We start from the raw sequence: 72,089 nt of genomic DNA on the forward strand, positions 1-72,089 counted from the left end.
GCAACAGGCCAGTAGCTGGAAATCTAAGGCTTGACAGCAGGGTGCAGAGAAAGCGATAAATGATAAGTTGTTGATTATTGATTTCTAGTTCTGTTTACCCTTTCCAGTAATAATAATAATAATAAAAAAAAACCTGAGGGTGAACATAGGAAAATCCTTCCTAACTTGATAGATTAGCATCTTGGGCTGGGAGTGAGGGTTGGGTTGAGTAAGGTCCTGAGAGGCAGTTAACGTGGGTCCTGCTCCCTGATAACCTTTTCCAGACATTTTCCCACTACAGTCATAGTTATTCGGGTGTAGTCCTAATTGTTTGGTATCTGACCTTGGTGTGATTTGGGGCAGGGGAATATTGACTTGGTGTGTGAATTAGATAAAGGAAGTGGTTGGAGGCTCTGGGCTCAAGACTGGTCAGTTTGCATATCAAAGTCACAGGCAAGTTGTTTGCTATCTCTAGGAATTAGCTAACCCTAGGAGACAGTCCCTCCTCAGGTCTGAAAACCCCCTACATGCCAAAGCATAGAAAATACAGAAAATTTTAAAAAACATGATAAATATAGCAAGCCAGGAGAATATGCATCCTCCATATCTGCCCTAAATACCCAAATTCTCGGGACACTTGATAGTTTCTGGGTCTCCCCTCAAGTCCACACAGCTTAGGACTCAGCATTTTGCCTTCTAAGTATTTACAGAAGTCGTTCTCAGCACCTCAGTCCAGCTGTTTTCACCCAGAGCAGTTCTTTGCTTTTCCAGGAAACCAACGGGATGAAAGTCCAGGGCCGGGACTTCCTCCTCAGAGTGTTTGACAAGGACTGACGTACTCTAGGCCCTTTGAATACGGGAAGTCCAGGACACACCCAACCTTGACTGTCGTTTCTTGAATGTTGAATGCTGGAGCTCAGGTAGAAGGACAGAAGCAAAAAGATTTCAATATGAGGGACCCACTGGCAGATTGTTCGGTGAGTAGCTCAGTGTGGTTTTGTGCCTGTGTGTGAGAGGGTGGCCCTAGAGGGGTATGTTTGTATATTAATGAGTTTTAGCTAAAGAAATCTGAGACGGTCAGAAGACAAACATGTTTAGATATTAGCTGTGATGCGGCTTTTCTTTGGTTTGATTTAAAGGAAGAGTCCTTTCTAGCAAGTGACAGAGCAGGTTAATTGTCATCTTTTATTCTCATAGTGTTGGAAACTTCGAAAAACTTGGAGTGGGTATAGCATCATGTTTGCTTGCAGGTGGCGGCTGTTTGGAAAGCATTCCTAAGATATACACCGATGGTGCCAATATCACGTATAGGGTGGCTCTCCAAACATTCAGAATCTGCAGGCAATTTGGGGTTCTGGGAATGAAGTAAGGGTGGAGGGTTTTAGCCTATTTTCCCAAATCATTTAGAGTCAATAATTGCAAGGCCTGCAAGAGGAAGGACACACTCCGCACTCTGCCTGTCCTACGGTGGTTCTCAGACAGGTTTACTAACGTGTTCGTTTAGTCCTGGGAGTGTTTACCAAACACGGAAGATTGGCCAGAAGTCCAAAGACAGTGTGAGGTCATTAGCAGCAATTTAGGAAATAAGGAGCAATTAAAATAAGGTGTGTGTGGGGGCATATATATGCTTTGAACATAAAATAATCAAGAATCATCAGTGTGTTAGCCCAATAAATGATGCCAAAAAACTGAAATTGGTGACATCAAAAGCAAGGGGTTACATTCACTCATCTCTCAAGTATTTTATCAAAAAAAAAAAAAAAACCACCAACAATAACAAACTGGAGAAACAGATAAATGAGGGCGGTAATAAAGCCATAAAGAAAAAAAACAACAACAACAGCGATGCCCGCGTGGCTCAAGTCGGTTAAGCATCTAACTTGCTTTCAGCTCAGGTCATGGTCTTGCATTTCATGAGTTTGAGCTCTGCATCAGACTCTGTGCTGACAGTGCACAGCCTGCTTGGGATTCTCTCTCTCTCTCTCTCTCTCTCTGCTCCTAACCCACTTGCTCTCTCTGTCTCTCTCAAAATGAATAAACTTAAAAAAAAACAATTTTAATAGAAAAAAGCAACAGAGAATTAATGGTTTCATTGTTGTTTATTCAATGGACAAAGCACAGGCTTAGAGAAGATGGAGCTGAATCAGATGAGCTAAATGATGTAAAGTCATAACAGCTAGTAATATTATTAGTGATGATGTAATAGCAGATTCTGCCTACTTTCACTTTTTTAAAAAAAAAGTAATATGTGTCTAATGTAAAAACAAAAGACCCCAACAGTATGATTGTATACAGATTTTAAGACTGAAAATTCCACCCCTTTAATTTCCTCCATCCTAAGCTTCTGTCCATTGGGAAGCACAGAAAACTTTTTAAAAGAAGTCTTTTATCATTTTATGTATTTGCTGTTTATTTTTCTCTCTCTGCCTTTGCCCCCTTACCAAGTGTTAAGAAACACTTTCTTACCACTGATACTTAGATGATGTATCTGCACAGGGGTTGTTGAGTGAGACAGGGATATAGGGTAAATGGAGGCAAAAACTTGGCACCAACAGAAAGTCAAGACCACATGAAGAGTGAGATAGAAGAGAGAGAAACTGGGACCAAGTTAGGTTAACAACAGCATGAACACAAACTAACAGCTTAATGGCCTTTTCCAGGGCTTTCAGACCAGGATCTGGGAGACATATTTTCTTCTGAGCAGCCCCCAAGATAAACTGTCTCCAGGTGTGTGGGTCAGCCTTATGCTCCCTCCCTAACATACTGAGGGGTTCTTCTCTCTAGGCTCAGCCATTACCCCAAGGACTCTCATCCTTGCCCACAACTTGAAGGTTATCATCTCTCTGGGCCCAGTGCCACCAAAGATAGTCGGGGAGTCAAGAGAGGGCAGATATCTCTTCAGCCCAGGTTTCTAGATCCTCTCAAGTCCCGGAATCTTTGCCTGTTTGCAAGTGTTTCACTTTTATCAAGTGTTCAAGTGGATTTCCTGATGCAGTTCTAGTTCATGCTTGGGGAACAATGTGGTATGAAGATGAAGCTATCGTTTGGCAACATGATAAAACAAAGGAACGGAGTCCCAGTGAATGCTTCATGCAACACTGGGGTGGCGTCATGAAAAAATAAAAAAGAATCCAAAGCTTAACCACCTGCAAAGCGTCCTATTCCTTGAGTCCCCAGGGTTGCATGGAACACAGTTAATTCATAAAGCCTTAGCTTAACTGCAGTTCTTAAGCTGGTCTACCCCAGTGGACCTGTGTATGAAAATCAGTGCTTACATGAAATTCAATAGGAAAAACATGGCTTCTTTGTTTCCACTAATCTTCAGCTGAAATTTAGTATCTACTTCAGTTCTGAATATAAGCAATAAACTTCAGTACTACCACACTGTTTGTGATTTGTAGCCAATAGAAATCACAGATATTTTTATATAACATTACAGTTGTTGCAAATATCTGGAAATATTTGCATACAGTATGATTGAGAAATTGGAGTCATTATTAAGACTTGTTATTTAGTATGTTAATTTGAAAGCATGCATATAATTTAAAAATATGTTTTAATAATGATATATCAGTATATCACTTGATATCAATATGTCAATATTATATCAATATAATGTTTCCTTTGTAATCCTATGTTATTTTTATCTAATGCATTTAAAAATATTCTGAGTAAAATATAGATTTCACAAGACTGCCAAAGGGACCCATAATACAAAAAACATTTTAAAATCTCTTTTGTTGGGGCACCTGGGTAGTTCAATCGGTTAAGCGTCTGACTTTGGTTCAGGTCATGAGCTCATGGCTCCTAACTTGGGGCCCCACATCAGGCTCTGTGCTGACAGCTTGGAGCCTGGAGCCTGCTTCTGATTCTGTGTCCCTCTCTGCCCCTCCCCCTGCTCACACTCTGTCTCTCAAAAATAAACAAACATTAAAAAAAAATTTTTTTTAATCTCTTTTGTTAAGTTCATGCTCCAAGACAGGCTAATACCTGGGCTATTCAATATCAGACAACCTAGTCAGTGCCCATACTCAAATTATTAATCACTAGGGTAGCTCAAAAATGGGCTAAATACTGTGTAGGCTTTTAAACTAATCTTAAGAGTGTCAAAATTTATTTGAAGAAGGTTTTTTTTTTAAGTTCTGTTTTTGAAAAGGAACAGAATTGGCTCTAGGCCTTAATGTCTTGATGTTTATGAGTTTAGCTTTTATACCTACAAAAAAAAATGCCAAGTGAAACTGTTTTCAAATCCATGTGCAAGGAAATGGACAGGATCGAATTATCTCCAAATGAAATAATCCGATTAGTTTTTAAAAAGCAACACCTTCCTATGAAATAATCCCACAGAAATCATGGGCAGATAACAAACTATAACCAAGTTTATATTTTTATTCACTCCTCTGGTATCCAGGTAGGGGCCTGTCACATCAGGCATTCCGGGCTCCACATAGTCTGTTCCTTCCCTTAACATCATCACCTATTGAAGGAGTACCATGCTGAGCTTCCTATCTCAGTGGCTCTGCCTGGGTCATGAGATGTTAACTGGCACTAAGACAGAAGACACTGGTACAATGGCTTCTGAGGGATTCTGGTTCTTCACAGGTATAAGGAGGCAGGTTGGTCTAGCATAGACATCCTATGGCCCACAGCATCCCCGGTGTACACATGGAGATATGTGATACGCCATCCACATTTCATGGGCCTCTGTTTTCTCATCTGTAGAGGAAGAGGAAGAGAGGATGGAGTAGACTATGTTCTTTAATGTTCTATATCTCATAATTTATGGTGGTCTGTCATGGGGCTTCTAAATGTTACCCAGATAATCCCGTAGAGGGGCAGTGGTTTGAAATATGATCCCCCATAAATCAGGATTCACATGAAATCAGTAGCACAGTGCCTGTCATATGAAAGACTTCCAACAAAAACTTATCTGATTAAATACAAGTGGAATATCATGGTTTATTTAACCTATGAGGATGTCACTGTCCAAAACTTTTCCAAACTGCCATCTACAATACAAATGGACTATTCTCGAATAACTGAATTTAACCCTGATCATTCAAATTGTAGAAAGTCAGAAAGAGCAGCTAGTCCAAGGTTGATGTAGTACATTTGGAAGTTATCTAATTATTTCGTGTGCCAATTGCTTCAAATCCTACATTTTTGTATGTGCGATGACAATATTAATACAACAGAATTTGCTTACAAATGCTGGGCAGAAATATTTTGGTAAAGATGGAATGGGAAGGGCACTTGGGTGGTTCAGCGGGTTAAGCATCAGACTTTTGATTTTTGCTCAGGTCATGATCTCTCGGTCAGTCGTGGGATTGAGCCTTGTGACCGACTTTGTGCTGACAGGCTCTCTCTCTCTCTCTCTCAAAATAAATAAATAAACATTTGAAGGGGAAAAAAGACTGTATGGGAAATGCCTGTGTGTCCTAGCTGTCTCTGTGAAGGGATGATTTTAGGGGTTTAGAAATGTCCCAAATATTCTGCCACTAGCCTAGACCCCTTTTATCAGGGAAAAAAAACCAAAACAAAAACACATAACTTATTTCCTAGTAATTCATGAGCCCAAGGAGAGATGACATGTTCACAAAAATTCACATGGAGATGTAAGATCAATAGTAGCTTCTTTTCCTGGAATGAATATTTGGTGGGATTGGAGTATTTGAAAGCACAATGGATGGAAAAAGAACACCAAAAATTCACCTTCTGTACATCTCTGAGTAGAGAAAACCCTTCTTATATTGGTTGATGACATTATTAAGCCATTTATGATGATCAGAATGTTTAAAGGTAACTATTACTCTGAGTAAACAGTGCAATTTTACTGATGAGGTATTTATAAATATGGTTATTTCTGATGGTTTCTCTAATTGATTGGCTCATCTAATATTTCCAATCACAGTTCTGCCCCTAACTAATGAAGTTATTTTCAGCTCTTTGGCACTTAAGTATAAAATAAACGGATTAGATTTTAGCAGTTTTCAAGCTATGCTCCGTGGAATCCCTTCAGTGGCCTCTCTGGCGCATTAGAGTGGAGCTGGAAGGAGAGAGGTGGGATAGGAAAGGGAGAGCCAAAGCCAAGGTCAAGAAATTTCATACCCTCAAAGCAGATATGTTCCAAGATTTTCTAATCACACACACACACACACACACACACACACACACACAAGACAAGATGGTCCTGGGTTCTGCTTTGATATTTATGCAAGTCTGCTTTCCATAGATTTTTGTCTTTAAGTTCAGGTAGATGTGACATGATGAAAGGTACATAATCGCTGTTTCCCAAGAAAGACTTCTGCTGAAATAATGGAAGTATTCTTAGCAACTCTTTTATTTACCGATATCACTGTTATCTCCATGTAGATTAGGGTTTGTCCGGGAGTGTCTGGTACATTGCATGTAGGGTTCAAGACAAAAATTCTCTCCATTGCTGTAATAAGAACATCCTGCTGTCACCCGATCACTAAGTTAACAACAACACCATGTATTCAGGAGCTTTTGGACAAGCGTGTGCCTGGGCATCCTGGAGTTTGGGGAATGAGTTATAAGTGTATCTGACACACCATTCTTGGCAACCCTCAAATAGGCAGGATGCGGCTGGGGGGCAGAACTCACGGGCCAGTTTCCTCTGCCTGAAACAACTTCATTCATTTACCGCACTGTCCTAGTACAAGTATCATCTTCTAGATGTGTCATGATGTGAAAGAAATTACGAAGTACCGGTCTATTAAATAATAGGAAATCCTCTTCCAAAATCTAACGCTGGCAGGTCCAGGGTCAATTAAAGCCTCAGACTTGCTTCCTTGGAGCAGCCTCTTGCTTTAACAAGTTGAATTGAATACCTTTGGGAAAGGCAGAAACTCCCCACTTTCTCACAGTCTCCCTGACTCCCTCCGAAAACAACTGAGCTTTGAATCTATGGTTTAGAAACATTTGAGGCTGTCTGGCCTCCTAGAACTGGCTTCTGGAGGTAGTATTTTAAGAACATGTCTTGGAGAGTTTCGATGGTTTGACAAATTTGGGAAATTCAGCAGCCCCTGCAGACCAGCACATAGAAAAATTCTCAACTGGTTCTGCTCATTTCCACCTTAGTTAGGGACAAGATTTCCCCTACATGCCCCCATCCTCATACGTGGGGTCCGAGGTACCCTGTTCTCTCTCCCCAGGTGTGCTGGCTGCAGACTCCTCCGGTGATGGGGCTGGTGTGGGCCCATCCCGTGGGACAGCGCATCTCAGAGTCCCTTCCTTGCACTCCTGGCTCTCCTGATGGGAGGTTCTTCCGTTGCTCTGAAGCCTCCGAGTTCCTCCCGTCTACATCTCTGCTCTATTCCTCAGGTCTACATCTCTACTCTGTCTGCCCACAGCCCCAGGCCCAGCCCAGCCTCCTACTGTTTCCCAAGAAAACTCACTCTGCAAGCACCATTCAAATCTTTTCCTCTTGCACATGGCTCCCTGGTGCTTTTGCTGGGTCGTTGTTTCTGCTTTGCTGTGGCTGGAGAGAGAAGCCGCTGGGACATTACATTAAAAACTTAGAATTTAATACTGTGAGATATTTCTAAATAAATCAAATAAGAAAGCTACAGGACTCAGAAAGAAAATCATAAACTTTTATTGAACATAAAATAAGATTTGAACACACAAAAAGACTTACTATGTCCTTGGGTGGGAAATCTAAATACCATCAAAAAAGTCAGTTTCCCCAAATTCATATGTTTATGTAATGCAATTCCAATTAGGATCCCAACAGGGGCTTTAAAAAAAATGTAATTAGATAAATCCTCATATGCAAGGATAAATGTCCAAGTATAGCCAAAGAAATTATGAAAGGAAGGAAACAAAGACTTGTTTAAAAAGAAAGCAGAAGCAAAGTGTTAAATATCTCTATAACTTGGGTAGCAAGTTCCTATGTGTATCATTATTATTATCTGTATCATTATCATTTTGTGAAGTATAAAAATGTTTCATAATTGAAAATAAAAAGTTTAAGGACTGTGTCTGAGTTAGAACTGTGTTCACTTGCATATTTTAAAAGCCAAAAACCAGAGTGGCTTTTCAAAACCCCTATTATTATATTTCTCTCACGCATAAAGTAAGTCCAAAAGTAGAGAGCTGAGGGCTTATATGTTGGCCCCCAGGGCCCACAGGGACGCAGGCTCTTTTTCTCTTTCTGTTCCACCATCTTTTACATGGCATCTATCCTCAAGGCAACCTGGTGGCATCAGCCATTGTTTTTACGTCCTGGTGTCAAGAAAGAGGAGGAAAGAAACTTCACTGAACCTCCACACAAAACTTTCACCCGTGCTTCCTTGGGAAGCATTTAGTCACATGGCTACATCTAAGGGAGAGACACTGAGAAGTAACTTTATGTCAGGGATATGTGCCCTCCTTCACATGTATCTATTTTCTTCCTATGTGTGATTTGTGGCATGTTATTTGGTAGCATGGGAAGAAAATACAAGGCTTAGGGGGAATTTAGTGAAAATGTTTAGGCAACAGAGGAGCAAATAAAAAGCCAAACAATATTAAAATGCTCACTAGAACTTGCCCATTGTACCTGTAACGGAAGGAAAGAGGCCTTATAAGATCTTATCGTTCACAGACAAGTTATTTTTATGGAAATAAATATGGGTTGGTTGCCAAATAGAGATTTTACTCTCATGACTCAGAGAAGAATCATTTCCTCATGACATCCTACATGTGAACCTCACTGTAGGGATGTTTTCTTGCTCTGCAGAGAGCTTAAAAATTTGTAAACTGTTTGCTCCCATTGTTTTTTGAAAACCATATTTCAGATGCTAATCTTTACTTCAGCTTTTTGGGACAGACTGGAGTATCTGGCTGTCCTGGGCTGCAGTCCCTTGCTCCAGAGCAGTCGGCAGCTGTCTCCACCTTGATCTCCCCGCCCTGCTCCTCATGCACGCAGGCATCTGACGAGTGATGCCTGCAGTCAGGTGACTTTGCCAGCCTTGCTTTAGGAGTTCACAATGTCTTCATAAAGAGCTTTGCTCCCTGACTGCTGTCCTTGAGACCAAGGCAGTTTCATTGAAGCCATTTGCTGTTCCTGTGTGTCTACCAAACCCTGCCCTGGCCTTCTGTGTTAAGTTCAGATGAAAGAAGAACCACTACTTAAAGATAAAAGAATTTGGTAAAGGGGCGCCTGGGGGGCTCAGTCCGTTAAGTGTCTGACTTCAGCTCAGGTCATGATCTCACAGTTCGTGAGTTGGAGCCCAGTGTCAGGCTCCGTGTTGACAGCTCAGAGCCTGGAATCTGCTTTGGATTCTGTGTCTCCGTCTCTTTCCCCCTCTCTGCCCCTCCTCTGCTTGCGCTGTCTCTCTCTCAAAAATAAATAAACATTAGGAATAATTTTTTAATTATTAAAAAATATAATTTGGTATCTATAGGATTGTGTTTCTATATCCTAGGTATTGGTTTGTTCCACCCTGAAGGTAGCTATGGACCCGGTTTAGGGTTCTTTCTTTAGGTCCTTTCCTCCGTGACACCTTGTCCTCTGTTTGCTACTCTGCTAGCACACACCCCAGGTGTTCCTGTGACAACTGAGAGGTTGCCTCCGCCCTGAGGATTCATGTCCATGAACCTGTCAGCCGCATAGTAGGTGCTCCCTGAATGTGAGCTCTCAATGCAGTGCCTGACTAAATGCCACAGGAAGGCAGAACGAGGCTGGCTCATCGTAGGAACCAAGAGTCATAGCATGGCACTCATTTCATACAGAGCGGGCATCCTCCTCTGTAAAACCTCATTTTAAAAAATGCAGTGAAGTATCACACCTCCCAGACAGAACCTCTGAGGGAGTGTGCTTGGGACGGCTCCACCGCCTCACCGACCTACTCTGTCAGGAGAGCTGCAGAACTCATTCACGTTTAGTCGCTCTGTTTGGGCACTTAAAATCTACTGTCATCAATGTCTACTTTTACAAATATAGTTTTCAGAGTGACTTTGTGGAGTTCTAAGTCAAATGACAAAATCTTTCCCACAGAATTCTTGTGTCTGCAGGCTAAATTCATATAGAAATGAATTTATAAAGATTTATTCATAGATGTGTAAAAGTTTGCTACAACAAAAATGTTCAACTCATTATTATAACATTCTTCTTACTAGAATTAGAAAAAAAAAATTAATGTTTCTTTTTGAGAGAGAGAGACACAGCACAAGCTGGAGAAGGACAGAGAGAGAGGGAGACACAGAATCCAAAGCAGGTTCTAGGCCCTGAGCTGTCAGCACAGAGCCTGACGCGGGCCTCAAAGTCATGAACCATGAGATCATGACCTGAGCTGAAGTCAGACGCTTAACCGACTGAGCCACCCAGGCGCCCCTTTATTATTAGAGTTAAATAAGATATAGAGGGACCAGGGCACATTTTATTAGCAAGTTATTTCACTTACATATTCTTATCTCAGCCAAAAAACCCACAAAAAACAAAAAACAAAAAAACCCAAAACCACCGCACATTCACTTTCATGAGTTTGTGGTTTGACACCCAGGAATGTTATTTGGGAACCTGGGGGGAGGCACAAAATGATTACTCAGTGTACATATTTTAGAATGTATTTTTAACCATCCTGGGAAACAATAGAAGTGACAGGAAGTCAGACTTCAAAATGGCCCCACTGCTGACTTGTTGCCTGGGGACAAACAGACGAGCTGTATTTTTGAAAAGTTCTCCCGGGTATTTCATGTCCAGGCAGAAGACACTTAATCTTTACTTTAGAAACTCATCCAAAAGGTGCACATCCCCGTAGCTTCACGATCATTTACAATGACAGTCATCATTACGGAGCAGTCTAAATTTATAGGAGTTCTGCCTTTGAAAGTGCTCATAACCCTTCTGTGCATCTTTTCTTTTTCAGTATAATAGAGTGTACAAGAATCTAAAGGAGTTTTCTCAAAATGGAGAGAATTTCTGCAAGCAGGTCACATCCATTCTTCAGCAAAGGTACAAAAATGCACGTTTGCAATAAACAGTTCTTCTTTCATTGCAGCTAGCAATAAGGCTGGAGGAGTGATTACAAGCTGTCCTACTTTCCAGAACTCCGTGTTGTATTTTGGTACTGGAGAGATTAGTTTGAAGAGAGATTCTCCTCTATTGCACACTTATCACTTTGGTACCATAAAAATCAGGAAACGATAGGAAGTAATTCTGCTTGGGAAGGCTCAGTCAAGTCTCTTTTGATTCTGCAGACTGAGTTTATCACCCTCTCCTGGGGCACTCGCTTGTGCCTGATGTATGTGCCATTATTGGATTCCCACACTGATGGCAACTCTGAGTTAACATTTCTGTCTTCCCTACCAGGCAGAGGCTGTATCCTATTCATCTTTTTGTGTCTGGGTTTTTGACTTCCTCAGTAAATGTCTCATGAATGAAAAGTGACCGTTTTTAGTATCATCTTCTATTAATACTACATGTGATCACGTGTAAAGTTGTTGGCTATGCTAAAATGAGCACACTTAAGTTAGTCAAGAAAGTTACAGAGGTTCCTTCTTAAAATTAGAGAACCCAAGGACTGAATTGGGCCATGAATGATCCTTAAGCCGTTTCCCTACATCTAGACAGCTTTGTAGTAAGCAACCCTAAAGAGACCTCCAGAAGACATGACCTATTCTTTTAAGGTAACCCATTTCAAATCTAAAATATTGCATGTGTGGTATATATGAGCCAATTGCATCTCGCATTATAGGACAAGTGCAAATGGGAATATTGGCTTTATCAGTAACTATAAGTAAGGCTGGGGAAAGAGAAAGGGGAGCTCAAACAGGCAGTTATTTAAAAAGAACAAAAAACAAACAAACAAACAAAAACCATGTGTGTCAAATGGAGTCAAAAAGAAAAAAATTTTAAATAACGTTGCTTTAATCTTAATAGCCAATTGCTTTGATTCTCTGAGAGGAACAGAGAGGACCAATCTGGCAGGGAATTTCTTCTTTAATAAAATATTTTTTTTGTCTCAAAACAATTATTTAAAATAGGACCAGTTAGCTATTATGCAAATTCAACCCATTACCTAGATTAGAAAGCACCTCCCTCTGGCAGATCAGGAAGCATCTAGACATATATTTGCCATGCATGTGACTTGGATTAAAGTCATCTGGGCCTTGATTATTTGGAGTCCCTGTGTTCAAAATTAGTGCCCAGCAGACAGCAATGAAGATGGAAGGCAGGTGATAAATAATGCCTGACAAATAGACTCAAGAATGAATGGAATAAATACAGAGGAATCAGTGCTCCAAACTGCCTTATTATTTGTCCCTTGTCCGGGTCCCTCCACACTTCCACGCTGCCACAGACACATCTACTTTATATGCAATCACAGCCTTCATTGCTTATCTGTGTCTCTCGAAGTTGCTTCCTAGGGCTACTATCCCAGACTTATTCACCTGCAAAGCCTTCTACCCATAGGTTCTAGAGCAGCAAACAAGCTCCAATGAAGAAGAAACACTTGGGTAGCTAAGAATATTTCTCTCCATAGTTTTTACCTTCTTATGGAGCAGGAATTAGAATTTAAGCATCTAATGAATAGTACTGGTTAGTAAAATTACACCCACTTTTCTGGGATAAAAACCGCATAGCAAAAATACAAGAGGGGAAATCTAATGTTTTACCTTGACTAGAGAAGTTATGCTAGATATTAGGTCATTTATGCAACAGATGCTCTCCTGAACATTTTTGTAAAGCTGATCTTATACAATTAAATAATTTCTTCTTAACCAAGATGCCATTTGAGTTGCTTTGTATTTACTCTTGATAAATGTGCTTTTGGCATGTCTCCTCACACCTCCACTTCAGGCTTTCCTTCCTTGGCTCACTTGTTTGGTCATGTAATTAACCTGAAGGATGTTCACCCACACTAAAAGAGTAGGTATTGGGGACAATGTTTTCTAACAGACACAAACTTTCTATTAATCTTTGAATATGTAACACACTGTTTTTTTCTATTTATATTTCTTTATGTTAGCTGTCAAATACAGAGGCCACTTCACTTGCTAGAGTCGGCTATTTTTTTTTCCCATTGGGAGTGATTGTGAAGTCACTACTTCTTCCTACAAGGTATTTGAACTGAGTGACATAATAACCATAGCAAAAGGAGGAATGGCCACAACATAGTTCGTATTATACTTGCCTCACTCTTTCTATTCTGAGAAATTAGTATTGATTACCTTAGATATACAAAAGATAAAAAGCTAGGCCATCAGCCATCAACTTAAATGGGTAGAGTTATTACATATAAGTCAATAATACCTTTCCCCTGTATTAGAAAAATACCTGGAAAGCCAATACCCTTATTAAGATTTTATTTATTTACTTATTTATTTACTTACTGACTGACTGACTGACTTGAGACAGCAAGTGTGAGCAAGGGAGGGGCAAAGAGAGAGAGAGAGAGAGAGAGAATCCTAAGCAGGCTTGGGGCCCCATCCCACAACTCTTTATAAAAACTATCCAGTTACTTAGAGTATAGACAAGTAATGAGAAACCCCATCAGACAAGTAAATGGTATCTCTGGAACACGTATAGTTGGCATTCCCAGTGAAGGTTATGACATAGAAAATTACGAAGGCAAATCCAGTGGCCAGGATAATAAAAGATATAGTGAGGGAGCTATCAGTCATATAAAATACATTCAGTAAATATTTGTAGATTGAAAGAATAAATGAATGCAAGATAGTTAAAGGTTTCTTTCTTTCTTATTTTTTGTTTTTTAGACACACACACACAGAGCACAAGAGAGCACATGAGCAGAGGAGAGGAAGAGGGAGCAGAGGGAGAGGGAGATAGAGAATTGTAAGCAGGCTTCACACGCAGCATGGAGCCCAACGCAGGGCTCCATTTCAAGACCTTGAGATCATGACCTGAGTTGAAATCAAGAGTCGGGTGCTTAAGGGACTGAGCCACCCAGGCGCTCCTATTTTATTATTACGCCTACATTACTAGAACAAGGCCTTTACTGTCCTTGGATATTAACAATTCCAGACACCTTGCTTACGAATCTGTTGGAATGTGGTTCTGCATGGCAGTTCCACATTAGCACGTGGCTACAAGAGACAGCATCACAATCAAGCTTCAAGTCCAGATAATGCTTCATTTCCAAGCTCAGCTGCCTACCAATTTGTCCTAATTGGTGGTGATAGAAAAGTGCAGTTGTTATTGAGACATCATTTTGCCTGGCAATTCTGCAATTCATGGTCATGCTTAGCTTCTTTTACCCAATTAGCAGCTTCAGTTTCCCTTTTTTTTCTCTTTCTCTTTTTGTTCTAGCAACTCCGATTTAGCCAGAAACACAGCAACTCCTGACATGCCTAATGTCAAAGTCATCGGGTTCACTTTAACACAATTACAGATCGGATTTAAAGGACAAAGGCACATTCCCCAAAACTGTTTATGAATGTTTGGTCTCCTGCACCCTCATGGGTTTACAGTGAGGGTTTAAACAGGCTTTTGTTGGAAAATCAATTATTCTCTGTAAGGAAGATTAAGATCAGGTTTTCAAATGGCAAGTATCACTGGTCTAGACATTAAAAAATAAATAATTAAAAAGAAAGAAAAGGGGGCGCCTGGGTGGCTTAGTCGGTTAAGCGTCCGACTTTCGCTTAGGTCATGATCTCGCGGTTCGTGGGTTCGAGCCCCGCGTCGGGCTCTGTGCTGACTGCCAGCTCGGAGCCTGGAGCCTGTTTTAGTCTGTGACTCCCTCTCTCTCTGACCCTCCCCTGCTCACGCTGTCTCTCTCTCTCCTAGAAATAAATAAAAAATATTAAAAAAAGAAAGAAAAGAATGAAACAAAGAAGGAAGTGTAGTTGGTCATTGTTCCATCCACAGTTCATTGCAGATGCTGTCGACAAAGGAATAAATGATTGAAATGAAAACTTTCATCAATCCTAACCTTTTCTACTCTGCCCATGGCCTGGGTGATCTTAATTTCCACGGCTTCAGCTCTCTTTTGCATATTGATGACCTGTACATATTTATTACACAGCAATATGTCTTATCTGTACACCCACCTGGGTGTGCCATGCAACCACAGAGTCAACCTATTCAAAATAAAGTTTATCAGCTTTTCCCCAAAGCAGGTACTCCTGGATTTTTTACCATGGTGACTGGGACCCCGGCCCACCCAATGAAGCCCAATAACTGGGCGCCACCCAGGACCCCTTCTTCTATCTTACCTCATGACCAGGTCTTCATGTTTCTCTCTTTAAGCATCTCTTATGCCCATAACTTTCTTATAATTCCATGGCCTCTGCCATTGTTCTGTGGAAAAAAAAATCTCTTACGCTGTTCTTCATCTAGGAGTACTGGCTTAAAATTGTGCAGTTTGCACACTGTGCAAAAACCCCTGGCTGAGGGGCTGAGTGAAGCAGAAATCTAACCCACTCTCCACCCTCGAGCCTTGCACCTTGGCTCTGAGCTCTGTCTTTTCAGAGGATCTCCTTTTTCTAATCCAAGCAAAGTTATCTCACCTAGGGAGCTGGCAAGGGCCCTGCCCTTATCTCTCTAATGCATCTTCTACTCTGTGACCATGACCCTGTTTAAGACTCTTCAAAGACTTCCATGACCTTTAGTATTCAGCCTTCATATTACTTTATAAAGAGACCTTTGAGATCTGGGCCCTGCCTTCCTATCCAACTTGTCTCTCTCCTTCTACCCATGACTCCCACCCCTCTGATCTATTGAACCACTGGCAGTCACCACACTGCCTGGGTCCTTGCCACTCCTCCCACCGACTCCCACCTGCCATCATGGGTCCTTGAATTTGTGCATGCCTTATCCTCTGTCTGGTAGATACTTCTTCACCTTGGTTACCAGTCTGCATTCAATGTATCTTCAAGATTCAACTATCCCACTCATGTGAGCCTTCCCTGACTCCAGTCCCATCTCAAAATGGCACCCCTCAGAGATGCATAGAACTTATCTCGCTCTAGATCCCACTGCCGTACACTGTTATAGTCTGCTCACTTGCCTGTCTCCTCCACTGGGGGCTGGACCCCTTGAGAGTCTTTGTATCCCATGTGACGAGCACAGAGCCTAGAATAGAGCAGACATTCAACAGATGTTTACTGAGTAAATGAATGTGTAGATGTAGGAGTGACTTCAGGCAGTCCTATCTTTTAAGAAGTTCAAGTTAGACTATTTCTGAGAAGCAATAAATAAATGTGTGAAAGAAATTTATGTAGATGGTATATAGATTATTTTGAACAAAAGCTAGACAAGAATGACAGAAACACTGAAGATACCATTTGTCCAGCACAATCTACAGATCAAGGACCGTGTGAGATATGCCTCATACTTGTGTCCTTTACTTTTTAAAATCTCACCGCCCAATGCAGTGTGAACATACTCTCACTCATTCATAATTAAACTCATAATATAATACATAGATGTGGAAAAGAAAATACATTTTGATTTCTATGCAGCTCAACACAAACTTGGTGTGAGGGTATCTGGCAACCGGGCACCGCCACCGTGTGTATCCCAACATGCTCAAGGAGTCCTGGTCCAACTCCCTTCCGAGTCTTAAAGTCTTCTATGGGAGAGGATACCAGTGGCCATTAAGCCCAGTAGCCTTTAAACCTGGTAACATAGGAGTCTGGGAAGCCCTCAGGGGCCACTTCAAGGAGTGAAAAGTGAAGCGGACAGAGCTCAGCTCCCTTTTCATTCCCACTCCCATTATATCAGAATATAGCATTTCTGTGACATGGTGAGAATCCGTACACAATTTTGTTTTCCAGCTAAAAAGTTTGGAATACGGCCCTTCTTGTCCATTTTACCAGACTCCCCCCAAAGCAACACACCCACCTGATTCCACTGACCTCACTCAGTTCAGGAATTACCAGGCACGGAGAATCTGAAGTTCTAGTGCTACCGTAGCTGTGCACTCTCTGCGCCGGAAGTGAGCAGTCACTAAGTGGCACTCGAATTCTGGACACCGAAGGAGGGTCTGGTCCTCCCATTTCACCTTCTCACAGTGTTCTTAGCAGCCAGAATTAGGGCAATTGATACTGATGAGGTGGGTGTTGTGGGTTAGCCAAAGAGCCCAGACACTTGAATAACAGAGCTTCCAGGTAAAAATGTCCTCCAGATGGCTAATAACTAACTTTTAAATATAGCCTAGTTATCAAATGGACCTAGGACTGTCTTTCAAAAGGCAAACTGATAAGGCTTGGGTGGAAAATATCAATATACCAGCCCCCCAAACCAGAAACTGCTGCTGGTGGAAAGTAGGAAACCAGAGGTGGCGGTGATTCACAAACATTTTCAGATTACTAAAACTTCTTCATTCGCAATGAAGGGATGGTTTTGTTACCTGCTGTTTTAAAGCTTGAGAGAGGCTTAGTTCAATTTTAATTAATTCCTCATAGACACAGGGGCCAGCTATAGTCTTCTTGTTTTAAATCATTTTTTTATCATCTTAATTTTAATAGAGCAGGATATGCTAAAATTGATGACATGGTCACTTGTATTCTTATAGTTTAATTTGTGCTCTATCTAAAATATTGAATCTGATACTACATATTCTTCCTCTCCCCTTTCTTTCAAAAGTATCATTTATTTTAAAATTGAAGACAAATGTTGATTTTTGACTTATTGGTTGGTCTTCATTATTAGTAATGAAAATATATTGACCTGCCTCCACATGCTGAGAGGAAATTAGAATATAAATGGATTAAGAGTCAGTGCATGCCATTTCCCTGGTTCAGGATCTTTAAGGCTCACTGGAATATTCTGAGACTGAGTTACCCATCAAAATATATATACCTGCATCATCAATTTCACATGTGCCAAGACAGCTGCTTGGAGAAGAAACCTCGACCTCTACTATATACGGTAGCTATAGGGCTAGAATATTAAATGGAGTGTTCTTACAAGCTTGTTTCTGATTTTTTAACGAGGGAATGAAAATTCTCTGTCTCAGTTCGAGATTAGCTCTGCCTCTCTTAACTCCCTTTGCATTACGGAAACCATGATGAAGCAGCTCTCTTGAAAGGGCTGAGAAGAAAGCAACGTAGGCAGGGGTTCACACTGCCACCTTTGCCTTGGGAAAACACCGAGGTCAGTTCATTCCTGTTCAGCAGGAATTCTAGAAGAGGATATCCATCTATCTACCTATCATCTATCCCTGTCTATCGATACATATATCCACACATACTCTTTATTAGACCTAAGCACAGATGAGCCACACGGCAGTGTTTGTCTCAATTTACAAATGTCCCGATTTATAATAGTACAAGCCCTCTCTGTGCCTGCCAGGGGCAACATGGTTTCCGAGAGCAATTTTCTCTGGAGAGGAATTTACCCACTAACCTCTGTTAAGAGAAAGGCCATTCATGGCCAGAGGCAGCGAACTTTTCATTAGTTGGCAGGCTCACCAGAAAGGGGGCTCCGAGTGTTCCCCTCCCCAGGTACTCATCCCCATCCTCCTGACCCTGCTTCATTTCCTTCGAACGGGCAGGGCAATCTGCTGAGGTTTTGGACATAGTTATTAGGGTTTAAAAGGCAAGTGGAGATGTTGGCAGCCTGCTTTGCTCGGTCAGTTTGAACGCTGGGCCTAAAACCCATTATGCTGAAGGTGGATGGATGGTTACAGGATAGAGCTGTTCTAAGAGCCATGTCCAACTCAGTCCGGCCGCAGAGAGCTACACTAAAGTCAGGTGATATCACAGCCCTCTCCCGCCGCCTTCCAGACCCTTACCGCCTCCTCCACATCTGGGAATATGCCTTGGACTGATGCTTCCAGAAGATGCCTGGCAAGCTCAGTCTGCCTGTGCTGCGGCTGCTGTGAGTCTGATCTCTAGCTGCTAAGCCGCCAGGAGCGGTGGTGATTCAGAACACTGCCTTTAAAGGCGAAGTGAGAGGCGGTGTCAGTTTTTAAAAGTACTTACCTTTGACTTCCCCCGCGATTCTCCGTCTCCAGCCTCTTCTCCACAGTTTCAGACGCAGAAACCCGGAATGACCAAGCAGGCAGTTTCTCAAGCCCAGACTGTCCGGTTTAAAGTCCCAGCTCTGTCAGTTCTTCATAGGTGACCCCAGGCAAGTTAACGGGGGTCCACTCTCTGCGTCTTGGTGTCCCCCGCACGAAAAGGGGAAAGTGTGTGTGCGCCGAACTGATGGGAGTTCTCCCGGATTAAGTGAGGAAGGTTCATACCTAAAACCCTTAGAATGGTGCCTGGCATGTTGTGAGTGCCCAGGAAATGTTAGGTGTCGTCATTTTGTGTGCAGGCAGAACACAAGTCCAGTGTCAGCAACACGTCACAAGGGATGGCAATACATTTATCAAGAGGGCACCGTTCGGGATTTTTAAGCTCTATTTCAACCTGCAAAACGACAAATCTGCCTAGATTTCTAAGATACTTCTGTGCAAAGAGAAACGCTGTGTGGTAATTGAATCTCTAGACTGGTTTCCTATCGTGCTAAGCAAAAACCAGCAGCAGTCCTGAGGCTCCAAAACCAACCTCAAAACAGAAGAGCATTAGCTTCAAAGCCAGCAGGACCCTCTTCCTTTCTTGACGCCAAAGCCCCAATTGTTTTCCCAGGTGAATCTGATTTAGTTAGCAATTTAAAGGAAAGCAGCACTTCCTTCCGGCAATTGTCCTTTTTATTTCTGCCGGGCCTCTGAGAGACTCCTTGTACAGCCTGCAAGAACATTCTGAAAGTGAAAATGAATTCTGAGGAAAAGGCTGTGCCCAACAGCATTACCCGTCGTGTTACAAGCCATTCTGGATTGTTCTGGAGCTGATGGACGAGCAGACTGTGGATTCTTCCCCCAGCACTTGCCATCTCTGTGTATTCGAGATGTTCTGAATGTTTATTTCTAAACATGTACCCTTTTGGGTACATAATAATTGTACTTGAAAAATTAATGCTTATTAAGAACTTTTTGGTTTAGCCTATCACTGAGCTGAGCAGTACAAATATTTCATCTTAATTAATGTTCTCTGTGCTGCTTCCAAGAGAGAATGGAATGCTGGAAAAGAAAGTCCTAAAAAGCCCTCTGGTTAGCAGTGGACTAGAAGGTGTGTCCAGCTACTCTAAGGGATAGAAAGCAGGGCACCCCGACATTAGGACTGAGCAATGCATCAGGGCAGGAACACATCTAAATAGTTTAAAATTTTCAAAAGAGGTGAAGCAAGAACAGATACAGCAGAGACCGGTTAAAAATTCTAAGCAAGATCTGATGGGAAGTCCGTTCAAGACTTACATACTGAGTGCCTGGCACTGTTCTAAGCCTAGAGATATAACACTGCACAGAACAAGTTCTGGTCCTTGTGGAGCTTACATTCTAGGGGTGTTCACAGAATTGTTCATAGAAATATACTGAGAAAATATGTGATGTAAGATAGTGGTAGGTTCTAGGACATAAATAAAGCCATAAGGGAGTAGATAGTCACAGGGTAGCCTCCGAGATAGTGAGGTTTGAACAAGACCTGTTGGGGTTTATGTGAAGGAGATGCCATGTGGTTATGTAGCAGAAGGAGTATCCAGCAAGGGCCATAGCAAGTGCAAAGGCCCTGAGGCAGGATGGCATTTGGCCACTAAGCAGGAGTATAGCAAGCAAGGGGATGCTGGTAGGAGGGGAAATAGAGGGGGAGCCAAGTGTCAGATTATGCAGATCAATCCAGCAGTCAATTTAGGTATTAAGCCCTTCCTAGGTTTGGATCATTTGCATATTCTAATCATCACAAAACTTCTTGAGGTGGGTCTGATTACTCCCTTTTAGCAGTACCTACAGCCACTCCAGTAAACTGTAGAGGTCTGGGCTTCTAGAACATGCAAGTTCATCAAGGTGATGGTCTCTCCCGGTTTGCTGGTGACGAGCATTCTCTCTGTCCATAGATCAGAATATATTCCTAGAGCACAGAAATAGATTTTAAATGCAATGGGGTATTATTTATCAGCGTCGTTATTTTAAAATACTTGCCATAACCATTCCTTATACTTGGGCAAGCTCTGATTCTGAATGGTGTTTTCAGCAGCTAGGCCTTAACATACATTCTGCAGTGGCTTGCTTTCTTTCAAATAGTGCTGAAAATAACTCAAAGCACAGCTATACTAATAGGGAAAGATGAATAGAAATTTAGCAATAGATCAATAGCCCATGATCTCTGGATTCCATTTTATACAACAGAGCTATCTTTCCCCATTCGAGCCATGATATTAAGTTTTAATTTCATTGCACTGAAAAAAAAAATGCAGGTATTAAGTTAGTTGCTAGGGAGTTCTGGGATCATTTTTCCAATGAAGTGAAGTTATAAATCTAAAGATATGTTATAATAAAAATAGAATTCAAAGACTAAAAGCTATGCAATAACAGTAACAAAATAAACAAACCTGCTCTGGTTCAAATTAAGCAGGAATACAATATAAGTTGAACTGAATTTCCTACATCTGTATTACCTTCAGAGCAAGTGAGAAGATTGAATAAGACTATGTCTTTATTTTATCTATAGATGGGCCTATAAGTAGGACACGGTAAAAATCAGTTTAAGATAACAGTGATTCAATCTATTCAAAAGAACCGAGGAGTTTGCTTTTGGAGGCATGCCCAGATTCCCTACTGAGTCTTGTCCTGCATAGAAAGTAACAGAAATTCATTTTCTAAATCTAGTTTGGGCCCCTTCTGCACTTTTCCATTAGAAAGCTACGTCTTGCTTTTCACGTAGGATCTGCTGGGTTGAGAGGAGTATGACCTCCCCTCCTGGCTGTGGCGTGTGCTTGTCCACTGGCAGCAGTGTTTTCTGAGAAGCAGGAGTCACTGGTGAAAATGCCACGTTGCCTAGTGTGCCCAAGGCTCCCATTCCACCAGATACTGTGAAGTTTGTTCATACCAACTGTGAAAAAAACAACGGACAGCCCTATGCTGTTAGTGACTTAGCAGGTCACCGAACAAGTGCCGAGTCTTAGGGCACCGGCAGAGCTATGGCTCAAATGTCCAGAGTTTGAGGCAGGGGAACTCACCATTCCAGCATGGGTGCTTTTGGAAATCTGTGTCCCAGAGGTCCCATGTCTGCACCAACCGAAACCTGTGGTGATTGACACCGCCGAGGGACACAACCCAGCAGTATGCTCTGCCCTGGGTGCCTCGGCCTTACCAGAGCTGCTCATGGCTAAGGGCCATTATATCGAGGAAGTTCCTGAACTTCCTTTGGTGGCTGAAGATGAAGTTGAAGGCTACAAGAAGAGCAAGGACACTTTGCTGCTTCTTAAGAAACTTAAGGCTTGGAATAATATCAAAAAGGTCTGCGTATCTCAACAAATGAGATCTGGAAAGGGCAGAATGAGAAACCATTGTCATATCCAGCATGGGGGCCCTGCATCATCTATACTGAAGACAGTGTAGACCCAGGACCTCAGAAATATTCCTCGAATTACTCTACTTAATGTAAGCGAACTGAACATTTTGACACTTGTTCCTGGAGGGCATGGGACATCTCCACATTTGGACTGAAAGTGCTTTCCCCAAGTTGGATGGTCTGTATGGCACTTGGTGAAGGCTTCCTCCCTCAAGAGTAACTAGATGTTTGATACACACCTTAGCAGAATCTTGAAAAGCCCAGAGATCCAAAGAGCTCTCCGAGCACCACACAGGAAGAGTCACCAAGAGTCCTGAGGAGGAATCCACCGAACGACCTGAGAATCATGCTGAAGCTAAACCCAGATGCAAAGACCATGTGCCGGAATACCATTCTCTGCCAGGCCAGGTGTCACAAAGTCCGGATGGATGAGGCAGCAGCCGCACTAGAAGCCAAATCAGATGAGAAGAGGGTTCCACGCAAGCAGCGTGTGGCAGGGAATAAAGGAAAGAACCCTCTTGGTGTTAAGGAACAGAAGAAACCTTTCGTGGGAAAAGAGCTGCAACTACCAAGAACCCGGCAGCCTGAGAAGAAGCCTCTAAAAAGAAACCCACCATGGAAGAAAAGAAGCCTGATGCATAAATTTACATTTGTGTCTTCGGTATATGTTGAATCATTTGGGGCAGCTAGGTTTTTTTTTTTAATTTTTTAATGTTTATTTATTTTTGAGAGAGAGAGAGACAGAACATGAGTTCAGGAGGGGCAGAGAGAGAGGGAGACACAGAATCTGAATGAGGCTCCAGGCTCTGAGCTGTCAGCACAGAGCCTGACGTGGGGCTTGAACTCACAAGCCATGAGATCATGACCTGAGCTGAAGTCTGACACCTAACTGAGTAAGTCACCCAGGTGCCCCTGGGTAGCTAATTTTGAATAAAGACCTGATCACGGGCAGTGAGAAAAAAAGGGAGAAAAGAAGCTTCTTGGCCAACTTTATCGTAATTGATCACTTTATTGCCTGCTATGATAATCTAGAGCTCATCTGATGGTGTTAATGTCCCAGAATAAGTAGGAAACTTTTTTATTCCTTGCTTGATGAATTAGTTTGCTAGGGCTGCCATAAGAAGGTACCACAGACTGGGTGTCATAAATAACAGAAATTGATCGCCTTACAGTTCTGGAAGCTGGTAGTCTGAGATCAAGGTGTTGACTAGGATAGTTCCTTCTGAGAGCTGTGAGGAAGAATCTGTTCCATGCCTCTATCTAGCCTCTGGCGGTTTTCTGCCAATCTTCGGGACTCCGCAGCTTGTAGATGCATCACCCCAATCTCTTCTCTTCATCTTCACATGGCGTTCTCCCTGTATGTGTGCTTATCTCTATGTCCCAATTTCCTCTCTTTATAAGGACATGGCCATATTGGATCTGGCCCACCCTGATGAACTCATCTTAACTTGATCATCTGCAAAGTCCCTATTTCCAAATGAGGTCACATTCACAGGCTTTAGGGCTTAGGACTTTAACGTTTTTGTGGGAGTGCAAAGGGAATACAATTCAGCTCATAACTCTAGTGTAGAAGAAGTTTAATTTAAAAACTCTCCCTCTGTAGGATCCCTTTGGATAGTCTTAAGGATTTCATCTAAGGACAGGATGATCCTTAGAGTAAACAAGTCATCTCTTTGTGCAGACATGGCATTGTCAGACCGATCCCTCCTTCATTTGTGTGTGCGTATGTGTATTTGTCTGATGTTTGGTCAGAGCATCCTACCTAATAACAATCCTTTTGCTAACAGGGCAAACTTGGAGATCAACTATGCCAAAGGACTTCAGAAACTAGCAATGAAGTTAAGCAAAGCATTACAGAGCACCAAAAAAAAGTAAGTATATGAAAGAGATAAGGCAAAAAAGTTGTTAAAAGCTATAAAAAGTGACATATGTCCGATCCCAGCTTCCTCTTATAAATGTGGAGGAATGTCAAGCACGGCTTACAGTTCTCGGGCACTTCCTATGTGGCAGGCCCTGCACTACATGCTTTTATAGATTCTCTTCAATCCTCATGTCAATCCTCAGCAAGCCCTCTTATTGTCTCTGTTACAGACAAAGTATTGAAGCTTGGAAAGTTTAAGAAACTTGCCCCAATTACACAGGTATTAAGTGACAGTACTGGATTAATCCTGTGTCCTTATGATACCTACACCCATATTCATAATAAGCCTCAGTGATGACATGTTACTTTGGAAGCAGTGTCATTGAGTTGGAAGGTCTTGAAGTCAAGAAGTGTGAATCCCACTTTATCTCAACTCTGTGACCTCCAGGAGTAACCTGGCCTCTCTGTGCCTTGATTTCCTCCACTGTTAGATGGAGTAATGGTATGTGCTTCATTGTGCGTATGTGTGTATGTTTACGTCCAGGGGAGGTATATATTATATGATCTCATGTATGTAGAGATGAGCTTATTGGGTCCTGAAAAACTAGTGGTTAGTACATTTCAGAATGAACTTGATATTTTCTTTTAGGGGAGAGAAGAAGGATATTGGATATTCTAAAAGATATTCTAAAAATGGTCCATCAATTATAATTTATTACAAAGATTCTTGACCAATTCTTGCAGACGTCATCTTAAACTGGCAGTATCATTGCAAAGACCACTTTTGATGGTGAAAGAGGGAGGGAAGGAAAAAAGGAGCTTTGTGGAGCTCACATTCCTAGTACTCCTTACTCATCCTCTGTAATAGCAAATAATGGCTTTGAAATTGTTTGACTTTGAGCTCGATTTTTAGGATAGTATTTTAGTAGACTGCAAAGGAGCCAGTAGTGCAGAATGGTTGAGTATAGACTTTATTTACACTGCCCAGATTTAAATTCTACCTCCACCGCTCATCAAGTGGGTGAATTAGGGAATTGGGGCAATTTATTTTACCTCTCAGTGTATATTTAAAATGGAAATAGAACCTATCTCATATAGTTGCTGTGAAGATTAAATGAGATAATATAAGAAGTGTGTTTACGTATAGGAGGATTAGGAGGAACTTGACGGAGGAACAAGGGGAGAAGAAGGGGGGAAATGGTGGGGGAAAGGGAGAGAGGCAAGCCATGAGAGACTCTTGAATGCTGACAAAAAACTGAGGACTGATGGATGTGGGGGGGAGGGGGGATGGGCATGGAGGAGGGCACTTGTGGGGATGAGCACTGAGTGTTATGTGGAAACTAATTTGACAATAAACTATTTGTAAAAAAAAAAAAAACTAAGTAAATTAAAATTTAGTAAGATAAAAAAAAAAAAGAAGTGTGTTTAATACCTGGCACAGATGAAAAGCTCCAAAAGTGCCCATTATGATTTTGATTCTAATTGCCTTCTAAAGAATGAGAGGTGTAGGGGTGCGGGGGGGAGGGGGTGTCTTGTTGTGTTGTAATCCTAGCATCCAGCATAGGTGCTCCTGAAGAAGTGCATGTCCAGAATGTTTGATTAACCAGGATTAGTACAACAATATTTAATAATAAACATTGATTAATTAATAAACTTTTATCTATACCAAAATCTGTCTTAGCTGCTTGGATAGACAGCTTGAATTATTTATATTTTAAAAGACAAATTAAGTGAGGGTCTGGAAAATCATGTGATCTTTTCAAGGTCAAAGACACAGACCCCTCTGAGGCCAAGGCTCTAGGCTTCCTGCTCTGCTGCTCACCTTTTCTGAGGATCAAACATCAGCTTCTCTTCCCCAAAGGGTGCCTGAGTTCCTTTTATTTATTTATTTATTTACGTATTTACTTACTTATTTACTTACATACTTTTTAAGTTTATTTATTTATTTTGAGAGAGAGAGAGAGAGAGAGAGAGAGGGAGGGAGAGAGAGAATCCCAAGAAGGCTCCTTGCTGTCAGCAAGGATCCCAACATGGATGAAGCTCACTAACCATGAGATCATGACCCAAGCCAAAATCAAGAGTCGGATGCTCAACTGACTGAGCCACCCAGGCACCCCATGGGTTCCTTTTTAAAAAGTCAATGTGGGGCACCTGGATGGCTCAGTGGGTTGAGCAACCGATTTCAGCTCAGGTCATAATTTCACAGTCTTCAAGCCCTGCATCTGGCTCTGTGCTGACACCTTGGAGCCAGGAGCCTGATTCAGATTCTTCTCTCTGCCCCTCTCCCACTCATACTTTGTCTCTCTTGCTCTCAAAAATAAATAAGCCTTAAAACAAACAAATAAATAAATAAATAAATAAATAAATAGCTCTATTGAAGTTTAATTTACATGCAATAATGAGCACCCATTCTAAATTAATGGTTTGGTTGATTTTGATATATGTATACACTATGGACTACCACCAAAATAAAAACATAGGCATTTTCATCCCATCAAAAAATTACCTGTTTGCAATCTTTTGCCCCACTTAAACAACCATTGATCTGCTTCTTATCAATACAGATTCATTTTGTGTTTCCTGCAATTTCCTATAACTGGAAATCTATAGTAGGTAGTCTCTTGTCTCTGGTTTTGTGTCTGGCTCTGGATATGCAGAAAATCTGGCATCCTCTGGTGTAACTCTCCAATTCTCTGACTGCAGGCTGCAACCTAAGTCATTTGGAGGTAAAACCTCTGCACCAGCCTGACTTCAGTAGAGGCACAGGTCTGTCCTCTCCCCACTCTGGCCTCTGTCCCTGAGCTATATTGATGCAATCAAGGTAATCTGACTTCTGAAGGCCAAGGTTATGGGATGCTGTGAGCTATGCCCCTTCTGTGGGAGAAAATAACATCACACTTGTTAACCCTCCTCCTGTGCCCTTAGGGAGAGGGCAGTGTTCTCCTTTCATTAAATGGAGACACTGCTTACAAGACACAAAATATCTGAGCTGTTGTCCTAAAAGCCAGCAGGAAGCAGGAGCTGGACCCTAACCCCAAGAGCAGTACATGGATGTCCCAGGGCTCTCGGGTCCTTCATCACTTAACTTTTCTGAGCCTAGCTCCGGCTTATTCATTTGTGAGATAAGAACCCTGAAAAGATGGTCTTTAGGCTCTCCTCCCCTACCTACCATGTGATCTCCCACCTGTTCTAAATGCCTTCTCACCCTTGGCTACATTATTTTCCTGACTTTCTATAGACATGAAATGGAAAATCAAAATTGAAATGAAAAATGATGGGAAAAAAAGCTGTATATGTAATGACTATAGTGCAGATCAGTAAGTTGGCAGAATTTAACCCCATGGACAAATTGAAGTAAGATTAGGGAAATGAGTGCAATTGCTGAATGCAGTGACTCAGACGGGATGCTGTACTTCTCAGATGTTACTGGGAAAATGACACCCACTCTGTGCTCCCCTGTTTTTGCCTCCAGCTGTCTCGTCAGTGCCTGGGCCTGGGTCTCGGAGGGCATGAAATCTGCCGCGGACCTGCATCAGTGAGTGCACCCACCCCAGCTCACTCCAACCCCAAGGGAGGCATAAATATTTAAAATGGGTGTGCTACAAATAGTCTGTTTCAAACTTGCCCTGAACGACAGACTGGAACACACCATTTTATTTCCCCAGAAAATAATTTGGAAAGTAGATATAAGTCCTAATACTGTGTTTGTGTGTCTTTTATGTTCTATTTCCAGAAAACTTGGCAAAGCAATCGAGTTGGAAGCAATAAAACCAACTCATCAAGTCCTGAGCGTACATGAAAAGAAGAGAAAATCAGTGAGTCAAATCTATCTTAAAGCAAGATTTCTGTCTTTGACCCTAGGAACAAACAGTGATTGAAAGTGATGCTAAGTTTCAGGAATTTGTCAGGAAAAGAAACACAAACTCAAAGTTTACCTACAAAGATGTTTGTTAAAGCATTGTTTGATGGATGTGGGGGGGAGGGGGGGATGGGCATGGAGGAGGACACTTACGGGGATGAGCACTGAGTGTTTGTGGAAACTAATTTGACAATAAACTATTTGTAAAAAAAAAATAAATAAAAAAGCATTGTTTATAATAATGAAAAACTAGAAATGTCTTTACCATCCTAAAATAAAGCATGATAATTTGAAGTAATGGCATATTAATCAAGCATTAAAAATCATATTATAGAAGAATTTAATGACATGGAAATTTTTTCACTATGTAGTATTCAATAAAAATTTGATCTCAATTTTGTAAAGTATTTGTAAATATATTCATATATGAATAGAAAAAATTCCAGAAGAACCTCCTAAGAATATTAATAAGAATTATATCTAAATAGTGGAATTCAAGGTTATTTTCATCTCATTTTTTGGTGCTTTTTGTATTTACATTGCTTTTCAATGAATAGACATTCCTTTTGTAAATGGAAAAATTATAAACACAATTTTTAATAAGACAGGCTTTTCTGTGCTTAACAGCTTGGGATTAGGTAAAGGCAATAATAGGTATAGCCCTCATATAACCTTAAAATTAGAAATAATAAAAAGGAGAGAGAACAACTAAATTCTTTCAGGGCACCTGGTCCTCTTGTGTAGTGTTTTCTCTAGTCTTCCTGTGTACCTTTCCTTCCAGAACAGTTTCATCTGTGATTCTTTTTTGTTTTCTTTCTTTTTTTTAAACTTATTTTTGAGAGAGAAAGAAACAGAGCATGAGCAGAGGAGGAGCAGAGAGAGAGGGAGAAACAGAATCCAAAACAGGCTCCAGGCTCTGAGCTGTCAGCACAGAGCTTGATGCAGGGCTTGAGCTCGTGAACCACGATAGATCATGACCTGAGCCGGGGTCGGCTGCTTAACTGACTTAGCCACCCAAGTGCCCCTCTTTTTCATTTTCTTTGTGTGTCAGACAGTTTTTAAGTACTTTAACATATATTTTCAGGTGATGTGAAGGGGTATTTTATAAATGCTGCTTAGCTCTGACAGGGGTGAGGTCATGGTCACTTGTTTGTTTCAAGGCCAGATGCAGGTGAGAGGCAGTGATAGAGATCCTTGTGAAGGAAAGAGGTGATGGCAAGGGAGAGTTTCAAGTGACCTCAGCCCAATAGAGCAGGTCCTAAAGGTAATGTTAGTAAGATGAGGGAATTTGTAAAAGCCCTGATGGAAGAGCAATGATCCAAAAACATTTTTATTCAAATTCGTTAAACTGAGTCAGGAAATGGATTGATGTTTGTGTGAACCTATGTGTGTTTTTACCAGAATGGATGTTCTACCGAGGGCTGGGGTGATGGGGGAAATTTACAGTAATTACTGCAAAGTAATATAATCTTCCACCTTTGCAAACCAACTTAATAAAAACTGAATACCAGTCTATATTTCATTAATTACAAAATATTTCTCACATCCCGTATTTATATGATAATCACTGGCATTTCCTTAGTACTTACCATAAATTAGGCACAGCAACATTCTCATTATTATCACAGTGCTTTGGATAATTCATTCCATGATCCCCAAACTGCTGGTCCAGTTCGAAGTCGGCATTTCGGCCCTGCTCCTCCTCACTGCACCCCCACCATCCCACTCACTCTCTCACAGAAGATGAAAGATGAGCATTTTTTTTAGTGAACTTGTTCCACATTTCACATAGAGTCAAAAGTGACATAATACACAAAATTATTTTCATCGCATTTGTTACATAAATTGTATATTCCAAATTTAATCAGCTGGAAAAAATAAAAGTGCAATGTTTCTAGGTCTCAGTGTGGTTGAGTGACAGCTGATCTGTGGGCCTGCAAAAAAAAGTCGATGGTCAAGGAAAAATAAGTTTTGCCCTCACTGAAGTCTCATCTCCTTGGGGTATTGGCCAGGTGCATTTTTATCATTATTATTATTGTCCTTTTGGCTGTTGAAAAGCAGGAGAAAAGTTAGTTATGATTAAGAATTCAGTCTCTTTGAGGGGCACCTGGGTGGCTCCGTTGAGTATCTGACTCCTGATTTGGGCTCAGGTTATGATCCCAGGGTCAAGGGATGGAGTCCCAGGTGGGGCTGTGCACTGAATGTGAAGACTGCTTATGATTCTCTCTCCCTCTGCTCCTCTCCCCTGCTCGTGCATGCTTGTGCACGCGCTCTCTCTGTCTCTCAAATAAAAAAAATTTTTTTAAGTTTTTTAAAGAATTTAATCTCTTTACAATTAAAACAGTATTCATTTCAGCGGCAATGAGACACTTAGTGAAATTAGTACTGCCAGGACCATTACAGACTGTCATGGTGCTAGAAGTTGGGTCATGTGAAATGATGTGGAAGAACCAATGGGAACAAATGTGACATCAGATTCTGCAAGACCCCCTCCACACAGATTGTACACATTTATGTTGTTTCTACAAGTTTTTATATAGTTACATTGTTTACTCAAAAATCATTATTTTACCAAATGCACTCAAGTTAAGTCCCGTCAAGAGATTTTTGACACAGGGAAAAAATAGTTTGGCTACTTTCTTCAGGATTTTGAAATTCCTATGAATTGTGATTGTGATCGTGCCAGAATTTATAAATCAGCACATGACCTGGCAAAAAGAGAGGGAAAAAAATTCGCTTTTCTTTTTTTCTGTTCATAGCTTGATAATGAAGTTGAAAAGGCAGCAAATCTTGTCATTAGCAACTGGAATCAACAAATCAAGGCAAGTATACATACAAATGTCTTTTATGTGAACTCAGTTTTTAGGATTGAACCTTTTTGCCTATGCACGAATGTGATCATGTGTTTTAGTGTTAGTCTTTCTCAGGGCTAACTGATTTGAAACATGTTTCGTCACCTGAGTTATTAAATAGATACATCTTTCAGCTAATCCAACAGAAAAGTAGGGGTCTAAATATGGTTATTATTTCTAGCTAACAGACATAGCATTTGTTGTATGTCACATGCTATATATTTATATTTAGTCATCACAAACCCTCCCCCCCCCAAAAAAAAACCAACCCAATGTGGACTGTGACCTGTATTGTTCCATTTGACAGATGGGTGGGGAAACTGAGGCACAGAGAAGTAAATCATTTGCCTACATCTGGTTTATGGTTGACCAAGAATTTTACAAGTCATTGTATTATCCATTACACTACACTGCTATTATCCATTACGCTACACTGACTGCCTCTCTTTATAATCTGTAACTTAGGGCAAGTGACAAATACTACATGAGTTTTGGATTTATCATTCATAGAAGGGCATTTGTGATCTCTGTCTCACTAGTGACAGGAGTACCGTGCGGGGTGGGTAGCAATGTGTAAAGAGGAACACATATATCGATTCCACAAATATGTATCGTCCACTTCTTGTAGTCCACACTGTACTAAAATATGGTTCCTATTTTCAAGTAATTTAAAATGTAGTTGGCTAGATAACATATGTGCAGGAAACAGTAAATGAATTCTAGGCAGAGGAATTATGATCTGGTGTGAGAATATAGAGCATATCATTATAGGTTCTCAGGCAGAGAGAATAACAGATGGAACCCATACATATGTACAGAAGATAATTCTAGAATAATCTGGTTTAGGAGGAATTCAAGTAGAAAGAACTAGAAACCAGTGCAGAGGGAATCTGCTAAGAAAACCCAGTGATCCATTATATGAGAACTTGTGCTTCCAAAGCTGAACTCTTTTTTCATCTCCAAAGAGAACTTTCCCCAGTAGACAGATGCTAGTGGCAAATGACTAGAGAGGCCCTCAAAAATAAGGCAGCCCCAGCTCACCCCTCAGGGTTGCCTTTGAAGCTCCTGCTGAAACCAATGACTCCAGAAGACCAAGGACATTAAGAAATGTTTGAGCAAAATGAATTTCTATACCCACAGTAGATGCTCATGAGAATCACTTTTATAATAAATGTTTAAAAGTCCTATAATCAGCATCCAGTCATGTGTTTTTAGTTTTGCTCTTGATTTTATGAGCTTTCTTAAACAGACTTTGTGTTTAAAACTCCATTCTCTAAATATTCAGCTTTCACAGGAAACTCAATATAACGAACCCAAAGAGAGAAACCGGGTTCAGCAGCTGTAATTGCTGTCAAGAACAAAAGAAGCATCTTTTATTCTTTCCCAGTTTCCAGCAAGTAATTTTTCTAAATAAAATGATTTTATTTTTTTATGAAGAGTGACAGAGAAATTAGGGAACATAAAATTCTTGAGCTCAAATAATTTTCTCCCCAGCTACAATCAAAGGGTTTCCGCATGTAATGGAGGTGCCATCTATTTGGGAGATGGAAGTGGAAGCCTTAAAGGACCAAATGCTCTTCCCTCACGCTCTCATTTTTCCACTGGCATGTGACTGACTGGAGGCAGAGAGAGAGGGGCAGTGGCTTCCTGTTCCTTGAATTCCCTTTTGCGGAGCCTTCATAGGTTTAGAAACATTCCGAAGGTCTTGCCTCTCTTTAGAGAGAGGGAACTGAACTTTTCCCTTCATTACCTGGTTTTTGCAGTCCTTGCAACCGTAGGTGAAAAACTAAACTGTCTTCCAATCAACCCAGTTGGCTGAGCAGGCTGGATCCAACTCAAACCAAGTTCTGTTTGTTTATTTTATCTCTGGAACAGCATCTTCTGCCAAGTTGGAACTGTGTAGAATAGGAAATGATCACCTGACTCGAAACCCACTTTGAGGTTTAAGGCACCAACACAGTAGGGGGGACTTTGAAGGCTTCTTCCTTCCCAATTCCTCGTCCCCCACTGCAAATGCAGATCATTTCACAGGATGCCAGGCAAATGCCCAGGACATCAGGGGCAAAATCTCCCCTTTGCTTTAAGGGAGCATCTTAAAATGACCTCAGTTGTGGCCCAGGTTGATTTTTAAAATGACACAGGCAGTCTTCCACGTGTGTTGTGATGTTTTTGTGGTGAAGCTGTTCCCGTCATATGCGACCTAGAACAATGTATTGGAGGCTCATAGGTTTTTGTGATTTGGAGAAATGTGTAATCCTCTCGAGTATACTTGCTATAATGAAAAATATACGGTGTTTTCAGGGGAAAATATTAGCCACTGTTTTCTTGTAGGCAGATTTTGAGGTGAGGGCAGAAATGAAATTCTCAAAATACACAATCATTGAAGCTAACACATGAACACAACTTGTTCTAAAACAGAAGAATTTTTCCCTCGACATTCGTTTCTGATCTCTTTTTGGTTTGTTTATTTGTTTGTTTTTGTGTATTTTTGACTCTAGGCCAAAAAGAAATTAATGGTTAGTACCAAAAAGCATGAAGCACTTTCCCAGCTTGTAGAAAGCTCCAAGCAAACTGTGACTAAGAAGGAGAAGCAGAAGGTAACCTGTCTTGACCGCTGCTTGCATGTGGCTTGGAGACCAATGGGTTTCCTACTCTGAGCTCTGAACACAAGAGAACTGGCTGATTCTCTGCTCTGTGTGCAGTCTCTGCAGAGCTGTCATGTGGTAGGACAGGAGAGGGATTCTAAATCATTCCTGCACTCACTTCTCTCTCTCTCTCTCTCTCTAAATATATATATAAATGTTTACTTACAAGAGAGATTTACTTTCTCTAATATTATGAGATTATTTACTGTCTCTCTCTTTATATATATATATGTATATGTGTGTGTGTGTGTGTGTGTTCATTTATGAGACAGAGAGAGAGAGACAGAGTGTGAGCAAAGGAGGGGCAGAGAGAGAGGGAGACAAAGAATCCAAAGCAGCCTCCAGGCTCCAAGCTGTCAGCACAGAACTCACAGACCTCAAGATCATGTCCTGAGCCAAAGTCTGACACTTAACCGACTGAGCCACCCAGGCACCCTGTGGTCCACATATATTTTTAAAAGGGATGATTGACAGATGATAAATTAGACCAAGGGCATCCAAATTTTTTGATAGGGACCCCATTCAGTATCTCTCAGCCTCCAAAATTAAAAATATATATATTCATATATAATAAATTATATAATGTACCTTACTGATACTGTACACAACATAAAGCACTTTATACATTATACTAATATGTCATGAACATTATAAAACATAAAAAAGTGTTTGAAGTGTGAGATAAAGATGAAAAAGTATTTTAAATGATTAGCTAATCATGATGCCCTCATACAAACCCTGAGTGACATTTCCAGGCAAAACATACACTTGGACAAGTTTCAGCCTTGATCATAGGAAATGTAAACTCCTATTTCTCATACTCCTCTTGATAGTGTTAAACCTTCTGGTTAACTTCTTGTCAGATTTCACCAGATCGTCCTAGATCTTGCCTTTTCCTGTGGGCGACGATGCACTCATAACCAGGAGCCAGGGAAAGCGTCAGCTCTGACATTTTCTCGTGGCTTTCTTATGCTCGCATTGGCAGTACTAATGTCAATCTACAATTTCTTAGGAGAAATCTTTTTAAGACATTTGTTAATTTTGTGTGTGTAACCTAATTAAAGCTAGATGATAATTCTGTAAATCCCCACGCCCTGGACACATGCGGATGGCCACATGTCCCAGGATGCTGAAAGTGAAGACATGTGTGACGGGCCCCTGTCAGCTTCCTAGGTTGTGAAATCCCCATTCTCCCTCCAGAGCACACAACTGTCTATGTGTGGGCACCAGTGGTGATTTTTATGTTGAATAAGAGTAAGCTCGATGACTGTTTTTAGATAAAAATGAACACAAATAGTATTGGAGATATAATAGATTATCTCGCACACTTCTTGTGGTATGTGCTCCAAATTGGAAACCTTTGACATAGTATCTTACGGGGCACCTGGGGGGCTCAGCTGGTTAAGTATCTGACTTCAGCTCAGGTCATGATCTCACAGTTCATGAGTTCAAGCCTTGCATCGGGTTCTGTGCTGACAGCTCTCCCTCTCTCTCTGCCCCTCCCCCATCTGTGCTCTGTCTCTCTCTCTCAAATAATAAATAAACATTTTTTAAAAATGAAATAGTATCTTTCCCAAAAGATGGAGTCACCCTCAGGAAAATGCAGGCAGCACCACAGCAACCCAAAACACTCTGAAAAGAAAAAGAAACTTGTCATTGCAAGTAACGCTATCATTTCATCTGCAACAACTATTAGTCGAATAACTTAAATTCATTGTTAGCAAGATTTTACAATGTTCTTATTTCTTCACATGTCAATCTTTGCAGTTTAAAATGATCATAACACGAAGTGACTAATGACGGAGCTTCCAAGGAGGCAAGAAAAACCCCAGTCTGTTCAAATGCTAAGCATCAGGGCCTGTCCGAGGCATTCAGAGCCCTCATTAGAAGCTATTCTTTACTGATGTCAAGCAATAACGAAGAGAAAAGCTCAGGGCAGCTAAATGGTGGACTTTCTTTTCCTTCCCTCATTAGCGGCTTCCCTGGGCTGTTGAAGCCAGTGGACTTCCTCTGCCTTCCTCCGACTAATCCTGTAACCATGGTCTTTGGCCGTCATTTTATCCAGACCCCTAACATCTTCATTGCGTTATCTCGTAGCTTTTTTTTTTTTTAAGTAAGGCTGAACACCTAAGGCAGCACTCACTTTTTGCATCTCCCAGAGACGTGCCCCTCATCTCCAACCTGAGCAGCGCTGGCTTTTCACTGCTCAGCAGTTCTTCCTGTTTCCCTGCTCAGTAGTCCTTGTTCTCAACAGAAGCTGCTCTAAATCTCTATTTCCCACCTCCATCCTCACCACCCATCTCAGCAGATTGACTCTCTCGCCTCCTTCCTCACAGAGTAAATGGAAGTCAGCTCTGCCGCCGGCCTACTAAAGTCACAGGTGCAATTGGAGAGGCCACTCTTCATGTGCTTGCATCCCATCCTGCCTCTCAGAGATGCTTCTCTTGACTATTTCCCTTTCTCCTGTATCTCGAACATACCCCTCTCTGATAGCTGCTTCTCATCAGTCAACACACCCTTCCCTACGCCGTCTTGGGAGACTGGGAAGAGGCAGGGAGTCCCCTTTCTGTGGCCCTGTTTCTGTTCCTCTCCAGATTTTTTAATCATCTCTCCTTTTTACAATAGCATTTATTGAAAGGGTTATCTGTGCTCTGTCTCCATTTCCTCACCTAATGATTCACTCCTCAAACCATACCAATCAAGCTTCCCCTCAATTCTACTAAGAGTGTTCTTGCCTGGGAAACAATGTCATCCTTGTTGCTAAAGCCATTGTAGGGGCGCCTGGGTGGCTCAGTTGGTTAAGCATCTGACTTCAACTCGGGTCATGATCTCACAGTTTGTGGGTTTGAGTCCCGCGTCGGGCTGCGTCGGGCTCTGTGCTGACAGCTCAGGGCTTGGAGCCTGCTTCAGATTCTGTGTCTCCTTCTCTCTCTGACCTTCCCCTGGTCACACTGTCTCTCTCTCTTTCTCAGAAATAAATAAAACATTTAAAAAAATGTTTTAAAGCCAGTGTGTACTTTCTGATTTTTATTTTATTTAACTTCTTGGAAGTATTAAGCATTGTTGACTTCCGCCTTCTAAAAAATTCTCTTTTTAAAAATTTTTTAATGTTTATTTTTGATAGGGAAGGAGATAGAGAAAGAGCCCAATGCAGGGTCTGAACTTACGAACCATGAGATCACAATCTGAGCCAAAGCCAGACACTCAACAAACTGAGCCACCCTGGTGCCCCAACATTCTCTTAATTTCAGCAAGATCTTACTCTTTCGTTTTTTTCTTTCTGGCAATTTTTTTCTTAAACTCCTTTATGGACTTCTCTTTTTCTGCCTGACCTTTATATATTGCTTTTCCTGATGATTTCTCTCTGGGGACTCATTCTGTTTTATTTGGCATTATATTTCCAGGGTCCAACACAGTATTCTCAAAATTGGGTACTTAATAAGTAACCAGTACTCAATAAATATACTTTCAAAGCTTGAGCTACTATATCTATGCTGATCATACCCAAATTTATATCTCCAGTCCGTCCCATCTCTAAACTGCCTTCTGTCACCTCAAACTCAACACTAAGATTGGAACCATTGTTTCCCTCTACCAAAAATATTCTTTATTGCTGTGTTTTCTATATCTTTTGAATGTTACCAGTTAATAAAACCTTGCTATTTTACCTCCTAAATGAAATACCTCTTGAATTTTTCTGCTGCCCTAGTTTAGGTGCCCTTCTTGGCACCCCAGTGATACCTAATCCTTGTATCATTCCGGGATGGGTCACACAGGCCCTATGAGTCTCTGACTAGGGGGAGACTACCTAGTTTCCTTTTCTAGTCCCAGAGCCAGTACATGACACATTGTGACACTCAGTAAATGTTTGATGAAGAAATTAAGGAGATGTCCGTTCCTAGAGAAAGAAAGGAAAAAGTCTTCAATATTTGACAGATTTTTGGTAAAGGTTTCTGAGAATTTCCTTAAATAAGAATATAAAAGTCCATATTCTTCTTTTATATCTATTTGGGGTTATTTGTTGTATGTTTGCTGAGTAGAAACTTCTAGTCAATAGCTTCTAGTGGAGGCTGATAAACGTGAGTAGTCATCTCAAAAGTAACTTCGTTCTCATTGCTGGAAGTGTGAGCATTCTCAGTAAGAATCTAAGGATCATGATTTAGCAAAGTATGGCCATGGCACACTTCCAGCTTTTTTACTATATCATTATCAGGTTAAAATTCACAAGCTCATGTTTCCATAGATAAATGTGGTTCGTTACACTTGATATACAAAACCAAATGTGTCCTGTGTAAGTCATACATCAGAGCTGAGGGACAGTTGAATGGCTAGTGTATCAATTGGAATAATACAGTGAGTGGTATTAATAGTCACCATTTTGGCTGAATGTTCTTCATTACTGAAATGTAAGCCAAAATGGTCTTAAGCATAAAGAAGGGCATTTTTAAAAGTCTTTGTCTCTGTCCTTGAAACTCCTAACTGCTTAAGTCCCAGGGATCTTTGGTACCCCTTCAACTGTGGCTTGAGGACCATTTGCATCAGAATGATCTGAATAGGTGGTGAAATTCAGATTTCCCAATCCCATCACAGAACTAAAGAGTCAGTATTGGCACCTATGGGATCCTGAAAATCTGCAGTTTTATAAGCACCCAGGTCCATCCTAGGCATATTCAAGTTTGAGAATCATTTGTTAACACAACTTCCTCTGTTCTCAAAGATGTGAAATTACTTGTCTGAGCATTTTGAGAATCAATTTCAGCTACCCTGAAATTGACCTGGTGCAGAGAGTTTTTTGTCACTTTGATTTTCCAGAAGACTTCACAATCGGATAGCCACTTTTTGTGGTGGGCAAGAAGAGGCTCTTTGTGAAGGAGCAGATCACTGGGGAGGAGGATGAGGGGAAAGCACCTGGCAAGCCGTCCATAACTTGTAGTGAACATTAGCGTCTGCCTCAGGCTCTTCACTGGTGAACCAGTTCTAAAATTACATGCTTGCATAATCTCTACCTGTCCTGGTAAGAAATGCCAGGGTGCAATGATTTACCAAATAAGAGTACAGGAATCATTAGTAGGTGACAACCTTAACCTGGAGATTCTTAATCTGTGCTTGTTTCCCCTCACCTGTCATTGCTTTGGTGCACTCCTTGTGGGCCCATCACATCACACTTAAGGACCTCAACTTCCTCATGTGAAAAATTGAAGGAGGGGCACCTGGGTGGCTCAGTTGATTAAGTGTCTAACTCTTGATTTCAGCTCAGGTCATGATCTCACAGTTCACAAGTTTGAGCACCGCATCGGGCTCTGCGCTGATGATGTGGAGCCTGCTTGGGATTCTTCTCTCTCTGACCCTCCCCTGTTCTCTCTCTCTCTCAAAATAAATCAATAAACTTTAAAAAGAAGGAATGGTATTGAAAGGACTTTAGGTTTCCTTTCAGCTCTGATACCCATTTTCTCTGAGAAAGAGTTTTGATTTTGTCATCTATAGTTACTGTTTATGACTTTAGCTGGGAGTTGAGAAATGTCTCATTTGGATGTACGCAACTCTTTACCAGGTAATGACAAATTACCTGGCCTTGATAAATGTGCTAATGAGTATGTGGCACTGACCTTTTCCTTCAGCTCCTCAGTAAACTGAAAAAATCGACTGAGAAGTTGGCAAAAGAAGATGAAAGTTATTACCAAAAAAACATGGCCGGCTGTGCTACCAGACTGAAATGGGAAAACACCCTAGAAAACTGCTATCAGGTGAGTTCTGCATTCACATTTTTCTCTTCTTCCATGTAGCTCTGTGAGACTTTGAATATGAAGGTCGGATCTACAGTTACAGGACCTGATGATCTCTGTCCTTGGTTAGGACCCTCACTCTAATGGTGACTTTGGACAAACCACATAACTTCTAATTGTTTCCATTTCTCCCTGGATACAATAACCAGTGAATATTTACTGAGTGTCATTGGCTAGAATCTAATTCTCAATGGACACAATAGCACTCAGCTAACCTCAAAAAGTGCTGTCAAAGTAAAGTATGAGGTACTCAGAAATGAGTTTTAGGCCTGAGGTTGATTTATACAGTAATCACTTATGGGGTTCCTTTGTATGCCAGGCTCTGTGATGGGCACTGGAGCAATTATGAAAGTACCATCTCAACTTGGGATGTGAACAGTTAAGCTGCAAAGAAGACATCTAAAGAAAGAATTGTGGCAAATCATCCAATAAAAATTAAAATGTGTGAACAAGCAAATCACAAAAGGGAAAATCAAAATCACCAACAAACGTATGAAAAGATGCTCAATCATTTGGCAAAAATTAAAAAGTAGCAATGCCACATACTGCCAAATAAGAATTTCTGGGAAACAAGAAATCTTGTCCGTCTCTAGCAAGGATTATTTGATGGTATCTAGTAAAACTAAAATGTGCATGTATTATGTATAACAATGTTCATTGCAGAACAAGTTTGTAATTGCATAGTAAGAAAAAATTGCATACAACCTTCATACCTATCAATAGAGGAATAACTCTAAAAACGTGCTCTAATTTAGAAAGTAGACTAATATAATATCTAGCAATAAATATTAATTAAAACTACATTTAAACACAAATTAACCTCAAAAAACATGATGTTGAAGGAAAGAAACATGCTATTCATACACTTTATGTAAATTAAAGCATTTAAAAAATGCACACCCCAAAGGACAGTGTTTTTATGTGTGTGTTTGTAAACTTATACATACAGACTGAATGTATGTTGGAGGAGGGAAATGGGAATTCAACAGTGCGGCCACATACAGCCACATAGCTTGTGGACAGTCTGGCAGAGATCAAAATCAAAAATAAACAAAACAAAACAAAAAAACCCCAGGCTTAAAAGTTACTCCAACTACTATATATCTGAAGAGCTTAGCTCTCTATTTTTAAAGTCAACATAAATATGACCAACTTAAATAATTTTCAGTTCTCAGTGTTAAGAACATGAATGTTTGGGTATATTTTTTCCCCACATATTAAGTTAAAAAAAAAAAACCTGTTTAAAGCGAGGTAGAGTTGCAAAGAGGCAATCACAACAGAGTTTGATAAGCTCAGTAACATGCAGATGATAATGGCCAACATGTCACAGGTGTTGCTTATGGACAGGCACTGGGCTAAGTACATCCACTGCATTATATTTTGTATTCATCGCAACATTATGAAGAGGTCATAATTTTATTCTCAATTTATAGTGAGGGAGTGGAGGCTGAGAGACATGAAGGAACTTGCCCAAGATGGCAACAAGATTCAACCTAGGCAGTCTGATGCCACGGGCTTAACCTCTACTCTCTGCCTCTGCGTTAACAAGAGCTGGGCAAGCAAAAAAGGAAGAGCTGTCTTTAATCTCATGGTATTCCACTTTCAAGGTAGGATAGATGCAGTTAGGGAAGAATGGGGAAATTAAAGGAGAGATGAAAATTAGGCCAGAGAGGAGAAAATGAGAATAAAGCTATCTTTAATTTGTACCTTCAAGCATAGCGTGCTGGTACTCTCCTTGCTTTTGTTGACTAGGTTTTACATGAAGATGTAAGGGCCAAGGATTTAATTTCCAACCTTATCCATCTGAAACCTGGCCCTCCAACCTGTCTCTGGTCTTGCCTCATCCCCTGAGACTTCTCAGTGGCCTTGTGGCTTCTCCACTGAGGCTGTTAGATTTGGGAGCCCTGCCAGATTATGGGAAAGAAATGGCTGCTCCCATTCCATCTTCCAGGTGATGAGAAAAATATGTCTCTGTGTCTCCACCCTTCTCTCCTCTCTATATCCCAGCAATGGAGGGTAATTACAGTTCTTACCTGAGATGGCTGCCAGCGTGTCTGGAGTGGCTGACATCCAGCTGGCCTTCCAAATGTCTTGGGTGCTGCTATTACTACCTTCTCAGAGGCTCTTACTAAGTCCCTTTCCTTTTTTTCTAAGTTTTCCTTCTTCCTATTAGGGTCCTCCTAAACCTCCTCTCTGGACCCATCCCCCTTTTAGCAGCCCCAACTTTTATATTGAAGCATCATGGAAAGGATCTTCTCTGTTTATAAAGTCTCTCTGATGGTAACAAGATACACACTCATTTACATTTCAAAAGATGTCTTTGCAGACAAACAAAAACACAGACTCTTAAACATAGAGAACAAATTGGTGGTTGCCAGAGCCGAGGTGATTGGGGGGTGGTAGTGAAATAGGTGAAGCTCCCTAAGAATGAAGAGTACACTTATCATGATGAGCACTGACTTGTGTATAGATTTGTTGGATCACTATATTGTACACCTGAAACTAATATATGTTCATTATACTTGAAGCCTTTTTTTTTTTTAATTCCTTTCAACTCAGATTTAAAAATATTTAAGACTCAAGGTTTTTTATTAGAATCTAAGTCAGGGCACCTGGGTGGCTCAGTCAGTTAAGTCTCTGACTCTTGATTTCAGTTCAGGTCATGATTTCACGGTTTGTGAATTCGAGTCCACGTCAGGCCCTGTACTGACAGTGCAGAGCCTGCTTGGGATTCTCTCTGTCTGCCATCCCCCACTCATGCTCTATCTCTCTCTCTCAAAATAAATGAATAAATATTTATTTTAAAAAATTTAAGAAAGAATCTAAGTCAATATCAGAATCTCCATAAAGAAAAGAAAGACTTTTTTTTTTCACCCTTCTTGTGTCCTGGCTTATTGTTACCAACATGGCAGAAGCCACCAATATTTCATCCCATCTCCCTTTTAGTTCATGTACCCCCTTTCACCACAGCTACTTTAGGGCTACCTTCTGCCTCCTGAGTCGAGTCCAGCCCTTCAGACCCATTCAAGACAACTTCTGCCAAGTCATCCTCGCCTGGCCATAACCAATATTCCCTTACTTTGTATTCCCTTGACTTGTATATACTCAGTCCACACCAACAAGTTGCTGACTCACATATCAGTGTGTTTACATTATTGTTTACAAACTCAGAAGTAGAGTGTTATATTCATAAAGACACATAACAAAAGTGAACTGAGTGGAATTAAAGGGGAATTTTATTATAAGTGGGGGGCGTGGAAATGTGACAAGTGTCGCTCAGCTTCATATTTTCCTCCATTCTCCCACCAATCTTCTGTAAAAATGGGGTATAAGAATTCATCCAAATGTCCTGTAATGTATCCTCTTACCCCTTCTTACTCTTCAAATTAGATTTGCAAACTCTTTCAGAGAACATTCATTGAACTGCATTCGAGGCAGTTTACTAGATCTCGAGATATGAGAAGTTTCAAGAGTGATTATGAAGTAATAAAACCAATTCCACAAGCCACATGTAAAATTAGTCTTATTATTTATAATCATATTATGTTCAAGTTATATTTCCTACCTTCCAGGAAAAAAAAGTTCAGCTGGCAGAAATAATCTTTAATATATTTTGAAAAATAATAGTCATGCTAGTAAGAATTACCATGAGCCAAATGTTTGGTACTAACAGAACTTACTCAAGGAATTATTTTAGAAAGTCATTTGCAGTAAGTGTCAACGGCATTAAACATGTTCACTTTTTCAACCAGTATTCTTCATCTGAACCACAGAACACAGAAAATAGTATGAATGACTGTTTTCCCAGTTCTCCCAAGGGTAGTGACTGGTACCAATCTAGATGCAGGGGGCAGATGGTCACTCATAAGGCATAAACAGTTGCCTTAGGACATTAGGGCTTAATCCCCTCCTAGAACCCATGTTGAAAAACATAAATTTTTTTCTATAAATCCATCCTGAAAAAATAGCTGAAAAACAAACCAATTTCTGTTCAAAATATATTAAAAACAAAAGAGAGGAAACAATTCAACCGGCTAACATTAAGAGGATGCCTAAATGAGTCAAACACACTCTATGCCGTCCCACAAATGGATTATATTAAATGCTGTTTTTGCAGACTAACACCATAAAAAATTGCTTTTGTATAATGTTAAGTGAAAAAACAGGATACAAATTTGACTAATTTGATAGATAACTAGAAAGATAAAATCGTACATGCACGCATACCTAGATGGACTGAAATACATCAAAATGCTAACGGGTTATCTCTGGGTGGAAGAATTATAAATAAATTTTAAATTAATTTTTTATGGCCCTTTATAGTTCTAAGACAACGTCTCAAAGCAGCTAGCATGCTTGTGAAAATTCCAATTCCTGGCAGAAGCATCCCTAAATGGGACGAATCAGAACCTCTGAATGGTTTTAGGAAGGCATCTGGGTGATTGCTACGCATACTAAAATTTGTGAGCCCTTGCTCTCGAAAGGACATGCTATTTCTTTGATCGGTTTTTGAAAGCAGTTTCGATGAAGTCCGTCCAAATTCCTTGGGTAGCACAGGCCAAATTCCTTGGGTCCTTGCCAGGACAGCAGCACTGAGAAGAATGAATGAAGAGGATGAATTTTCACTGTGCCTGCGCCCAGACAGACCCCCAGTCTGCTAACTCTGACCACACTCTCCACGTGCACGCTATTGTAAAAGCGCAGGAGGAGAGTTTCAGGTCCTCCGGAGTATTTTGCTTCTCTCCCACCCACTTTATACAAAAATAAAAAAATAATGGAAAGTAATAATTCATCAGATGAGATATGGATTTTCCCTTTGCACAGTGGAATTTATCTCTGCCTCTTTCCACGAGCAAACATAGATCATTTTAATGATTCCCTGAAATGTAATTAAAATCCCTTAACCATTACCATCACCACCAAGGGATACTGGTTGTTCTAGACTCGGATTGAAGCTAGTGGCTCAGCACTTGTCAAAATAAGGAAACAGCTGCCCCCTAGGACACAATGTGTTCCCACAGCCTGGCTTTTGTTTTTTCTCCCGTTCTTTGTTCACGTGCGAAACTGGAACAGCTGTTTTTCTGAATCTTCCTCTAAGGTGTAAAGTCTCTTTTTGAAGATGATTCCAGTTCAAATTGCTGGGCTCTGGTCAAGCAACTGAGCAGAATTTGTCTTATATATTGGTTAGGAGGCATAGATCCCTGTCCTTGGAAGAAGCAGGACATTGCATAGGCTACTCTTCTGCGTCTTTAATCCTAGGTCTGGGAGCCTGAGGGCACACAACTGCTTTCACAAGTCTGGTTCCTGGCAAGATTGAAGAAAGACTCAGGAGATCAAGAACAGAAACAAGGGCATTTAGCTCACTTACAAAAGTTGTACAGCTTCTGACTCAATAAAGAAGTGGTCATAGGAGAGCAGAGCTCTGGCTTCTTGCTTCAAATGTCAGGACACTGGGCACAGAACTGAAATTTGCATGTGATGGCATAAATTTTCATAGTTACTGCCTGAGCTATTTATTACTTGCATTTAATAGCAGTGTTAAAATGACTATATACCAATAAATAAAACGTGATATATATACAGAATAGAATATTATTCAGCCATAGAAAGGAAGGACATTCTGTCACATGCTACAACATGGGTGAACCTTGAAGACTTTATGTTAGGTGAAATAAGCCAGACACAAAAAGGACAAACACTATTATGATTCCTCTCATACGAAATATCTAGGGTAGTCAAGCTTGTAGAAGACATAAGGTAGAATGATGATTGCCAGGAGAGATGGGAAAGGGGTATGAGAAATTGGTTTGACGTCTGAAGAATTTTACTTTTGCAAGATGAAAAAATTTCTGGAGATGGATTATAATTATGGTTGCACAACAATGTGAATGTACTTAATGACACTGATGTGTACACTTAAAAGTGGTTAAGGGACACCTGGATGGCTCAGTTGGTTAAGCATCCGACTTCAGCTTAGGTCATGATCTCACAGCTCATGAGTTCGAGCCTTGTATAGAGCTCTATGCTAACAGCTCAGCACCTGGAGCCTGCTTCGCATTCTGTGTCTCCCTCTCTCTCTCTGCCCCTCCCCCGCCATCTCTCAGAAATAAACTTTGAAAACAAAAGTGGTTAAAATGGCAAGTTTTATGTTATGCAAGTTTTACCACAGTTACAAAAATGTAAATGAATTTTTAAAAAAGGTTAAAGTGACTATACACCATAGATAAAATAACAACTGAATGTGAATGCTGTCTACCACAGGGATATAAGGGACCACCATGCTGCATTAGGCCAGCAGACCCTGTAGATGTGCCTAGAGAGGCAGATGGGAAAACCCAAATATCTCTGTGACTCTCTCCCCCCACAACCCCCGCCCTACCAAAGGCCTTGAGAAGGACTTGACCTACCTGCTTCCTATGGAAATGCTACCCACCCATTTGCCCAAAGCATTCTTCATGAAAGACTATCGCTGAGTCCTCTTCATTGTGCGGCATGGAGTTGGGTGGATAGCGGGCATGAGAGCAACCAACCTGGCCTCTGGACAAAGGAGGGATGCCCAGCTGTGTCCTTACAAAAATGAGACAAAGAGCATGTGGTCCTGGGCACCTGCCACCTCTGTCAAAGCCCAAAGTCCTCTGAGCACGTACTCAGCAGCCCCCCACCTCCCCGATGTGGCCAAGAAACCCATCTGGCCCAGCTTTCTCACACGATGCCTAGCTGCTGAACTTCCCTGCACTCCCTCAAAACAAGCAGTCAGCAGCTCAGCTAGCAGGGAGTGGCCAAAGTCTAATAACTAACTTTTTCTAAAATCTTAATGACTAGCAAGGGAAATACAACATCCCTTTGTTTACCCTTCCTAGGTAAAAGTTATGAAACTCTAAGAGTAGAATTTTTATCGTTCTGCACAAAGTGGAGAGGTTATAGATCTACATTCCCACAGTGGTTTTTGACACCCCCCGCCCCCGGCCTAATTTTAGGCAGGATTATAAATTGATCAGACTTTGGGGTTCCACTCTTGTCAAATAGTTTCCCTAAGCTCACCTGCCCCTGCAGAGACTAGCAGAATGCCTTGTATGTAGTATAAACAGTTTTAAAAATATTTAGTGTCTAAATGTACTTCCAAGATATGGCGATGGGTTTTACTTGGTTTCACTCTCCTTCTCTAGAATGAACCCACAGATGCTTTTCAAATGATTCCTTTTCTCCCCTTTCATTGTGAGTGTCAGGTAACCCAAAACATCAGCCAATATGCCTTTCTGGCCAAAACAGCCTGGGGAATGTATGTGAGTTAAACCAACCCTAAATGAGGATAAACAGGAAATACACCAATCTCCCCCCACTGCAGCTTGGATGTGACATAAACAAGACGCATCAACATGACAGTTTACTCAGACTTTCTTCAGGTGTCTCAATGCTTGGTGGGTAATGTTAGTTTTGCACAACTGGCCAGCCTTACATCATTTTCCATCCTTTTCAGAGCATCCTGGAGCTGGAGAAGGAAAGAATTAAACTTTTATACAATAACTTAAACCAGTACACCCAACATATTTCTGTTTTTGGCCAAACCCTGACTACAGTGAGTAGTAAAAATCTATTTCTGATATGCATGGTAAGAACCGGCAGGAAGCATTCTCTGGTAACCTTGTTCTGCTTCCTTGGCTTTGCAGTGCCACACGCAGATTCACTGTGCCGTCAGCAAGATAGATGTTGAAAAAGACATCCAGGCTCTCATGGAAGAAACCGCAGTTTCATCCACAGAAAATAAATCTGAGCTCCTGTTAACCGATTACTTTGTAAGTATGGAATGGAAAGAAGTTCCATTAATGGGGAACCTTAGTCATATACTGAGGGATTCATTTTGAAAAAAAAAATTGAGAACAATTGTAAATGAAAGTATTGATTTTTTCATAGTCTATATAAAAAACAGTATGTGGTTTACAAACTGGGCAATAGAACTATGTCTTTGGTGTTCTCTGGAAGAGAAGAAAGTCAAGTGAGAGTCTAGACTGGATCTTTATACTCAGTCTTCTATACAAGAGTAATGCCAGGCAGATGTGTTTCATGACCTGTAAATAATTACTGTATATCATATTAGATGTCTACTGCTGCACAACAATTACTCCCAAATATAACTGGCTAAAACAAGCACTTATTATCTCACAGTTTCTGTGGGTCAGGAATGTAGGTATGGCTTTACCCACAGGGTGTCAGCCAGGAGTGCAGGTATGTCAAGGCTCTCCTGAGAAATGACCTGCTTCTGAGCTCATGTGGCTGATGGCAAACCTCCAGTCCCCACTGACTGGTGGCTGGAGATGCCAGCTCCTTGCCATGTAGGTCTCTCCCCTGTGGGGAGTTCACAGTATATCACAGTATGTCTCTTTGCCCAGAACTGGTGATCCAAAGAGAACGAGCTAGAGTGTCCAAGATGGAAGTGTCATCTTCTTAAGCTAATCTCAGAAGTGACATCTCTTAGTATTCTATTTGTTAGAACTAAGTCAATAAGTATGGCCCACATTTAAGTGGAAGAGATTATACAAAGGCATGATTCCTTGAATGTGGGAATCATTATCAACATTCTTCATGGTCTTTGCCTTTGAAAATCTTGAACCATATTACAGAAGCTTATTTTGAGGGCACTTGGGTAATTCTACTATTATATAAAACTCGCTAAAAACTGATCAATCATCTAACCCCTTTGTTTTCTTGGGGTAAATTCTTTGTCTTCTTGGATCATGTCTCAAAGATTTTGTCTTCTGCTCCCCTCTTGTTAGCCTTAATTGCAGTGTTCTAGAAGCTGATCATTAGGTACCAAAATCATCAGGAAGACTTCCTGACAGCTCCTCCCTGGGCCCTCTGCTATATTTCATCCAGACTTTCAAGGTCCCGAATGGGAGGGTTCATTTCTCCCTGTATAGAGAACTAGCCTACTGGCCATGTCCTCCTATGGGATTAAAAGTATAGCTGAAGTCAACATCCCAGGAGTCCTGTGCAGGGAACAAGAGATGAGGCAGGGGAAAGCCAGTCAGATTAGGCACAGTGATGACTCCTGACCAGTTTTATCCCTTCTCACCCTCCAAACAGCTGCAAGTGGCCACCTATTTCTTTCATCAAATCTTTTCTTCCTACCCTGACAAAGGTGAAGTGAATTAGCAGTAGCAACGTCCACTCAGAGCAGTAACAAAGGAAGCAATGGGAGCGGAAAGGAAGATTTGATGGGGGAAAGTGCTCTTCTATTTTTTTTTCTCTCTCTCTCCTTCTAAATAGTGTAGGTGACCTCTTAGATGGGAAAATGTTAATAAAATATATTTGTTATGCTCTTATTTTTTTTTTAATAGTTTATTGTCAAATTAGTTTCCACATAACACTCAGTGCTCATCCCCACAAGTGTCCTCCTCCATGCCCCTCCCCCCCTCCCCCCACATCCATCAGTCCTCAGTTTTTGTCAGCATTCAAGAGTCTCTCATGGTTTGCTTCTCTCCCTTTCCCCCACCATTTCCGCCCTTCTTCTCCCCCTTGTTCCTCCGTCAAGTTCCTCCGTTATGCTGAGCGAAATAAGTCAGGCAGAGAAGGACAAATATCATTTGTTATGCTCTTATAAAAGTGCCCCTATTGACTAACCTGTCAATAAAATAAGGGTCATTCTCCTTGAAATTTTGATTAGACTTCTAGAGAAATGTAAGGAGGCAGCCATGACAGTTTATCTTTAATTGCTCTGCCCATGGAAATTTTGGGTTTCTATGGAACTTCAGTGTACCAAAGCTAATGATTATGTATCTGTTGTTTACATGAATGGATTGTATCTTCAAATGTCTAAATGGGATTTTCTTAATATCCTCAAAGCAAAACACTCCCAAATTCTGACTTTACAGACATTAACAATAAGTGTAGACTGGTTTATATCTAGTGCCAAGAAATGTATATGGACTAGGGTAAGACAGAACACTAGGAGTGCAGATATTGAGGGGTTGGTGACCAGCGTGAAAATATTTGTAAGGTCACCATAAGGCCATGCTCAGAAGACTGTATCTAAAGTTTCAAATGCCACCTTCAATATTGACCTTCTTTCCAAAATCTTTGGAAGAGAAGGACAAACTTAAGAAAGTTAACAGACAGCAGTATATCCTAGCCTCAAGTTGATCCAGTAGTGATCCATCTCTGGAAACATTTGTAAACAGGAGTCCCCAAATGACCCAAATGAAGTCTAGACTGGCATGGGAGCCAGAGTATGATGTGCATTTCTCCAGCAAGGAAGGCCTGGGGGTTGGAGGCGGGCAGCCATTCATTTCAACTGAGGCTCATGTGGGGGCGTGACAGCCACTGTGGACAGGCATGTACAGGAGCAGAACTGGGACTCAGAGGAGTGGGGTTTCAAGCTGTTTCTTTTGGGCCTTCATTTATGTCTCTGAGTGTCACAGGTAAAATGGGGGAGATAAAGCCAATCTCATAGAATTGTTGTAAGAATCACATGTAATAAAGATATAGGCTTTTATAATATGTAATTCACAATAATAAACATTTTTATCTAGACCTCATTATTTCTATAAAGGCTGCTTGCTTTGCTCTAAATTCTCATGCCTCCTTTTCTTCATGATGATCTATCTAAACCTGATCTTTCCACCAACTTGTAGGATCCCGGGTTTTCTCCTTCCATATTAGAGAAGTCCTGACTCCTCAACTGCCATCTTCAGTCATTGGTGTCCTCTCTTTCTCCACGGGTCCCTGTCCTTCTGCTACACTCACATTCAGCCACCTCCCCACCTGACCCTAACATTCTCTTTTTTTCCCCATTCAACCCTTGAAATAATGTATGTGAAAGCTCAGGTATTATTATTAGTTTCTCACATTTTATAGGATAAAATCTGTACTTCAGCCCAAAACTCTGGCCTAAACTACAAAGACAACTTTTCCTTCCACTACGTTTGCTCCAGCAACTGTCTGCTCTGTTGATTATTCCTGATACGGTTTTTTTTTGTTTTGTTTTGTTTTTTTTGCACTTCTCCCTCTGTTCTTTTGCTTGAGCCATTTCTCCTGCCCGGGGTACCCTTTGCCTTCCTTCCCCTTGACTGAAAAATCCTGGTGATGTCTTCTGGCCTCCTTGAAACTCTCCTGTCTTGGCACTCGCTGAATCACAATTCCTGTCTACACCATTCATGAATGACTGTGGCCTTGGATTGCTAGGTCTGTTCACGCTATGCTTCAAGGCCTGACTAAATTATAGACCCATTCTGGGAAGGGCTCACGTGCTGCCAGCAGCCAGCCGATGCAGAGCAGGACAGCAAATAAGTGTTCCACTCCGGAAGCAGTCCTGGCTCGAGGCGAACACATGATGCCACGTTGGACATTGAAAGAACTCTAACTGGATCCAAGACAAATGGGGAGCAGTTCGTATCCAGCAAACCAATTGACTTATCAAGGAACTATGAAATAACGATAGTAAGGCTCTTCCTCCAACAATAATGTGTTCTGTTGAGGAGAGTGCTCAGCTCTGTACTGACAAGTGGACAAGATATTTTCATAGTAAGTAGTACTGACAAGTGGACAAGATATTTTCATAGTAAGTAGGCCTAGAACAAGCAGAGCAATCTGTATAAAACCATGGGTTATCCTGCTTTTATTTCATTTCTTTACTCTCTTTCTCCTGTCCAGTTAATATTAAATACAGTTGTCAGTGAAAGTCTCAGTAGAACGAGGAGGAGCAACCCTTTTTGCTCTTTAACATGTTAAGCATCCTTTTTATTTTTCCTAAAGGAAGAAGATCTTAACAATGCAATGAATAAAGAACGACAAGAGTCTTCAATAAAATCAAAACTCCTGAGATTGCAAAAAGAGATTGACAAAGCCTCAAGAGACCGGGCAGGTGTGTCATTGTGTCTGTGAATGGCCAGATAAGCGCTCTACTCGGAGGATTCACTGAGAGTTAGGGTGATTCCACTTTTGCCAACTGGGGCAGGGACCGTCTCACTTAAAGAATCCCATGTCAAACCTAATTTGTGTGAATAAAGAAAAATGGGAAAGAAGAAAGGGGAGCACAAACAGACTGAAAATGACATTTTGGTCTATTTGAGAGAGCTACAGAAGCACTATGTCCCCATTTCCAAAAACGCAGCGTATTGCCGTGTTTCTGAAATTGGCTGGAATGAGGGACAGTTCGTTTGGTTTAAAACACGGTAAACCCGCTGTGCACACAGCTTTTGGTTTTCTTGTTTGTTACTTTTTAAACCATCCTTCCACATGAATAGTTTATCACAGCGGCCTTAATGGACGAGGTAAATATTTGCAGAGCTCACCTTCCTAGATGTAATGAGGAAAGAAGTTAGGTATGTCAGAACGTGACGCTGCTCTAAAGCAATACATATAATAAAAACGACCCCACGGTTATGATTCTGGAACTTGGAACGTATCTTCTGTGGACCAGAGCAACCCATTGAAATGTAATCCCTGTCAAGAAATCCAAGAGAGTGAAACGTTTAGAACCCTAAATACCATAGTGAGGGAGAGCCCAACACCGTGGGAAGTGTTGGGAATGGACCACGGACTGGGTTCGCAAGGAGGATTCGAAAGCTCATCTTGCCAAATGATAATCAAGATCCTTTTAAACTCCAGCATTTCTCAAATTTCATTCAATGAAGGTACAGGCCACTGCTCTAGTAAAATTTAGTAACAACGACTGCAGAAAGGCCTCCAGCGCTGGGAAGTCCTCCCAGTTCCGCCTCTGGGCGCAAGCTCCCCGGCTGCCCCCCTCAGCTGTGTACCGCGAGGGCAGGGGGACAGCAGTGACTGAGAGAATCATTTCATTTCCAGGTTTGGAACAAATGCTGAAATCCTACTCGAGCGACTCCACCTTCTCGGATGCAGAGAGCCAAAGAATCACAGTGGCCTTAATGGACGAGGTAAATATTTGCAGAGCTCACCTTCCTAGGTTTAATGATGAAAGAGTTATTTTTAGACTACTTGTTTTCGGGGCCGGTTTGACCTCTCTTTGCCTCCCTTTTCTCATGACATAGAATAATCTGGTAAGAGAGCTTCTACCTCACCTATTTGACAGCAGTTGAGGGACCTGGAAAAATTCAACTACTTAGAAATGTTTGCTTTAGTGTCCTTCCCGGAAAAGAATTGTGCCTAAAATAGAATTCCCCCAAAATAGAATAATTCCATCAAGGCCTGGAAACCATGTGTACTTTAACTCAGTTAAGGAAAGTAATTTAAAAAAAAAAAATCAGGGCCTGCTTTCAGAAAGACCTATATCTGGATCTAATCCTGCCATTTACAGGGACTTAGGACTTTAGTGTTCTCGTCTGTAGAATGGGGATATTGGTCCCTCCTTCAAAGGGTTATTGTGAGGATACAGTATTAGTTAGAAAATGCCAGCACGGTGCCCAGAGGAGAGCTGAAAACCTGGTAACTATGAAGATTCCGTTTTCCACCGATCCCCTAGCTAACACCAGGTCTTCTGAAAACAACAGGAGAGAGGAAAGATGTGAGGCACAGAAGTAAGAGGGTTGTCTGGGATGTGTGGTCAAAGCTCCTGAGAAAAAGGGACAAAACTTGAGAGGCTGAGGTTTTTTTTGAGGGGAGGAGAGGTACTGTCAGGAGAGGGCGGGGAGAGACATCTCTAGGCCTTTTTGCTGAGAGCCTGGACCACAATGGGCCCCAGGCACTTGTGGGGAGTGATGGACAATGCAGCCGATTCAGAGGAGCCGGCAGGCAGTGAAAGAGAAGTTAGCAGAGGGCTGTGAATTCTACATAGAAATAAAGACAAACAGATACTATGCACTATGTGTGCTAGATACGGGTTTTCTGCTATGATTAGTGAGATAGGAAGTTGACTGGAGCTAATCTGGGAAGAATTCAGGAAGAGAGAAAATCTTTAGCAATGTTTTGAAGGATGTGGGGAGCTGGGCCAGCTGTCCTTACCTTGTACTTAGCCCAGTAACTCTCTTGTGAAAGCAGGTACCTAATAATTCTGTCCAAACAGGCAATTTCAATTGTTCTTTCGTGAAAGGAGATAGTTAGAGCCAGGTACAGTTTAATCTACTGTTTAGCAGAGGCTTCCTTAAGAGCGGGTGCTGCTGTAAAAACAAACCTAACACTCTTAGTGAAAAGGCCTGAATTCTGTTCACTTGGGAACAGAGCTCTAACATATTTGCAGTGACGCATGGCTATAGTTTTTGTGAAAATATAAAGCAGTCTGTAGAACATTTTCTGTGATAGTGCAAAATGTTTGGTTTTCTAATTCTATGCAAATAATATTTACCAAAATAAAGTCTTATGGTACATTTCACGATGGTGTTAAGTTATAAGTTTATTTCTTTGGTTGTTCTTGCATAGAATTTTGTCAGAGTCATTACCAGCATAGAACATGTATTGGGATCATCTGGGTACATGCTGGCCTGATCCAAGTAGTGGAGGGTGCAAGATCTGAGAGGCTCTGATTCCTGAAGTCATGGTGTTTATGAGGGAGCAAATATGAACCGTCGAGCAGTAGATGGCAAATACCCGTGTAACTTGGTTGCACGCCCCTGCATCCGGTGGAGGGATATGGGTAGACTTTGTGTTACCCGGGGAAGGTTTCTTGCGGGAGGAAATTCTGTTTCATTTAAATTCTTCCTAATTCATTGCCTCTTGGTCCTTCAAGTGCCATATTTGAAACAAGGATGTTGATAACGCATGTTCTAGCAGAAAGTGTTGTGGAAACTGAATATATTTAGAGTAGATACTGTCTTCAGATACCGGAAGAAGTACCACATAGAAGAGGAAAGACACTTGCCCTATGATGCTCTCAGATGCAGACTAGGTCTAATGGTAGAAGATAAGCAGTAAGTTTTGGCTTCATCTTAGGTAGGCCTGTCCCACAGTGCAGTCGATCAGAGGTGTTCATTCAGTTCCTTCCAACCTGAGGTGCTGTGGTCCCTTGGCCAGGGATGTTAGGGTTAGGAATTCCCATGCTGGAGATGTGGAAAAGGGAGAAATAATGGTCAGGAAGAGATTGGATAAGCAGGCCCCTTCCAATGTTTACATTCTGTTATTTGATTTACTCTAAGTGAACACGGCTTAACAAAGAAGTTATTATAAAGTTTCTAGTTCAAGTTCAAATGGAGAACAGGAGGTCAAATTAAGAATTAGTAGTGTATCTTTAGCTTCATTTGTTGTTTAGATGTTTCTTTCTTTTCTGTGTGTGGGGTGTGTATGTGTGTGTGTGTGTGTGTGAGAGAGAGAGAGAGAGAGAGAGAGCACAAGAGAGAGAGAAAGCATAGGAGGGGCAGAGAGAGGAGACAGAGAGTCCCAGGCAGGCTGTGCACTGTTGGCACAGAGCCTGATGCAAGGCTCCAACTCACAAACTGTGAGATCATGACCTGAGTCGAAATCCAAAGTCAGGACGCTTAACTGACTGAGCCACCCAGGTGCCCCTAGCTTCACTTATTTTTATACTCAAATACCCCAGAACATTCAGTTTCCAGAAATGTTACTGCAAACTTTTGGGGTGATATAAGACCTCATCTCTTTAAGAAAAACAATAACAGCAGCAACAGCAGCAACAAAACCCATCTCACACCATTTCAGTTTAATTCTATTGATACAAGTTCAGTTGTGTTCACACTGCCGAGCACAATGTTCAACCGCCTTTCTTCAAGGCTCTCTGAAAGTCTACCTTCTGCAATCAACGCTTATTGTTCCATTTCTCACTGCTCAGCAGAAAATAGCTCAGAGTAAAGCTATTTGCTGCCACAAAATACTGAGTAATATATCTATCAAGCTTTCTGGCTTACCCTGTAGAGAAGAGTCCAGAATGAGGAGCACTTAACAACTAAGCCTTTCCTTTAAACTACTTAAAGGGTCCATTTTTTGCTCTCTTTAGCAATTTGTGTGCATATCTGCATGAAGCTGAATGTGTACCTTTCTAGACCTCTTTGTCATCTTGGAAGTTATCCTGATATCCCTTTACCCATCCAGTTGTACCTCATTTTCTGGAAATTTACTCACACGGCCAAATGATGTATCCACAGACCAATTTGAAACTAGACCTTTTGCAAGCAAACTCCTACAAACTGTCATCAGTGTTAGCAGAACTTGAGCAAAGACCTCAACCCACCCATCCCTGCAGTAACTCCATCTTCAGGTGGAAAGAAAAGGTAAAACTTTAAGAGAATTGGTTGTAATTTCTCGACTGGGTTTGCTATTTGTAGTGGCTTCAAGTAGTATGGGGGCAAAAAGGCTATTGTGAATTATATGTGCCATATGTCCCAAATCCCAATTGTGGAATTTTATGATAAATTTATTTTTTATTCCTTTTGGGTGCAGTAATAAGAATCAGTCACAAATGAATACATTTTTTGGTGGACTAAATATGAGCTAGTAATTCTTTGGATTCCTTCTTCTTCCTCCTCATATCTTAAATTTGTTCTTTGAACATGCTTTCCGAATAAAATTTCTATGTGCCTAAATTGTAAGATTTTGTGATATGCTCTAGTCCCATCCATTTCACATAGTACATGCTGTAGATAAAGTGTGAGTATAATTTTTAAAATTCACACCTATGTATTTTCCCAGTGATACACTCTAAGAATTGATGATGAGCACCTGAATATACATAGGTCACTACACCTTGCAGCTGTTTTCCATTTTCTGTCAGAAGGAGGAGCTGTAACCATCTTGTGATAAGGGGACCTTTCTCTTTCCTTGAAACTCAGAGCTCTAAAATGGTCTCAATCATGGCCGATTGAGTTATGGCAATTTCACTTGCATTAAAGCCAATTAAAGTTGAATTTATAGAAGTAATGCTGTGAACGTTATTATTCGACCTTGAGGTGCACGTCAAAATTGCAAACACAGTGTATAAAATACAGTAATTGTCTAATCTGAAAATATTAAGGCTTTAGAAACAAGAAAACTTTACAGTAGAGATTCTTTTTTAAGTATTGAATAATTCATTTATACTCTCCCCCCAAAAGTTAAGAAAACCAAGTTCCTGAGGAAAACAGCTGTGGAAGAGTTACTTCTCATAAATATATTTTTTTAAGTTTTTAAAATTTTTTTTTATTTTTGAGAGCGAGATAGAGACAGCATGAGCAGGATTGGGTCAGAGAGAGAGAGGGAGACACAGAATCCAAAGACAGATTCCAGGCTCTGAGCTAGCTGTCAGCACAGAGCCCAACGCGGGGCTCGAACCCATGAACTGTGAGATCATGTCTTGAGCTGAGGTCGGACGCTTAGCCGACGGAGTCACCCAGGTGCCCCAGTTCTCATAAATACTTCTGATGACAGTGTTATTAAAAATGATTTTTTAAAACTATTTAAACAGCAACAGATACATAGTTATGTGAAAATATCTCGGCCTTTTCGGATGAAGGTGAGCAGGGCATCTTCTGCTGGGCAGAGACTCCCGAGTGCTTCATCTGCAGGTAATCCCATGCCCATGATAATTTGGGGGCGGGCTCTGTTGGTAAGGCGCATTGCTACATTTACATTTTATTTTCAGAATCCTTTGGGCCTATATCAGCGCAAAGAAATTTGCATTTCAGTTAGGACTGCTTCATTTGTTGGTCTTTGTAGCTTTCTGTGCAGATGTTATCCAAAATGTGGGAAGGACTCAAAAAGTGGAGGGTTGAGGGAAAAACGTATGACCTGAGAAGGTACAGTATAGTTCAGCTCAGCGCCACACTATGCATCTTGCCTACTGACACAGCGTTATTAATTATTACTGGATCCAACTTTCAGCCTCCGGTGTGGCCCAGCTCGGCAGTGGTCTTTGCAAGGCTTTATATTCTTTTCAAGCCAGACAAGATGATGAATTAAATTTGGAAAAAGGTAAGAATCATTCTCAAATAGTTTGATTGCCTTCCAATTTAACTTGACTAAAACTCCTGTCTTTGTTACAACAGCCTGAAAAGTTACTTCAACGTCAAATCATTTCGGGTTTACAATGACCCTTCTTAGAAAATAAAGATAAATCACATCAAAAATCAAAGTCACATAATAAAAACAGCTAACATTTATTCAGTATTTACTAAGTTCTAGGCATTGCTACAAGCACATTGTCCCATTTAATATTCATAAAAGCCCTGTGAGGTAGATCTTGTTATTTATTCCCATTTTATTGTCAAGGAGACTGAGGCAGAGAAAGGTTAAGCACTTTGGCTAAAGTTACAGGAAATGGTAGAGCATGCTTTGATCTCAGAAAGCCAGAATCATGCTTTTTATCACAGTGCTTACCTAGGATAGAATGTCAGTAATGGAAAGTTACTAGAAAGGTAGCCTCACCTTTTTCTTTTTCAGAAAACTAAACATACAGGAATGTGAAATGACTTCCTCTCATGGCTTAGGGTAAGCTTGAATTCTAGAAGGCAGGTCAGAGGACTTCCAGCTTTATGTTTCTCCCACGTATCCCTTAGAAAAGTGTTTTTACGGCCAATCTAAGGAAACGACCCCTTTCTTTGTGTCACAGAGTTTTGATGAACATGGAAAGGTATGATGTCATGGGTTATCTAGACCTCAGCATTAAATAAGAAATAGCCACTAGCCTCAATTTTCTCTGTGTGTCCAATTAGCAGCCAAATTTGGATGTTAAAGCTGCTGTAGTGATCTGGAAATGAAATGGTTAGTGAGAAAGAGTTGTGTCAGAGGAGAGAGCTGTTTATCTGCAGGCAGGACATGGTGCCCAGAGCCAACAGGAAGTCATGATGGATTTTGCAGCCATACCACAGGGACACCATGTATTTGCTATTGGTTAATGGGTGCTTCCTTTTCAGATTGTCAGTCAGATTTCTTCCAGCGACTACTTTCCCTTCCAGTTCAGAAAGAAATAAAGATAAGAAAAAAGGAAATATAGTAGACCCCCTCCTCTGTTCATCTTAAATCAATGTTGCCTTTACCTAAAAGTTGGAAGTGTTAGAGAAGTCACTTTGTTCTTCATCACGTCGTCTCAAGGTTACCTACAGCAATAAGTAAATGAAACGCTGTATTCCCCCTTTCCTTGTGAATAAAAAACACATTTCTCTCAGATGCCACCTAGACCCCAAGGCTTGAGTTTGAGTTACATAGTTACACAATAAACTTATTATCTTCTTTGTCTTCAGTTTCTGTTGGCAGCAAAGTCTATTTATACTTTATCTCATAAGTGGGTTATTTATTTATTAAAATATTTTTAAATGTTTAATTATTTTTGAGAGAGAGAGAGAGAGACAGAGTGTGAGCAGGGGAAGGGTAGAGAGAAAGTGAGACACAGAATCCAAAGCAGGCTCCAGGCTCTGAGCTGTCAGCATGGAGCCCAACATAGAGCTCAAACTCACAACAGTGAGATCATGACCTGAATGGCAGATGGACACTCAACTGACTGAGTCACCCAGGTGCCCCTATAAGTGGGTTCTTTAAATAAAAGGAGCCATTGGAGGCTCAGGGAAGCTGGCAATAAGATTTTAAAGTATTTGTTTAAATTCCTATTAGTGAACTGTGTCAATCTGCTGACTTGAGAGAACTCATTGGAGGTGGAAATTAGGCTGCGAATGATCTCCTGCAAGAATAAAAAAAGTGATTTATGAGTGACATGAGATAGTAGGGGTAGATGTGGACAGTCTCTTTTGCCTAAGAAAGTAAAGCACTGGGGAAGAAAATGAATGAAAGAAAGACTAAACAATGACCTCAGAAGGATGCTCAAAGTTAAGGAGCTCTCTTGGATCCTGAAGGAAGTGGATGTGTCTGCTCTGATGTGCAGAAAGCAGCCAGAGAGGAAGGACTCTTTCTCATAAGGGAAGGATTTAGCCAGAGTATTTGGGGCATCTATGGTTAAGTTTAGGGTTACTAATATCAGAATAGTATGTGTTAACAGAGAGAGAACTAGAGATGGGCCATGTGTTTCTTGGGAGTTCTATTTATTTGAATCATTGCTTTAAAAAGTATTGTCTTCAAATTGATATTTTATTAAAGTTATCAAAAATGTTGAATGGGGAGTTATATTTCTGTGCAGAGTTTTGAGTTGGAACTTTGGACTGTGAAATTGGCACATGTAATGGAGGGAAGCTATCTTGATCTAAGGAAAAGTCTGGTAGCTGAGATATAATAGTCACCATAGCAGACTGTCTCGGCCACCAACATGAGAAATCCTTAACACACAGACACCAAAAAAAGAGTTTGATGACAAGCTGTATCTGAAATGAGCCATCCACCATGAGAAGGATATATGATCCAACCTGGTTTCTTTTTTTTTTTTAATTAATGTTTATTTATTTTTGACAGAGAGAGAGAGCAAGCAGGAGAGGGGCGGAAAGAGGGGGAGACACAGAATCCAAAGCAGGCCCCAGGCTCTGAGTTGTCAGCACAGAGCCTGATGTGGGGTTCAAACCCAGGAACCGCAAGGTCATGGCCTAAGCTGAAATCGGACGCTTAAGCAACTGAGCCACCCTAGCGCCCCAGTGCCATTTTGCTTTTAACGAAACTATTTTATGACATAACTTGGTTGCTCATTATCTTATTCTTTTTAATATTCTCTGCATTATGCCTGTTTCACACAGAGGTGTTCAATAAGTTTGGCTTTATCTCAATCATGTGCAGAGACTGATGCTAACAAGTGACTCCTTGAAAGCAGAATCTCCTTAAAATTGTTTTACCAACTGGGCTCAGGTTTGTGCTTAAATGGCAGAGACCCATTTGTCTAACTGAATGTGCATTTTTCCAGGTGACATTGTGACTATATACAAGAAAGAGGAAGAAGGATGGTGGTTTGGTTCTTTGAATGGAAAAAAAGGCCATTTTCCTGCTGCTTATGTGGAGGAGCTCCCTTCAAATGCCGGGAACCCAGCTACACAGGCATAAAACAAGATTCTGAACATACTACCTTACTCTGTGAACTACACAATGTAGTGCAAATAAAGATAAATGCTGTCATCTTTACAAATAGCTAATGGAGTCCTACCTGTGTGTCACGGCACTTTGCACTCTTGCTCATTTGCTTGAAACAGAGTTAGAAGATGGAGAGCAAAGGGAGAAAAGAAAGAGACCCCGCAGTTCCTAGGGTTTTCAAATCCTAGCAGACCCTAGAGATGCCCCAATGCAGCCCCTGGTGTCACCCAGAGGGAGACAGAGTTCAGATCATTCAGCCACTTGCCTGAAGTCACATAGTTTTCTGGTAGCACAACGGAGATTATGCCTTGGATGTTTTTTTCACCTGGACTGTGTGCCCACAGACCAGAGCAGGCCTATGAGGGGTCAGGCAGTGTCTGGGAGACGAGGAAGAACAGATTAAGTTCAGCAGAGTCTTGGCAGATAAGACCCCAGGGAGATAGACCCAGGTTAGGAGAGGGTAGAATAAAGGATCAGTTGAGGCCAAGCATCCCTACGATCAGGAGAGGGGATGGTGGACAAGAGGTCTGATACGAGGTAGAGGAGCTCAGTGTAGAATGGAGCTCCATCCTGAGCTAACAACCTTCTGAGGTAAGGGCTTCTTCTAAGCCCTCTCCGCACAACCAGAACTGCTCTTAGCAGGGAAGTCGGGTGTGAGCCAGAGAAGGCTTGGGATCTGAAAGCAAGAGCAAGGTGGATAGGAAAGCGTTGAGAAAGAGACAGTGTCTGAAATCTCTTGCCTCCTTCTACATTTGGAAATTTCATATGCCAATTTAGAGGTATGATACTTGCACTTCCCACTTAGTATGAAAAGAATACCCTCGGCAGCTTCCTCATGAAAGGAACCTTAAACGTTAATGAATCTCTCTGGATGGAAAGTTCTGGAAACCAACATTTACTGTTAAAATGGAACTTTTAGAGAGAAGCAGCTTTATGCTCCTTCCCCAAATGCCCTTTAATGGGTAAATTCTTCCCAAGAGGAACATTTTAGAATGGAGAGAAGTGGTATAGCAGCATCTTCCAGAAAATGGCCTGGAGATTACACTTTATTAAATGGAAGGTCATAGTGTTGATAGAAACATCTGGGCATGTTTACTTTGTGCCTAATAGTACATTAGAGTAATTAAAATCCATTCCATTACTGTCCTGCCACCTACATCTTTTTATTTATTAAATTTTATACTTTTGAAAAGGAATTTTTCAAACCAAGGTACATGCATTTTTTTATACTCTGCACCACTGCAAGCCTATGGCAGGATATAACGAACACATAGAGATATTTATAGATAGAGATACCAGACCTGAAGGAGCTCATGTAAAATTTGTTATGTGAGACATAACTTCCAGCCTAGAAGAGCAGATCAGAAGTTTTAATGTCATCCTTAATGGTGTACTAATGAAGGCTTTCTACATGTAGAAAGTTGGCTGAATAATAGGCCATTAGACCATGAAGAGAAAATTTGAATTTATATTTCCTCTTCATCTTACTTCTTTCCATTAAGCCTTGATGTATAAAAAATTGTGTAGCAATTGACTGCAGCCTACAATGGATCATTTGTGTAGAGAAAGTGATGATAATGGTGGTTGGGCCCTGAAACTCACTGGAAGTAATTTTCAAAGAAAGACGCCCCTCTTTCTTCATAAATCAGCTTCACTTTGTGAAACCATAAATGATTTTCCTGTTTTGCAATGTTGCTGAAAATTCTTTTTGCATCTGTGACATATAATTTTTAAACCTCAAAGAAATACCATAGGCAAACTGCGTATACAAATAGAGTTGGGCAGGATAGACTTGCTCAATATCTTTTTAGTAGGGCAAGAATTTTCTGATTGGACAGGTAGGAATGGTAGCCCTTATGTCTAGATAAAAATTAAGTGTATATTGTGAAGGTTAATGATGTGCACAAGTCTTCCATACAGAATAAAATAACTTTTAATATTAATGCTTTTAAACTCTTTATTGGGCTTTCATTATTACACTCCACTATGCAGTCCCATGTCTCAGGAAGTTCTTAGCAACATTAACATCCTGAAATATAGGCAGTAGAGGCCTGAGTCAGATTTTCACTGAAAACATCAGAAGGCATTTTTCTACTTTATCTTCTTTCTAGTCGTATGCAAATTGATACATCCATCATGCTATCAACCAGAAAGATATATTAATTTCATTTTTTTGCATTTTCGATTACCCGTAATAATTAATATTTATAATGACAAAAAGCACTTTAATCACTTAAAGTGCCTTCCAATCTATCAAAAAGTAATATCCAGTTTAGGGTAAAGTAAATTTTATTGCACAGTATTATAAGGCTTTAACTGATCAGTAATTGGAGCAGAGTGTAACTCTGTTCTCCTCTGCCCGCCCCACCCCTCAAAAAAAACCCTCCTAAAGNTAAAGTCTTAATGGCCTTAGGGTGTAATCAGCCTGACCTAGAGGAAGAAAAGTGCATTAGGTTCAAATAACACGTCCTGCTGTTCTCTGCAGCATTACACAGGAAGAGTGTATAATCAGTCCCAGGGAAGATACACCTGGAGGTGGGGGCAGGGGGCTAGGAGCCGGTGGGGCTCCGGGCTTGGACCAGAGTTGGGGACACAGCAGAGAAGAGCAGGAATCTTGCAGAGGCAGTGCAGCTACTCGGATAGAGCTTCGAGGATAGCGTCAGCGATTCCGGGAAGCTGTGATCCAGCGTGCAGGGCCCTGCCGAGCCGGGGATCCCGGGCCTCCCGCTCCCAGTCACAAACCCCACGCACGATAAATCGCCAAGGCAGAGAATCCAGGTTGTAGAGCCCGGAGCTCAGTTTAGAGAAACCAGGCGGACGTGTGGGTGCCTGCAGCTGAGGAAACGTGCCTAAGCGGGAGAGCCTGGTGGCCATCCCCTGGGGGGTGGGTCACGGCAAAGGGGGGACTGAAGCAGCATCTGCCAGCCCGGCGGAGTTTGAAGTAAACAGACTTGCGCAGAATTCGAGTGAACCGCTTTCTCGGAGGAACTACGGGGTAAGGCGAGGCCGACCTGGGAGTGGAAGCACACCGAACCGGCCAGAGAAGGACCTTGGCTCCACAGCTCAGGACTAAGGATAGAGATCTGGGGACAACAAAGGGAGTCACACCAGGGAGTGCCTGGAAAGGACTGGAACCTGCCTCGCCGGGTATATGAGGTGGCAAATGGGTTACTGATCTCAGACTCAGCTGACTTGTAATTTGGGGTTTTCTGACACTGGGGCAAAAGGCTCAGTGCTTGCTCCAGCGATTTCCCAGTGTGGTGCTGGGACCGGCTGCACCGATATAACCTTGGACTAAGTTAGAAATGCAGAATGTGGGGCACCTGGATGGCCCAGTCGGCTGAGCGTCCGACTTCCGCTCAGGTCATGATCTCGCAGTTCGTGAGTTCCAGCCCCGCATCAGGCTCTGTCCTGCAGCTCAGAGCCTGGAGCCTGCTTTGGTTTCTGTGTCTCTCCCTCTCTCTGCCCCTCCCCTGCTAGCGCTCTGTCTCTCTCCGTCTCTCCAAAATAAATAAACTTTAAAAAAAAAGAATCCAAAATGTCAACTCCTACCTTACACTCCGTCAGAAACCCAGCCATCTGTGGTTTAGCGAGCACTCCAGGTGCTTCTAATGCAAGATGAAGCTTGAGAACCACTGATTTGAATGATTGCTGAGAATCGTGTCTGAACTATATCACACACCGCGGAAGGAGTACTGTTGAAGGAGAAAGTGGAGAAATACCACGTACCCAGGGAGTCAGCTCTAAAAAAAGAAATATCCCCTCCTTTTGATCCAGTAAGTTATTTTCATTTTTTTATAAAGGATCTTTTTTAAAAAATTTAATGTTTTATTTATTTTTGAGAAAGAGATAGAGACAGCATGAGCAGGGGAGGGTCAAAGAGAGAGGGAGACACAGAATCCAAAGACAGGCTCCAGGCTCTGAGCTAGCTGTCAGCAGAGGGGCTCAAACCCACAAGCCGTGAGATCATGATCTGAGCTGAAGTCATACGCTTAACCCACTGAGCCACCCAGGCGTCCCTGATCCAGTAAGTTTTTAAAGACAAATGGTGTTAGGGACTTTGTCAAGAGGTCTTTCTCCATTGTGGGGGCTGCCCCTTTTCCTCTTCTTTCTCATGCTCACTCTTGGCTAATGGAAGAAGGAACACTTTGGACTACATGACACTTTCTCAAAAGAGACTCTTCTTCCTCTTTCTCTGTCACTTACTTGATATTCTTGTTGGCAGAAGAAAGCCTGGTATGGCCCCATCTTGATACCAGAGAATGCGAAGCAAACAGCTCTCCCCTCACAGTCCATTCGCCTCTACTCCCCACCCCACCACCCAGGCTCGAAGAGTAGATAATCCTCCTTCTGACTTAGGATCGAAAGTCAATAGTAGCCTAACACTATGCCACCAATGCCTACGTCATTCATCTCACTGTCTCACCATGTAGGCATTTTATCATCTCACATCACAAGACGGGTAAGTACAGTACAATAAATACAGTACAATTGATAATGCACTAGGCCATAGAACAGTCTGACCACAATATAAGTTAGGAATTACTAAGAAAAGAATAATTTAAAAACCACATGCACTTGGAGAACACATACATATGTGCACCTGCATGCACATAAGCACATGTATGCATGCACACACACAAACTTCTAAATAACCCGTGGTCAAGAAGAAACCTTAATAGAAATTAGAAAATATTAGAAATAAAAAATAGGAAAGCTACTAAATATTAAAACCTGCAGGTCTGGGAAAGCAGCTAAAAAACATGTTATAGGGAAAAGTAGAAAGGCTAAAATTAATGAACTAAGTATCGTAAGTATGGATTTATATAAACAACAGCAGAAACAACCCAAATAAAGCAAAGGAAATAAAAAGAAAAGAAAGAGCAAAAGTTAATGAAATATAAAACAAAATAGAATATCGAATAAAGCTGTTGATTGGTTCTTTGAAGGGATTAATAAATTGAGCAAATCTTTGGCAAAATTCAGAGAAAAGAGCATAAAAATATTATTTATAAGGCAAAAGTGGACATACTACAGCTGTGGCAGATATATAAAAGCTAAAATCATATACTACCAACAACTTTACACCAATTAATTTGCAAGAAAAGCAAGCCCAAAAGACAAAATTCTCAAAAAATATGCATTATCAAAACCCATTCAAGAAATAGAATAGCTGGATAATTTAATTACTATTAAAGAAATGTAATGAGTAGTTACAAAATAAATCTTCATTACAGAGAAAACACAGGCCCAGATAGTTCCATAGGTGAGTTCATTCAGACTTTTTCAGGAAGTAGAAAAAAACGAACATACCTGAGCTACTTTCAAGGGTCGAGGATCTAGTATAACCTTGATGCCAAAACCAAGTTAATAGACAAAGAAAAATTATAAGCCAATCTCATTTATAGCTATAGATATAAAAATTTAAACAGAATATTCACAAACTGAATCCAACACTATTTTGAAAAAATGTTGCATATCATAGCTAATTGTGTTTATTCCAGGAAGGCAGGGTTGATGCAATATTTCTTTAAAAATCTATTGGTATAAATCGGCATCTTGACAGATTAAAGATGATAATCTATATAGATGCGGAAGAAACGTGATAACATTAACAAACATTCATGATAATTACTTTTAGTTAACTGAGACTAGAAGCAAACCTCCATGACCTGATCAACAGAAAAGAACATGGTAAGTTTGGGAAACTACCATAGCAGAGTAGAGCTGAAACTCTAGAAGGTTAAATGACTTGCTTAAGATCATGTACCATAGTCTAGACGACATCTTAATTCTCAGATTTTTTTCACAGTACTGTTTTGATGATGGCAAACAGAACTTTTCACAAAAAAAGTTAGAGTATTCAAGATTTACCATTATACAGGTCACATTTATTTGAATCTCATATATAAATCTCCTATAAATATATTTATTTGCCTCCTTCTAATTAAAGACCTTAATCTCAACTGCTTCCAGCTAGTTGCTAACAAAACAGGATAACATGTGTAGACTCTAAACATTCTTCACATCATACCACGTCATAGATTGCTCATACTTCTCACCATGATGTATTTAATTATTCCAAGAAAGGGGCTGATTTTAAATAGCTTATATTTCTTCCAGTTTACTTAACAACTGGACTCTATTTCTACTTAGGTGAAATCCTCTATTCAGAAAGAATCTTCCTCTCTATTAGCTCATCATTAAGTCAAGAGTTGCCTGTAGGGCTATCTTTTACCACCTAAAAATGACAAAGATAGCAGCATCACTGAACAAGTTAGCTCCTTTTCAAAGGTTTAATTTTGATTTCCTATTAAATAATTTTCTATTAAGTCTGGATGGTATGTTCAACATTAACAGATATTTACTAACTATCTACTTTGTGCCAGGCACTATGCAAGGTAATAGCAAACTAGGCAATTTGTTGTCATGGAACACAAATCAAGACAGAACTAATTGTCTCTGTACAGCAATTTTCTGAGTTGGAAAAGAAGTAACACTTGGTAATCCTCATCAGCTGGGAAATTGAAATTTTTAACCCATTAAAACACTTTAGCAGATTTTGTGCCAATTCTTTTTTGTTTAACTGAAACAATTTAGTGATTGAGTTTAATTTTTTAATGTTTAATTTTTTCTTTCTTTCTTTTTTTTTTTTTTAGAGAGAGAGAGCATGAGCAAAGAGAGGGCAGAGAAAGAGAGAGAGAGAGAATCCCAAACGGGCTCCATGCTCAATACGGAGCCCAACACTGGGCTTGATCCCACAACCCTGGGATCATGACTTGAGCCAAAATCAAGAGTCAGACGTTTAAACAACTGAGCCACCCAGATGCCCCTTTAAATTTTTTTTAGTTTAATTTTTAAAGATCTCATTGTTCATTTTATTATAAAATGTGGACTAGATTAGTCTACCCCATTTGGATTCCATTTTATTTATTATTTGTTTTTAAGTTTATTTATGTATTTTGAGAGAGAGAATGAGTAGGGGAGGGACAGAGTGAGGGAGACAGAGGGTCTGAGGCAGGTTCCGGGCTGACAGCAGAGAGCCCCAAGGGGCTTGCCATTTGTAAGATCATGTCCTGATCTTACAGTTAAACTTACAGTTTGTAAGATCATGACCTGGGCCAAAATTCAGGGTGGGGTGTTTAACCGACTGACCCACCCAGGCACCCCTAAAATTTATTTTAGTTTTGCAATATACCATCCTAAATACAATGTATAAAAAAGAGCAAACTTAAGGAGACAGTTTGGTTTGCTTTTCATGTGTATTCTTACTCAAAGTGACATTTTCACAATGTAGCAACTTTATAATTTAAGATAATATATTAGTAATATTAGCTCCAGAATATTCCTGGGTTAGTACATAGTGACCCTCAACAATTAAGGTCTTTATATTTGACTGAACAGGTAAAGACTTATACATAAATCAATTGCCCTCCATCCAACATTTCCATAAAGTTGATGACTGCAGTCATCGAGACTTAGAGACTGTTCTCAGTGAGCCATTCAGGTCCTAAAGGCCAAGTACTCTGCTCATTGACTCCCTGAGATGTGAAGCTGTTTTGTTGTCTTAGTGAAGCTATTTCCTAATGATCCAGACAAAGTATATTCCTCTACTTTCAAGAGAGTTTACCTTTCTTTCTCTTACTCATTATACCTCTGTGGAAACATAAACACTAAGTTATATTATTGAAGTTCAAGTTTGTCTAGACTCTTTTTTAAGAGCTTTGTCTTCATATACTTTTCCTGCAATACAACACAGAAATGTATAAGGCGTAGTCCAGGTGAAGCCCATGGATTAAATACCTGACTCCCACCTAGGCTTGAATTCCAACTCTAATGCCTACCAGCTATGTGAATCAAAGTTACTTGAACTCTCAGCACGTTGGGTTTCTTATCTGTAAAACAAGGTTATGGATAGTATCTCGTCACAGGTTGTTGAGGAAATATAAATGAGTAGACATATGTGAAGAGCTTAGAACAGTGGTGAGCACATATACTCCCAATGTAGCGATGCCTTTCTGGCCTGCTGGAGAATCAGTAAGTGAGCTAAATTACAGCGTGTATGATTTTTCAGGAGAGGATAATAATTCTTAAGTTGATTTTTGGGAAAATAAATTACATTTGATGACTTAGCATTTGCTTTTAAAATCACTTACTCAAATACATTATAATATTCACATTTATATAGTCTTATCTTTATAGCCTAATGTTCTCTAAAGGAATAATTCATACTTGCGTATGAAATGCAGTGATCTGTGGTCTTTTAGTCTTTTCTACCCCTGTGGCACTGTGCCACCCTGAGGAGAAGTTACATATTAAGGCCCCTAGATAAGAACTATAAATCAAAACTACATTCATAGCCTTTAGAAGACCCTATCCTGTGAAGCAAGAGTGGCAAAGAAAGGAACACCTGTGGGAATATTACTTTCCTCCATATTACTTTTTTTTAAGTTTATTTATTTATTTTGAGAGAGATGAAGGAAGGGAGGGGCATAGACAGGGGGGCAGGGAAAGGGCAGAGACAGAGAGAGAGAGAGAGAGAGAGAGAGAGAGAGAGAAAGAATCCCAAGCAGCCTCCTCAGGATCAACACAGAGCCCAAAGAGGGGCTCAAACTCACCAACTGTGAGATCATGGCCTGAACTGAAATTAAGAGTCAGACCCTTAACCGACTGAGCCACCCAGGTGCCCCTCCTTGCATTTTACTCTATATGCTGATTCAGATAACATTTTGGTTGCCAGTAGACTTAACTCAGCGACTCCATGAAATGTAATCACACTTTTATTATAGGAGTCCAGGAAGAAGAGAAAATGAAGCAGAAATTTATGTCAAGAAATAACAGCAGAGGGGTGCCTGGGTGGCTCAGTTAATTCAGTGTCCAACTCTTGATTTTAGCTTGGGTCATGATCCCAGGTTCATGGGATTGAGCTTGGTGTTGGGCTCTGCACTGAGTGATACAGTTTTATCTTCCAGTTCTTTTTGGTTTGAGTCTTTTTTTCTTAGTTGAAGCAGTGCCAATTTTTTTTTTTTTTTTTAGAAAAACTGGTCATTACTTTCAATGTTACATTGTTTATTCTGGTCTCTAGTTTATTTCTGATTTTTTGTTATTTGCTTCCTCTACTAAATTACAGCTAAGCTTCTTTTTTTAGTTCCTTGGGGGGCAATGTTATTTGAACTGTTTTTCTTAATACAAACATTTATAACATAAATTTCACTCTAACATCTGCTTTTGCTACATTCCATAGGTTTTAGAATATTGTGTTTTCTTTTTCTTTTGTTTTGACATATTTTGATTTGCCATTTGATTCCTTATTTGGCCCATCGCTTGTGCATTAGAATGTTGTTTAATGGTTACATATTATTTGATATGAAAAAAATAAAATGTTTAAAGAAAGACTTTGTTAGTACCCAATCCCTAGGGTAGTTTATTAATTAGCCTTTTATCTCTGCAGAAAGGATCCCAATCAATGGCTCCTAAAATCTGGGCTGCACACTGGGATGCGTCAGTGATAACATTCCCAGCAACCCCTAGTATTCTTGTCAAATAAATTCTACTGCTATATGATGGTAAGCAGGGCTCTGAGCCAAGTCCTAGGTATAAGAGGCAACTGAGGGGAAGTGCTCTGAAACTTTCTTCCTACTTCCTACTAGTTAACTGGATGGAAAATTCTTCCAGACTTCAGGGAGTAGCTGTAGGAACTAAAGGCATGGAGGCCATTGTTTCATGACTTTTAGGTGTGCACAAGATACCCTGAGACAGTATCATGTGGCTTCCTTTATAGAAAGCTTACTTAAACACAACCAGATTCTTAAGGAAAGGATGCTGACAAAAAGACTCCTCGAACAAGTTGACATTTGAACTGTGGTCTGTGTTGAAGCAGCTTCCAAGATGGCAAACTTAGACAACAAATAGTATAAATGTTACAAAACCGAAATTGGTTGTAAATGTTCCACATTTCGGTTTTCAAAAATGTATCCTTTTTTGAATATATCAGTAGAATCCTGCCAACCTTCTTCTGATGTGAAGGTTTGTCCTTTATTTTAGCTACAGAATCCTTTTGGTACAAGAAAAAAATATTCTCTCCTTTATATTAGAATGATCATAGACAGTAATATTTAGAAGTATTTATTTTGTAGCTAAAACATGGAAAGAGCCTAAGTGTCCATCAACAGATGANATATATATGCACACACACACACGTATCATAGCATACTATCTTTCATTTTAAAAAGAACACATTTACTCTATAAATTTTATTTCTTAAGATTTTAATTAAAATAATTTAAAGAAATAAACCACACAGAAATGTTACAAAAATACAAAAGAATTACAGGCAAACAGTGGATAATGAGAATTCTTTTAAAAGAGATACACAATAAGGAAGAAAAATAAACAGTTTTTATATACTATTCAGTCATTAATTATAAACCATAGCAGTAAAAGCTTTCCGGACATTGGCAAGAAAAGCCGAGAAATTGTTGGTCTTCCGTACGTTCTCTTGAAATTCTGCTAGGCACTCAAGATGAGGAGCACTATCTGACACTAGAAGGAAAAAAAAAAGGCAGATAATTTGAATGAGATTTTTATGGAAGAGAAATGTTTCTAATTTAGATGCTTTCATCTGAGTCAAACCATTTCAATTCCATTTTACTGAAATGCTTAGCAAAGAATAACAGATACATTTGATTTTCATATCCTAACTATCTTTTGGACTTTTTCTTTGTCTAATCTCGAAATATTAAAATCTTAAGTACTACAATCGTACTTTAAATTTAAACAGATGGTAGTCAACGGATTGAAGAACTCAATGATGAAGAACAGAATACCATTTCCCATCATCTTTCTTTACATTAACTAAATTATTTTAATAGGGGTGTGTGTGTGGGGGGGGTGTTTTGTTTTGCTTTTTAACTGTTAGTCAGGTTTCTCTGTAACCCTCTGGCTTGAATCCTAGCTCCTGGCCACTGGATCAAAAAAAGAATAGCTTTCAATGCCAACTTTTAAAACTTTACAATTATGGGAAAAAATCTAAGCTTTCACAAGCTTTCGTAGAAAATGTGGTTCCTATTCCTTTTTTTTTTAATGTTTTATTTATTTCTAGGAGAGAGAGAGAGAGACAACGTGAGCAGGGGAGGGCCAGAGAGAGAGGGAGTCACAGACTGAAACAGGCTCCAGGCTCTGAGCTGGCAGTCAGCACAGAGCCCGACGCGGGGCTCGAACCCACAAACTGTGAGATCATGACCTAAGTGAAAGTCGGACGCTTAACCAACTAAGCCACCCAGGCGCCCCTGTGGTTGCTATTCTCAAAGTGGTATTTAGGACCTACTAATCAAGTGAGACAGAGTCACAAGTAACAGTGCACCTGTCAACATGTAGTTGTACAAAATGGTACCCATCAGGAACAAGTTTCCAGTGAGGGTGGCCAAAGGAAAAGCATGATTCAGCTTTCTCTCCCAACAATTTGGTCCCTTGTCCAAGGGGAAGAAAGTCAACCACATCAGATTTCCGGTTCTTTGGTAGAGACTGCTTAGGAAACAAGGACAAGAACCAGGACCACAGCAGAGAAAGAACAAATTTAAGCACTTGGTGCAAAATCACACTGTAGATTCTATTTTAACACACTATCAAACTCTGTGACCCCATGTAGCGAGAGAGGATATGCAAGTTGGAAAACACTAGGCATGTGGCTTTTGGGGTTTGCTTTGGAAAATTTAGCACTCATTAGAAGATATTTACAGAGAGAGAGAGAGAATTTGTACATGAATTAGATTCCTAAAATATAAATTTTCCTAAAATAAAAATTCCATGCGAATGAGAACGCAGTCACCAGGGCACATTAGGAAGCCAACTCAGCAGTCCTCCTGAGCATGTGTCTATAAATGCTTTTAAGATGAGAACACAGGTCTAATGAGCTGAGAACCATTTTTCTGAATTCCAATAAATTAAAAATTACTTTAAAGGGGCATAAGAAGA

The 72,089-nt window shown here is 40.7% G+C and overlaps 2 protein-coding genes and 1 pseudogene across 4 annotated transcripts in view; 2 read left to right on the forward strand and 1 right to left on the reverse strand.

Moving 5' to 3' along the window:
- Nucleotides 1-870: 870 nt before the first annotated feature.
- On the forward strand, nt 871-60,173 carry NOSTRIN (nitric oxide synthase trafficking). The gene is made up of 16 exons (XM_077751118.1): nt 871-956; nt 10,854-10,939; nt 24,072-24,155; nt 27,618-27,680; nt 27,879-27,960; nt 30,764-30,826; nt 33,355-33,453; nt 39,120-39,245; nt 46,762-46,860; nt 46,952-47,077; nt 51,033-51,141; nt 52,086-52,174; nt 55,289-55,414; nt 56,584-56,683; nt 57,000-57,089; nt 59,953-60,173. Exons 1-16 carry the CDS (start codon nt 879-881, stop codon nt 60,087-60,089), a joined length of 1,557 nt encoding a protein of 518 aa, XP_077607244.1. The 5' UTR covers nt 871-878; the 3' UTR covers nt 60,090-60,173.
- LOC144220762 (large ribosomal subunit protein uL4 pseudogene) lies at nt 21,687-22,926 on the forward strand (annotated as a pseudogene).
- Nucleotides 60,174-70,417: 10,244 nt separating the features above from the next.
- The window catches only part of SPC25 (SPC25 component of NDC80 kinetochore complex), a 14,405-nt gene continuing 12,733 nt past the window's right edge, over nt 70,418-72,089 (reverse strand). For all 3 annotated transcript variants that reach the window (XM_077751174.1, XM_077751172.1, XM_077751173.1), the window contains one exon: nt 70,418-70,658. In XM_077751174.1, the coding sequence (XP_077607300.1) occupies nt 70,534-70,658 (125 nt within the window). In that variant the 3' untranslated portion in view covers nt 70,418-70,533. The remainder of the gene's footprint in view (nt 70,659-72,089) is intronic.

Source organism: Crocuta crocuta, unplaced genomic scaffold, assembly GCF_008692635.1.
Source record: "Crocuta crocuta isolate KB4526 unplaced genomic scaffold, BGI_CrCroc_1.0 scaffold219, whole genome shotgun sequence".
Lineage (NCBI taxonomy): Eukaryota > Metazoa > Chordata > Mammalia > Carnivora > Hyaenidae > Crocuta > Crocuta crocuta.

Excerpts from the sequence above, each read along its gene's own strand:
- NOSTRIN (XM_077751118.1), top strand. The coding sequence starts at position 879 with ATGTTGAATGCTGGAGCTCAGGTAGAAGGACAGAAGCAAAAAGATTTC. Across the intron at positions 27,681-27,878 it reads TCTGCCGCGGACCTGCATCA|AAAACTTGGCAAAGCAATCG; the intron begins GTGAGTGCACCC and ends TTCTATTTCCAG. Across the intron at positions 39,246-46,761 it reads CCCTAGAAAACTGCTATCAG|AGCATCCTGGAGCTGGAGAA; the intron begins GTGAGTTCTGCA and ends CATCCTTTTCAG.